Source organism: Homo sapiens, chromosome 2 (assembly GCF_000001405.40).
Source record: "Homo sapiens chromosome 2, GRCh38.p14 Primary Assembly".
Lineage (NCBI taxonomy): Eukaryota > Metazoa > Chordata > Mammalia > Primates > Hominidae > Homo > Homo sapiens.
Genome location: NC_000002.12, coordinates 234272052 through 234344140, shown reverse-complemented (window position 1 = coordinate 234344140; position 72089 = coordinate 234272052). Strand labels below are relative to the sequence as shown.

Genomic DNA, 72089 nt, shown 5'->3' with positions numbered 1-72089 from the left:
ACCAGGGCTTGACAGACAATGGCAATGGGTGAGATATCCCAAGACCCACCCCGGCACATGCACTGGAACTGAGGAGAGGAGTGGGATGGGACTCAGGTCTCAATATATCAGCAGGTAGTGGGCCACGTTCCCCCATGATGGGCTTCTCAGCTGCTAGCCCCTGACCACACTCCCGCTCCAGTGGGCCTGCCACAGTGGCTCCCATCAGCAAATCCATTTCGTAAGCTCACACATTTTAAAGTTATTAATTTTTTCTTATATGTTTAAATAGTTACAAAGGGTGAAATTTCCAGTGGATTTGAACTACAGTTGACCCTTGTACAACACAAGTTTGAACTGTGCGAATCTACTTACGCGTGGGTTTTTTTCTGTGTATATATTGGAAAGATTTTTGGAGATTTGCAACAATTTGAAAAAACTCACAGATGAACCACATAGTCTAAAAATACTAAAAATTTTTTTTTTAAATCTAAGTATGTCATGAATGCATAAAATATATGTAGCTACTGGTTTATTTATGTGTTAATGAAATGTTTATGTTATCAGTAAGGCTTTCGGCCAACAGGAGGCTATTAGTAGTTAAGTTTATGGGGAGGTAGAGTGTTGGGAAAGGGGTTGGGCCTTTCCTGCTGGCATGTGGCCTCAGTCAGTTTTTGGCAATCTATACAGGGACCCAAAGGAGACTGCTGACAATGCCCAAGGTCTCCTGAGGGACACAGGTCACAGTATTGTGAGAAAATCAAAGTGTGATTTATAGTTGTGTGGACCCAGACTTCAACTCCAGCACAGACAAAGATCAGATACTGATTTCACACATCTGATAGAAAAATGAAGCATTCAGAAACTGACCATAAGCTCAAAACCAGCTGCAAGAAAAGGAAGAAACATACAAAGGCCTTAGAACAGAATTCCGGTTCTGTTAGAGATGGTACAGAATATAAGAGCAGTGTGCAAACCAGGAACATGGACCCACTGTCAAACCCAGGAACATGGACCCATGAGTTGGTCATACATTCCAGGACCTCCTCCACCACATCCAAAGGCAGGTGGAGAACCATCCCCACCACCTGCCAGCCTCTACCAGTGCCATCTCCACCCAGAAGAGTTATTCCTCCTCCTCCAATTCCTTTACTTGTACTAAGTGATAAACCATCACCATCAATTTTGTTGGGGACCCTCTGCTCTAACTTATGGAATGAATCAGAAATAAATGTATAAACCTGAACTCCACGATGTGATTCTCCATGAAGAGGCTCAATCGGTTCAAAGGCAAAACCATGCCTAGAGGTTTTTGGCATCTTCTAGTCATTGGTGGTCATGAACGTGCAAATAACTGCATGGCTATGTGTATGCCGTAATGTTAGAGAAAATGATTGCAGGCTCTCTTGCTTTCCTTGGTGAGCTGATTATCTTTTCTTTTTCAGTACACTATATTAATTATTCAGAAACTCCATAGAGTGAGGCACAGTGGCTCACACCTGTAATCCCAGCACTTTGGGAGGCCGAGGCGGCTGGATCACCTGATGTCAGGAGTTCGAGACCAGCCTGGCCAACATGGCAAAACCCTGTCTCTACTAAAAATACAAAAATTAGCCAGGCGTGATGGTGCATGCCTGTAGTCCCAGCTACTCAGGAGGCTGAAGCAGGAGAACCGCTTGAACCTGGGAGGTGGAGGTTGCAGTGAGCTGAGAATGCACCTCTGCACTCCAGCCTGGGTGAGAGAGTGAAACCCTATCTCAAAAAAAAAAAAAAAAGAAAGAAAAAGAAACTCCATAGAGAATATGAAATTCATGTAGAAGGCACAGGGGAAATCGATAGAGTGTTGTAAGGATTATTGTGTCAGTTTTCTAAGGCTGCTGTAACAAATCGCCACAAACTGGGTGGTTTATAAAAACAAAAACTCACCTCTCACAGTTCTGGAGGGCAGCAGTACCAAATCAAGGTGTTGGTAGGGGCACACCCTCTAGGTCCCCAACCTTTTTGGCACCAGGGACAATTTTTCCATGGAACGGGGAGGGGGGATGGTTTGGGGATGATTTTGGCACATTACATTTACTGTGCACTTTATTTCTATTATTATTACATTGTATTATATAATAAAGTAATTCTACAACTCACCATAATGTAGAATCAATGGGAGCCCTGAGCTTGTTTTCCTGCAACTAGATGTTCCCATCTGGGGCTGATGGGAGACAGTGACAGACCACGAGGCATTAGATTCTCATAAGGAGTGTGCAACCTAGACCCCTTGCATGCGCAGTTCACAATAGGGTTTGTGCTCCTATGAGAATCTAATGCCGCTGCTGATCTGACAGAGGCGGAGCTCAGGCAGTCATGTGAGCAATTAGGAGTGGCTGTGAATACAGATGAAGCTTCGCTGACGCTTCCGCCACTCATCTCCTGCTGTGTGGCCTGGTTCCTAGCGGGCTACTGGTCCATGGCCTGGGAACTGGGGATCCCTGCTCAATTGGATGATCTTTCCTTGCCTCTGAGCTTTTGGTGGCTATTGGCATTCCTTGGCTCATGGCCACATGTCTCTCCACTCTGTCTTGTCATTGCTTTCTCCTGTGTGTGTCTGCGTGTGAACTGTCCCCGCCACTCTGATAGAAACACATGTGTTTATGTTTAAGGCCCACACGTCTGAGTTTTGCATGCTGCTCTTACACTCTGTACTGTCTCTAAATTCCTTTCAGCTGGAATCATTTGTGTGTGTGTGTATTTTTCTAGATGGTCCATATATTAGAATCATTTCATCTGCAAACAGTTTTACTTACTCATTTCCAATTTGCATGCCTTTTATTTCATTTTCTTAACTAATTCCTGTGGCTAGGACTTGCAGGAAATCTTGAATAGAAGCAGTGAAAGCAGACATCCTTGTCTTCTTCTGGAATTTAATGGGAAAGATTTTAGTCTTTCACCATTGAGTAGGACATAAGCTGTGGGTTTTACCTACAGTCCTTCCTTATGATGAGGAAGTTCCTGGCCATTCCTATCTTACTGAGTGTTTTTATCATTAAAGATAAATGGATTTTGCCAAGTGGTTGTTCTGTATCAATTGAGATGATCAAATGGATTTTCACCTTCATTCTATTTCTGCATATACTACATTGATTGATTTTCTTACGTTACTATACCTTGCATTCCTGGGAAAAATCTGACTTGGCCCTGGCATATAATAATGTGCTGTTGGGTTGAACTTGCTAGTATTTTGTTGAGGATTTTTGTGTGTATGTTCACAGAGGATTTTGTTCTGTGTTTAAAAAAAAAAAAGTTTATGGGGAGTCAAAAGTGATACATGGATTTTCAACTACAATGGAGTCAACTTCCCAGCTCCTGAGTTGTTCAGGGTTAACTGCACTGACACTTAGAGACAAAAATAGTAGCATCACTCTTTGAAATTATCCAGTGGACTCTAAATATCATAGTAATTTGACAAGTACTGGCATCCATTAAAACGGAACCACCACCGACAAGCTCTTCTGAGCAGTTGGAAATGTTACTTCCCTCCTTTTCTCCTTAAACTCACATTTTCATTCCCACAGAATTTCATCTGATGTAAAGCATATTATGCTTGAAAGTATTTTATCGATTATACATCTCTGGATCAGACACAAATGAGATCATGGGCAGGAACTGAAATATGTCAATATCCTGTGACCATAAGAATCTAGGTGCTAAAAATTTCCTCTGGATCACATTATCATTGCACTAGCAGCACATAATGGATCAAAAACACAAATGGATTTTACATTTCGATGGACAAATACTATACATAAAGAGGAAGTGTTATCAAAAATTTATCTCTTAATTAGGTGGATAGAGTTGCTTTACTTTTCTAGTAGTTCATGTGTCTAAGCATAAATATTCCACTGCTAGAATGAGTTGAAATTCAGCAAAAAACTATGCTTATTTTTCTTTTCTATAGCTCTGAGAATTTTGCCCTTTACACATAAACAAACAGTTGGAAGTATAAGATTTGATTTTTTTTTTTTTTTTTTTTGTAAATCAGTATCACTCAATTCTTTGAACTGTTTCTGAGTTATGTCCAAAAACATGTAGGGCTCTTTCACAAAAAAAAAAAAGAAAAATTAATGATTGGTCAACTAATTTTTTAAAAGTAAACATTTAGAAATGACTGCATGGCTTGTAAAATAATTTGTTATCTAGTCATTAGCACTGTTTATTTTTTTCAGTCAATACCAATGTTGAAAGGTCCTTTTGTAAGGAGTCCTGGAAGTAGGTCAGGGGGTCTTTGCAGAGGTAAGTAAGTTAAAATGAGGTCATTAGAGTGGACCCCAATTCAATATGACCAGTGTCCCTATAAGAAGAGAAGAGACTTTTTTTAATGAAGCGGGTGAAGGGTGACTGTGGGGAGCGAAATGGGAAAGGGGAACATCACATCCATTGCAAGAACATTTTCAAGGGACACTCATTTAGAAACCGAAAGGCTGAAAAATGACTCTGTAAACTACTTGGGCCTGGTTCCCGTTGGAAACAAACTCTTCTCATGCTGCATGGGTGTGTGGACCCTCTTTGGAAGACTTTCAGCCAAAAGGGCTCTGATGTGGTTTGGCTTTGTGTCCCCTCCCAAATCTCATCTCAAATTGTAATCCCCAAATGTCCAGGCGGGGAGGTGATTGAATCGTGGAGGTGGTTTCCCCTATGCTGTTCTCATGATAGTAAGTTCTCGTGATATCTAATGGTTTAATAAGTGTTTGACAGTTCCTCCTCCACACAGTCTGTCTTGCCTGCCACCATGTAAGATGTGCCTGCTTCCACTTCTGCCATGATTGTAAGTTTCCTGAGGCCTCCCCAGCCATGAATGGTAAATAAATTAAACCTCTTTTCTTTATAAATTACCCAGTCTTTTATAGCAGCATGAGAATGGACTAAAACAGGCTCCTTGCCACCTGATTCAGCAACCACAGTTGAAAAGAATAATCAAAGAGTGTGGAAGATCAACCATGCATGTCTAATTTTGTTCCCTCCAGAACAATATTCAGTTAAGCTTCACTAAAGTAATGAGAGAGAGAGAGAGACCCAGATAGGCAGGGCAGAAGAGGAGATGACAGTGACAACATTTGAAGAATTGGAAAGCAGAAAGCCGATGGGTACGGCAAGGACTGACCTGAGAGGACCTTAGAAAATTGACTCTCTCCTAGCAGGAAGAAGCTGAGAAACAATCTGATCTCAAAAGGCACAGGAACAGGCATCTCTAGGAATCTCTGGAACTGGAGATGAATCCAGGACCATCCATGTACACCGATGGAAGACAGCACATTCAGATTAGACCCATGTGACTCTCTTAAAAATTATTTTTATTTATTTATTTATTATTTATTTGAGATGGGATCTTACTCTGCTGCCCAGGCTGGAGTTCAGTGGTACAATCATGGCTCACTGCAGCCTCAAACCCCTGGGCTTAAGCAATTCTTTTGCCTCAGCCTCCGAAGTAGCTAGTAGTAGGGGCGTGAGCCACTGCACCCAGCCCTCATGCGACTCTTGAGACAGATCCATTAGGGGCACTCCCCCAGGTCACAGCCACCATTGTTGTTTGCATCTTTCTACCTGAGGACAGAGTGCCTGGGCCAGCCTGGGCCAACACAGCTGCCTTGCCTGTGTGTTGATGAAGCTCCTTCTTTTCTCTCAATATCCTGGTCCATGGGCCTTGTATTACCCTATAAAAATATTACACTTGACCTCCTTCTTGCAGCAGGAGGTGAACCAGAAAATACTGACCGGTTCACACCCTCTGACTACATTTCTGCCAGTGGTCCACAGCCTGGCTGCTCTGCCACCCTGCCTGATGTTCTCACTGGAGTGGTCCCTAGGGCTGTCAGAATTCATTCAACATCGCTCTTCTGGATCCCCTAGAAGAGGCCTTGTAAACTCCCAGGAATGCTGAAGGCTGACTGAGACCCACAGATCGTTCTGCTTATTCTACTGGGAATCTGCATTTTCCAGTAGTGACACAGTCTATTTTTTATACAGCTCAATTTGTGCTTATTACTCTGTTTTCCTAAACTTAATAATATGTTGTTTAGGAATCTATCTATCTATCATCTGTCTATGTGGATCGATTCTTAAACAACATATTAGCACATAGACATTTAACCTCAAAGTCAGAAAGAGGAGACAGGTACTGGAGACAGGCAACAGGGAGCCTTGTGGTAGTGATAATAGCTACTTTTTCTCCTGACAGTGGGTACCCAGGTGCTTTTTTATTACTATTTTTCAATGTCCATGTATGTGTGTCTCACACACACACACACACACACACTTCTGTGGGTTTAGCTAGTGCCAGTAATTTCCCAAGAGAGGTTCAATTCAGAATACGCTGCTTGATTGAGGGTCCGACCTAAACATCTGAGGAGCAGCTCTGTGGTCAGTGACCTGTCTGGGATGTCACCCTGGCTGTGACCAAGGCCATCAGCCTCCTTGGTAAGGCTCCGGCTCACTGAGCTTTAACCACAACCCCAGAAATATGGCTGGAGAAGCAGCTTCTCGCAGGGGACTCTGCCCTCCCTGGCCGCCTCCCTTGCTAGGGGTGCCTTCCTTCCACAACACCACCAGAGGACCTAACCCTTCAAGAACCGGTGAATCCCTCATGCCCACACTTGTGTCACTCCTGGCTGGAAGGAGGTTATTCTGAGAGGCTGGCTGAGCCTCCTTCCTGCAATTCATGCCCAACATGGGAAGTGCTACCCCTAGTGAAGCACACTTTCGGACAGACCAGGATTGCGGTGACCTCAGGATGGCAAATGAATCCACAGCGACAAGGCAGCAGTGGGGAGTGGGAAACACCAAAGACAGACGTCAGGTCCCCAACCTCCTTCCTCCTTTGTCCCTCGCTCCCCTGAGTCACAGTTGAAGCTGTGCCCTTTCATGTCACTCAATTAGGTTGATAAGAGACAGCGCTAGAATGGGAGATATGAGAATATGGATAAAAGAAAAGACAGCCACAGAGGCTGAAAGCTGCATCTCAGCCCATGGACAGGCCACACACTTGGAGAAGACTGTGTGGCTCCTCCCTTCTCCAGTCACCTGAGTTTTGGCACAAGAAGCACTAACATAAGAAGCCAGTGGTGGCTGGGTGCAGTGGCTCACGCCTGCAATCCCAGCACTTTGGGAGGCAGAGGTGGGCAGATCACAAGGTCAGGAGTTCGAGACCAGCCTGGCCAATATGGTGAAACCCCATCTCTACTAAAAATAGAAAAATTAGCCAGGCACGGCGGCGGGCACCTGTAGTCCCAGCTACTCGGAAGGCTGAGGCAGGAGAATCACTTGAACCCAGGAGGCGGAGGTTGCAGTGAGCCGAGATGGCACCACTGCACTCCAGCCTGGGTGACAGAGCAAGATGCCATCCAAAAAAACAAAAAAGAAGCCAGTGGTACAGGAAGTTTCATTACTGAGAGTGTGGACTCCTGACAGTGGAAAGCAATTTGGGGATTAGAGTCACAGACAGCGGCTGAGCCTCAGGTCCTGGAGTCAGACCTCGCCTAATTTGCTTTTGTTCCCTAAACTTGTGTCCCTGTCTTTAAGATACTAACAGTGGGATAACATGCAGCACAGTGCCTGCCCCCAAGCCTCAGCTCCTATCGCGTAACGTCCCAAATGCTTCATTCATTCTTGGGTTTGTTTGTTTGGTTTGGTTTGAAATGGAGTCTTGCTCTGTTGTCCAGGCTGGAGTGCAATCTTGGGTCACTGCAACCTCTGCCTCCCGAGTTCAAGTGACTCTCCTGCCTCAGCCTCCAAAGTAGCTGGGACTACAGGCACCCACCATCATGCCCAGCTAATTTTTGTATTTTTGTAGAGACGAGGTTTCACCATATTGACCAGCCTGGTGTTGAACTCCTAACCTCAGGAGATCCACCCGATTCAGCCACCCTAAGTGATGGGATTACAGGCCTGAGCCACTGCCCCCCATTCTTGGCCCATTCAAGCATCTGTTTCGTGCTGCTGAAAGCCACAGTGAGTGCTCTGAGTGTGCTGAGAACCATGAAGTGGCTCTGCGGAACATCTCGCATGAGGACGCTGCACGGGACAAGGGCTTGTGGTTTTGGCTGAGGAAAGGCAGAGCGCGTCACCACTGTCCCGCACCCTGTGCCTGGCACACACCCCAGAACAGACATCGCTCTGCCTTTCTGCCCTTTATCAGAATGCCATCTAGTCAGCAGACAGCTATCACGAGTCTAGAGCGTGACAGGCTGGAAGCAGATGCTGCTAAGATGCCCAGACAGGCCCTGAGAGGTGGGGCAATCTGCGAGCTGTTAGCAGGACGCTGTCCAGCAGCAGGGACTTAATTTCATTAGAGGGAGTGGAGGAAGAGATGGACGCCGACGAGGCCAGTTGTCAGCTCTGACACCCACACACGTGAGCCCTGGCTTCCTGGTAATTCGGGAGGAAGGACTGCAAAATCCCATGTCAGTAGGTTGCCGTGGGAACCCCCATGTCTTCAGCAAACAGATGCTTCCATGGAAATGAAACATTGTTGCATTAAGTAGCTGACCCTCTACAGAGATTAAATGTTAGCAAAGGAAAATTCTAACATTGAAACAGAATTGGAAGGGAGTGGGTAGACATCAGGCAATATTTCTTATTTTCCTCTGAGTCCTAAAAAGGATCTAGCAATACCTCCTTAAGGGGAAATGGCATTAACCCACCAAGCAATTGAATCACTGACTTTCTACTTGCTCTCTCTCAGGTCCATGTGAACAGAAGACCTGGACTGTATTCCCACCCCTTTGTGCCTATAGAACTCTGTCCCTGTTTAGAAGGTGGCTGTCCCGTTAATAAAAAATTTAGGTAAACCTGAATCTTCCAAAGGGTGATATAGAACATGAACTATTTAAAAGCTTAACATTTTTTTTCTGAATATTTTATTCTAAAATTAGTGGTTGTATGTTTTTTAACTGTTAAACATTTTCATTGACTTACTCCTCAAATGGTTAAACTGATTGAATATAAATAAAGAAGCAGGTATTATAAAGTTGTGGTTTCTAAAATGTGGATGAGAATCTTGTTTCCTGGGCCAGAATCCCAGACCTGGGATGTGTGAACACAAGGTCACACAGACCGACATGCTTCCCTGGGCCTCTGGGAACCAGCCTGCCCTTTCCTTCTCTGAGTTACTCTGGGAGCTTAGGCGGTCTCAGCTGATGGTGGAGGGAGTCCCACTGCAGTGAGAAACATGATCACTCGCAATTTAATAATGCAACGAGAATAAACTTGAAGTACAAGGTATTATAGGAAATGGGAATCTCAGGAAATGTGCACAGACAAACTTGTCAGGAAAAACCATCCATTGTAGCAAACTCTGCTCTGCTTAAGGCACCCTTTTTCTCATAATTTGCTGTAGATTAACTATTGTAGCTAAGAAGCACTAACATTGGAATAAAAACAAACATACTTCTCTTTATGGTGTATCTTTGAAAAGAGACATGTGCCATAGTTTTCTTGAGAGGGATGTGGCATAAAGCTGGCACAGAGGAGTTGTTTGGCTCCTATTTAGGTTTGTAAATATCTCTCAATTTCAGCAGTGCTCTCTGTGCTTATGTAGGTTCTCTTCGCCCCCTGTATTTTTCCTAAACTTTCCTGAGCTCTCCTGACCTTATTTTCTCTCCAAGCCTTGATGCCAGTTTGACTTCTGGGTGATTCTGAGACTGGCTGCCTGTAGCCCCAGGTAGGATGATGATCAAGTGCCCCAGGAGGTGATTTTTACTGGGAAAAAAAAGCAGCAGCTCCCTTGTTTGGGGTGGAATGTTACAGCAACCAGGAAATCTGGTGATGTCATTCATCAGGGGCTTTCAGGCCGGGAAAGGCGTCACTCAGGCCTCTGGCTTTAGCTTTGAAAGATATGGTTGGGACATGTTGCAGTTCAGCTTCACTAGCATTCAGAGACCGGAGTGGGGTGGTGGAAAAAGACACTGGCCTTAGTCAGGGGGCCTGAGTTCTAATTCTGTTTCTGCTCCCAGGACCAACTACATGATTTGCAGGACCTGGTGCAAAAAAAAAAAAAAAAAAAAGAAAATACAGGGCCTCTTGTTCAAAAATTACTAAGAATTTAGAGAGGATAGCAGCAGATCCTTAAACCAAGAACAGGGCCCTTCTGAAGATGGGTCCCTGTGTGACTGCATGGGTCACTTGCCCATATGCAGGCCTTTGTGCAGGATCTTGATCCCTGTGGAGTGTGTGACTCAGCCTCAGCTCCTTCACCTGGAAAATGAAGGCATCGGGCAAACAGAGCTTCCCTCTCAGCTGCACAGTAGGTGCTCCACTCATGACGCTGAAAAGTGGGAAAGGGGCCCAGCCATCTAAGCAGCCCCTAATGGGGTTAGGATGTGGGGAGCCCAGGAAATTGCACCCTGAGTTTGGAACAACTGACAGAGACCAAGGAGGAGCCGATGAAGGTCAAATGCAGGCCCTAGTTCTGCCAGAGCTGATTGCAGAGCCTGCAGCCCCCACGGGCTTCCTGACGCCAGACCCCAGGAGGACAGACCTGTGCTTGCAGCCCCTGGCAGTTGGACAGTGCAGGCAGCACATGTCTCCACGGGGGCAGTGGGTCTGGGGAGACCCGCGCTCTGTCCTTCATAAAGGGGCAGGCATGAGTTCCCTCCCTGTGAGTTCCCCTGCAACTTGCCCATCAGATCAATCCCCCACCTCCACTGAAAGCCTGCAGAGGCCAGGAGCATTACATCCGTGGGGCTGCCTTCATCTAGAAGGGAATCTCTGAAACAGACAGTGCACCCCCAATGGGTGTGAAACAGGACTGGCCGTGGTGCTAGCATCTCCCCAAGGAGCATTTGTTTCACAATGGTTGCTCCCTTTATCTGGAATGCCATGCTCCTCCCTGTCTGCCTGGATAACTCTGAGGTGTCCTCTTAGACTCTGTTTAGATCCTTCCCCTCTAGATTTTCTGTTGATCCCCTGGGTTTGCTGCACCCAAACCCTCATGATGCCTCATCCTAAGTCCATGTTTTGCTTCCTCTCCCCTTCGTTGGGCTGAAGTTCCCTGAAGATGTTATAGGTGCTTCCTGTTTTCTTGACTGATAAATGAATGAGGTTGGAATCTGTCGTGGAGTTTGCTTTCCTGGCTTAAGCCATGGAGGGTCGATTCCTTGCTCATGTCCATATTGCTAGAAGCACAGGCAGGATGTGAACGAGCAGAAGACGAAGGTCACTGAGCCAGGCAGAGAGACACGGAACAGCGGCCATTGGGACACACAAAAAGACATGGAGCAGTGGCCATCCAGACAAACAGAGAGACATGGGGCTGCAGCCATCGGGACAGACAGAGAAACCCAGGACAGTGGCCATCGGGACAGACAGACACGGGGCAGTGGCCATCCAGACACACAGAGAGACATGGGGCTGCAGCTGTTGGGACAGACAGAGAAACCCAGGACAGTGGCCATCAGGACAGATAGAGAGACATGGGATAGTGGCTGTCCAGACAGACAGAGAGACATGGGGCTGCAGCTGTCAGGACAGACAGAGTGAAACGGGACAGTGGCTGTCCAGACAGACAGACACGGGGCAGCAGCCATCGGGACAGACAGAGACAGGGGACAGCAGCCATCCGGACAGAGAGACATGGGGCTGTGGCTGTCGGGACAGAGGCCATCAGGACAGACAGAGAAACACGGGCAGCAGCCATCAGGACAGACAGAGACAGGGGACAGCAGCCATCCGGACAGAGAGACATGAGGCTGTGGCTGTCGGGAAAGAGGCCATCAGGACAGACAGAGAGACATGGGGCAGCAGCCATCAGGACAGATAGAGAGAAATGGGATAGTAACCATAGGGCCAGAGAGACACGGGACAGTGGCTGTCTGGACAGACAGAGAGACATGAGACAGTGACCATTGGGAAAGACAAAGAGAAACAGGACAGTGGCCATCAGGACAGAGAGACACGGGACAGAAGCCATCGGGTCAGATAGAGAGACATGGGACAGTGGCCATCGGGACAGACAGAGAGACATGGGGCAGCAGCAGTCCGAACAGAGAGACGCAGGGCACAAAACTGGCCCACTCCCAGCCCAGGATGCTTGACTGTGTACACAGCAATTTCATACCCCACCTCTATGGTCAGTGCTTGGCCAAGACAGTGTGATATCACAGTAAATGAAAGGAGAGGGAACCCGGAGGCATGAGGTTCTGTCTACTGATGACCATCACATGGGGAGGGGGGCGTATTTAAAACCTGAAATAAAATGAGCCCACTCTAAAGAGGTACTCATTCAGTGGAGCGTGGGCTGATGCAGATTTCTATTCAATTGCAATGTCGCAATTGAAGGTGAAGACTGAGCTGCAGACTGGAAGAAGTACATCAAGTTGGTGTCAAACACCCCAGGCCACACCCTGGCTCTGTCAGTGACTCTCCTAGGAGCTTGGGACAGTCCCCAAACCCAGTGAAGCCCTACAAACTGCATCGTGGAAACTGGGAACTCTAATGCCCATTTCACCACATGACTCAAGATGAAATAAGGGTAAGTGAAGTAGTTGGCACTCAACCTTTTTAAATTAAAAGTTATTTGGAATTAAAGCTAATAAGACTGACTGATGCATTGAACGTGGGGAGGGAGGGAAAGAGGCAAAGGCTACCCAGGGGCCCTGGGCTTGGGTGAAGGGCTGAGAAGCACTGGAACTATTCAATGAACCTGGGGACACAGGAGGGGCAGATTGAGGTGTCCCGTGATTGCACAGGGCAAGAGGAGGGTGTTTCCTTCAAACTTCACTGCCCAAACCCGAGGTCAGGTCATTTTGCTGGAGCAGCTCCTATTTCTTCTTGCAGCATTTTTTCTGTCTCTGAGATTTTTCTCTTCAATTCTGTGCACTGCACCCTTACTATGGAACATTCTGGAGGTCATTTCATCTTCAGGACTCCCCATCTTCTTCCCTGAGACTGCATCACAGCCAGCTCCTCCCTTCTGCCCCTCCCCTGTACCTCTCTCTGTCCCTCCCCTGTACCTCTCTCTGTCCCTCCCCTGTACTTCTCTCCCTCCCGCAGTGCTGACCTAGGAGGCTCTGGAATCTCCATGGAGGATCTCCATGTCAGAACCAGAGGGTGTGGCCTTGATACGCAGACGCAGAGGCTACAAACTCTCCCAGAAGAGGCTGCAGTATAAGGAAAGGCACAGTGTTGGGAAAGTATGAAAAAGTCTCAGAGACTGATTGATTAAACCCCGGGTTAATTTATTTACGCTACTCAAACAGGCAAAAAGCCTGTCACAGGGTCTAGAATGTCAAGCTGGCTGGTCAACAAGCTGTGTCTTGAGTCTTTCAGAAATGAAGGCGTTATCAGGCTGGGTGCAGTGGCTCATGCCTATAATCCCAGCACTTTGGGAGGCTGAGGTGGGTGGATTACTTGAGGCCAGGAGTTCAAGACCAGTCTGGCCAACATGGCAAAACCCCATCTCTACTAAAAATACAAAAATTAGCTTGGCGTGGTGGCGCATGCCTATGGTCCCAGCTACTAGGGAGGCTGAGGCACGAGAATCACTGGAACCCAGGGGGTAGAGGCGGTAGTGAGCCAAGACTGCACTCCAGCCTGGGTGGCAGAGTGAGACTCTATCTCAAAAAAAAAAGATTTATCTTTTTTTATCTGTTGTTATCAAGTTACTCAGGGAGGACAGGACACCTGGTACTGTTGTCCATTTAGACTATGGACCTGACTCTGAGTGATTCGGGCCTTCTCCTGAATCCTGACCTCTGAGCTGATTCTGCCACAAACCTGCAGGGTAAAATGAAATAACAAAACATCAGCAACACACACACACACATGCACATGCACACGCACAACAAAATGAAAAACTTGTCTAAGATTTAAGATAAAAAAAAATATTGTTTAGCCAGGCATGGTGTTGCTCCCTGGGCAACAGAGTGAGACTCCGTCTCAAAAAAAAAAAAAAAATTGTCACTCATCAATGTGTGATGACTAAGTAACATTCACACTTAATTTCTGGGCTTGGGTGAAGGGCCAAGAAGCACTGGACCTATTCAATGAACCTTAATTTCTTATTGTGAGTAGGCACCATCTCAGCCTTATGAACAGGCTGCAATTTATCTGATGGAGAGATTATTTCTTAGAAGCATGACTAACTGGTGATTTTGGTATGATCCATGTTTTTTGGGAAAACCAGGGTCAAGAAAATAGTTGAATGGTCACACGCAGTGGTCCTAGGGTACTGCCTACACCTGCTATTCCAGGAATTTCATTTGCTCATTGTGAAGTCTCTCTAATTCTTTTTCCTTTTTTTTTTTTTAAACAACTGGTAATGAATTTATTTAAGATAGTTGACTTAAGCAACTGCAATGGTGACTTCCACCTCAACTCCTGGCTCATTACTGATGGAAGTCATCTGCCTAACAATCTCAGAAGGACTGTGCAAGTCAATGAGTCGCTTGTGGATTCCCATCTGGAAACCATCCCATGTCGTAGAACCTTCACCACAAGGAGTTTTTCTTGTAGTGATTCTCAAAGTCTTGCTAGGCATTCCAACTGGTCCTTTCACTTTGAGATTCTTTTCCTGTGCTCCTCTGACCAAGTCAGCACACACCTTTTCGAGGGATTTTACATTGCGGCTTGTTAGAGTGATTCAAATTGGGTGAATTGCCACCTCCAGCTCCACAGGTGTTTTTCCACCTTAAAAGCCATGGCTGCTGCGCGGCTTCCTGGCCAACTTGTTCCTCAGCGAGAGCAAACAGCGGTGAGTCAGGAACAGGAGTGTGTGGATCAGCGACTATTTCAAGAGGGTTGTCTCAGCAGTGGTGGAGAACAATGTAGGCTCAGTGTCACCTACACCTGCTGTCTCCCTGCCTTCCTCCTGGGACCGGTGCTGTGAGCTGTCACTGGGGCAGAGCCTGGAAGCTGCTGTTGTTGCAGGGGGTCCCGGGGTCGGCTGCTCTTAGCCTATGCCTACAGTGCCTGGGTTGAGGCTGCCAGTGCCTGGGCCTGAGACCTCCTGTAAGACAATGTCCTCCATCCCTGCAGATGTCACAGACACCAGAGCAGGGCTCTGTGCCTCTGGGCCATGCGGCCACCCCTTAACAGGACAATGCCCTGTTGGGGGCTCTGGGGATTTCATGATCAATAAACGCAGTCCCTCCCTTAAGGGCCTAGCAGGATCAATTGGCATAATCTGTGCTTTCACACAAACAGAGGGAGCACCCACCCCAGTTTTGTGGGTTCAAGGATCCCCAGGAGAGAGCCTGAGCTGCAAACATTGGGCTCAAGTTGTCCAGGTGAAAGATAGAAAGAGGAGCGCCCCGCTGCAGAGACGCAGGTGAGGCCGGTCCCTGTCCTGCACTCACCTCTCCTCACGAGGCAGGCCAAGTCCCAGCGGCAGGGCTCTGGCTGAGCTGAGGGGCGGACTGTGCTCAAAACAGCAGTTTCCCTCTGGGCCCTGGACTAAGGGGTACCCCCTGGCTCCCCGGCCTTCCCTGAGGGCCCTCAGTCCGCTGTGCAAACAGCCCCATAGTGCTCTCTGCAGGAGCTCCTGGAATACCAGGTCCACTGCCTTGGGGGTTCCCCGGCTGAGTCCAGCCCTCTGCAGGTCCCCAGTGCCCCTCCCTCCAGAGCGCACTTGTTAATATACACAGCACACAGGTAGGAAAGTCCTGTGTAAGGAGTTCTGGCTCGATATTTTTCTTAATGTAGACTTTGCATCTTTATTAAAACATCTTTTATCAACATCTTCCAATTTCACCATTTTCCCCCAGGCTTGCTTTTATGAGAGTAAAATCAGAGACACTCATACCCCGTGGCCTTCCTTGCACACTTGATCTTCTCTGGCAGTGACTGGCATCATCATTGACCCTCTACACATGCCAGGAAATGGGACTGTCCTGGCATCCAGTTTCCACCTCCAAGGATCCTCACGGGCAACACTATTGTGATTTTGGTCCTGATAATTGGTGGGGATGGTCTGTGCATTGCAGGTGTGTTGAACGGCTCCCCTGGCCTCTACCTACCAAGTGCCAGCAGCACTTCTCTCTGGTTGTGACAACCAAAAATTTCTCCAGAATCTGGAGGGTTCAGTCACCCCCAATTGAGATGCACTGCATGATCTTTATCTTCTAGATCTGTTCACTTTTCTTTAATGCCACCTTCACCACTCCATCAGGTGCCCTCGCTGGCAGCTCCATTTCCAGTCTCATCCCCTCTATATCTTATTTGCTATCCCTTCTGTAGCCATGTTCATTTTTCTTTTTTTTTCTGAGATGGAGTCTTGCTCTGTCACCCAGGCTGGAGTGCAGTGGCATGATCTCTGCTCACTGCAACCTCCGCCTCCTGGTTTCAAACCATTCTCCTGCCTCAGCCTCCAGAGTAGCTGGGACTACAGCATGTGCTACCACGCCCGGCTAATTTTTTGTATTTTTAGTAGAGATGGGGTTTCACCGTGTTAGCCAGGATGATCTGTTCATTTTTCTAACCTTGTCCGATCGTGTCACCTTTTGCTTAAAATGTTTCAGTAGGTTCTCATTGCCCCTAAGTCAAAGGACCATATCATTTGCACAGACCCAAAACCACACGTGGTGAGACACCACATCCCCCTGGCTTCGTCGTGCCCCCTGCCCTTCATGCTCATGGTCTTTGAGCATCAGGTGCTCTTGTTCTCAGGCTCTTCCTTCATGTGGAAGGCTCTCCTCTCTCCTGTTTATCATTTAATTTAGTTGACAGGATGGAGAATGTGACTTCATTCCCTAGCATCATCCTTATTCCTGCACTCTGCACCCAGGGCCTTTTTTTTTTTTTTTTCCTTTTTTTGAGACACGGTCTCACTCTGTCACTCAGGCTGGAGTGCAGTGGCATGATCTTGGCTCACTGCAACCTGAACCTCCTAGGTTCAAGCGATTCTTCTGCCTCAGCCTCCCAAGTAGCTGGGATTACAGGCACTGACCACCACACCCAGCAACTTTTTTTTTTTTTTTTGTATTTTTAGTAGAGATGGGGTTTTACCATGTTGGTCAGGCTAGTCTCAAACTCCCGACCTCAAGCAATCCACTGGCCTTGGCCTCCCAAAGTGCTGGAATGACAGGCGTGAGCCACCACACCAGGCCTGCACCCAGGGCTTTTCTACCCCAGCACCGTTCACATTATTGTGGGTGGAGGGGGAGGCAGAGAGAGAAGGCAGGATTCTCCAATGAAACATGCTTGCGAGCTGTTGAAGCACCATGCTGTGTGCAATGGCTCATGCCTGTAATCCCAGCTACTCAGGAGGCTGAGGTGGGATCATATGAGCCCAGGAATTCAAGACCAGTCTGGGCAACATAGTGAGTCCCTGTCTATAAAAGAAAAAAAGTTCATCCAGGGTCATTTCCAAACAAATGGCCTTTGTTTGCAAATCTTCACAGGTTAATTTGGTTTCAGTCCAGATACAAGTTTGGAAGAAGAGAAATGCTAATTTTGTCTGAATTGCTAAGAAGGAAGCAGTCTTCAAAGTCACAGACTGATGAAGTTATAAGTAACCAATGAGCAGAAGGTGGGCCCTTAAGGGGCAAGCAGGCTGCACCTGAACGAGACACCCGACAAGACACACCTGAGCAGGCTCTGGGCTCCATGGTTGGAGTGATGGGGCAGCTGATCCCCACCCAAGCCATGGCACCTGGTGTCCTAGGTCGATCCGGTGCATTCAAGGACTTAATTATAATTTTTAATATTTTTCTTAAAACATATTTATTGTTCCTTTATTGTATAACTACATATTTATGGCCCCAAATTTGAAAATAACACAAAATAGAAGCAAATTAAAATCACTTATAATTTTGCCTCACAGAGTATCTGTTGACAATTTGGTTCATTTCCTTTAAAAAAATATTAGGCGTATATGCTCCATATTGTTCCATAGTCTGTTTTTGCGCTTAAGCTTTCATTTCAGCATTTCCCATTGCCATTTCTGAGTCCTTGAAAACATGATTTTCATGAATGCACTGTCCCACCTTAAGGATGGAATTGAATGGTCTTGGGGCACTGAAATTGCGACAAAGATTTAGAGCTTTAGCATTCATAAGGAATTAAGCTCTTCTCCCTTGTCAGAATTGTTTAGGAATGTGTTTAAAGTTTTGCAAATTATTTTTGCTTTGTTTTGCTTAAATTTTAGCTATAATTTATAATTTAATTGCAAAGTTTATAAAACATCCTATACAATGAGGCCTTTTTTTTGTAATACTAGATGTTCTTATGCTCTGTTTAATAGTCACTTTTGAAAATATTCTTTAGTTGCTTGAAAAGAAGGTACATTTTTTTTTTGTTTTGAGGCTCTAAATTTGTTTTTAGGTTATGCCCTAGTTGGCCATATTATTATCCAAATTTTCTATGCTTCTTAAAGTTTTCTATACATTCCTTGACTTGCAAAGGAAAACTTTTGGTCTATTAAAAATTTCCTACCACAAAATTTTGTGTGTGTGTGAATTTCTTCTGAGATTTTAAACTGTACCTGCTTTAAATATGTCAATGCTGTATAATTTGGCACATAAAGATTCATGAATGTTGTAATTTCATCATGACTATATTTTTACTAACATGAAACGATCTTTTCTGTTTATTTTCTCTTGCACATTGTTTTGTCTGATGTCATGTTTTAAACTCCTGATTTATTTTACTTATGTATGTCTAATTTATCTTTGTTCATCTTTTAAAATAATCTATTTTGGGGCCAGACACAGTGTTCACGCCTGTAATCCCAGCACTTTGGGAGACCGAGGTGGGCAGATCACTTGAGGCCAGGAGTTTGAGACAAGCCTGGCCAACATGGTGAAACTACGTTTCTACTAAAAATACGAAAATTACCCGGGCATAGTGGCATGAGCCTGTAATTCCAGATACTCGGGAGGCTGAGGCATGAGAATCACTTGAACCAGGGAGGTGGAAGTTGCAGTGAGCCAAGATCATGCCACAGCACTCCAGCCTCGGTGACAGACAGAGCAAGACTGTTTCAAAAAAAAAGAAAAAAATCTATTTTTTCCTTTTGTTTTCAGTCAGTCTCAATGACACACACTTACATTTCCCTTTCAATCCAGACTTAGAGTCTCTGAAAAGGAGACTTTAACTGTTTTGTTTGCTGTCTCAAAAAATATGTTTGCTGTTACTTTTGCCATCTTATTTTTCTGCTCTGTATCTTTTTAATGGATGTTTGATTTTTCTGTTATTTTCTGTCTTTTGCTCTATAGACTACATTTTACTTTCTTTCTACAATTTGGAAGATATATATTCTATTTTTAATTGTACTAATATTATCTGTAAGTTATAAGATTCTTCACCATCTGTCCAAAACCTGACATCTCTTGACTGGCTTCATATCTGCTAAAATGATATCCCTAGACCGCATTTAGAATCACTCTGTAGTCACCTAACACTTTTGAGCTGGGCTATAGAAATGTCTAGCACATGCCCCACGATCCCCTCAGTGTTCACTCTGTTGCTGACAGAATTCTCAGATCTTTAGCAGGAGAGAGGACCATTAGCCACATTTCTGGTGTTTATCAGTGTGGAGTCTCCTCTTGCCCCTTCTGCCTGGAAAAGAAAAGTATTTTAATGACCAAGGACCTCTGGTTGCTTCGCTTGGGGGGTGCACTCTTTAAGAAATACAGATTAGCAGGACTGTTGTGGTTGGGGTTAAAGAAGTGGCCCTCTTTGCCTAGGGATGCAACTCTATCTTGCTTGGAGTTTGGTACTCAGCTTCTCCTGGGCACTTGTGAGGTGCCTCTGCGATGGGCTTGGCTCCGTCTTTTCTGACCTCGGTGCTCTGCCTCAAAGCCGCATTGTGCATCAGCTAATGAGAGTTTCTCAATCTGTCCTCATCTGCACTGCTATTGGCAGAAATCCTTCCTAGACTGTGGCCAAGCATTAATTGGTATTCTTAGCTTCTGGTGCAGTTGCAATTTTGCAATTTTGCATGTGCCTTCAATGGGGTTTTAATGGGAGGATGGGAGCGGATGAATCAGGCAATCAGGCACCTGCTATGAGCCACCATATTAATCTGGGAGTCTGCAAGTTTGGCTCTGAATGACAGAAAGAGAACCATGGTGCTTTCAGTGTTATATAAAGCTCATGGCTCTCATTTCAGCTGATTCCATAGTCCAGGGTTTCCTAAATAATGTGTTGAAAAGAAAGAGATAATAAAACATGCCACATTTTTTTAAAAGCAGGGGAGAAAGAGGGATTCCGTGGTCAACCAAACTGGAGAAATCGTACACTCTACGCCTCTCACACATTCAAATTAAAACCTGGTGTGTTCAAAACCGGAAGTGTCCTGCAGCAAAAAAATAAGAAAAAAGAAAAAGAAAAAGAAAACTGGTGTAACACTGTTCAGACCATCACATCTCAGTACTTGACTTTGAAACCTTTTTGGTAAGGTCCCTGGGAAGGTCTAACAGAATTGGTGTCTTCCCAAAGTACAGTGGGGGGATCAATGGTCAGTGTGGGCATAAGAGAGTCTGGGAGAGAGGGCAACTCTGCTTCTCCAGCCCCTGCCCAGGTTTCACCAAATCCTGGAGGTGCCAGACAGACTAACTAAGGACACATGGCTTGACCATTCTTTGATATTATTCACTTTACTTAGATCTTCAGAAAACAAAATGCCTGGACCATATTTTTTTAACTTTCCATGGAGCCAATGCTACTGATTTATAATTAACAATGTATTTTTAAGCTTCATAGAGAATGAATTCGGTAAGCTTTTATTTACATGGCATCCCTATGTCTTATATAAAACAGCAAGTGAAGGTGATATTAGTGCTACTCCATATCCAAGAATAATCATTAGAGATGTATTTCATCAGAAGTGTAGTTTTATTATGAATGCAGGTTAATGTGTCTGATTTTACTTTCTGGGTATCATCTGTGTTTTGCTTTTAGCCTTGGTTACCAGGAAACTCAGAAACAAATATGGTATCCTGTTTCCAAGACACTTTCTCAGTGCTACCTGGAAATGTGAGCTTTCTTTGTTCATTTTGCATAATCTCTGAATTTTTAAGTCTTTAATCCTCCTATGCTTCTTTATTTCTTATATCACTGAAAATTCCTTTAGAATTAAATAGGAGTTAGAGATTCTTGATCTTAATGTATTGAACAGGCAGTTAAAGAGCAATTAGTGATAAACAACTTGATTCATAAAAAGGAAGTCAAGAAAATTTTAGCATTTCCCAGTATAAACACTGAAAATATGTCCCTAGCATCTGACGCATGAAACAACATCACGAACAGTAATGTTGACAGAGAAAAAGAATCCACTAAATCTAATGTTTCAGTGTCAGTAAAATCTTGAATTATCCTGAATTAACACACTGAGACCCAAGATTATCCTGATATTGATTTACTTTTATTTTCATAACTGCAGCCAGTTGTATTATTACTTTTTTCTTTTTCAGAAAATTTCAAACATACCCCAAAATTAAAAACTATAATACATCAATGTGCCCATTACCCGTTTCAGCTTCAATGATTATCACCATTTAAAAAATCTTGTCTCACATTGCCCTAGTCTACATTTTAAAAAATTTTAAAGCAAATCTCAAGAATCATTTTTTATATGTGTATATAGGGCTCTAACAGGTAAGGACTTTTCTTTTTAGCATAACAACCATGACATTATCACACCTTAAAAAGTTAACAATAAATTTTTTTTTTTTTTTTGAAACAGAGTTTTGCTCTTGTCGCCCAGGCTGGTGTGCAATGGCGCAGTCTCGGCTCACTGCAACCTCTGCCTACTGTGTTCAAGCGATTCTTCTGCCTCAGCCTACCGAGTAGCCGGAACTACAGGTGCCCACGACCACACCTGGCTAATTTTTTTTATGCATATTTAGTAGACATGGGGTTTCACCTTGTTTGCCAGGCTGGTCTCGAACTCCTGACCTCAGGTGATTCACCAACCTTGGCCTCCCAAAGTGCTAGGATTACAGGTGTGAGCCACTGCGCCTAGCCTACAATACTTTTTAATATTATACCTATTTCATAATCAAATGTCCCCAGTGTTCTCAAGAATCTCTTTTGATAGCTAGTATCTTCAAATTAGATTCCTCATAAGGTTTACACACTGCATTTTTTGTTATTTAGAGATATTCTTAAGTATCATTCTACTATTTGGGATGAGGTATGTAAGGATGTAAAGGTATTTTTCTTAACTATAAAACTTCTTTGAAAATCCCACAGAATACACCATAAAATAGTTTCTCTTTCGTAATAAATATTTAAATCAAATACCTAAATAAAAATCCTAACACTACCAAAAATTATTCACTGTCTTCATTTTCATAAGTAAACATAGTACCCACTAAATTTCATATTCTGCTCTTATTCCTTGATGTTATACCAATACCATTTCCATGTTGATAGATTCTTTAAAATTATTATTTTAAACAGGTGCATGTTATTTTTCTGTCTTGACCACTGTTGCTTTAGCCAGTTTTTAGCATTTGTTAAATCCATTGCATGCATTGAAAGGGCGAATCCTAATCACAGTTGGAAATTTTTGCCCTCATCCTCCTTTAATCCTATATTTGACATTGCCTATGGGTCTATGAAGGAAAGGAAGAAGAAAACAGACAGAGAAGGAAGAGGAATAGAGAAAAGGTGGAGGTTTGGCTGAGATGCATTCAAAATACTTGTTTTTCTTCCATCCTCTTGGAAGGGCTAGTCCTTGGAATTCATGTGCTCTTCCTCCTCCGAGAATAGTTGTAGTTATAGAAGGGGCCAAAATGTGCTGGCTCTGTGTGTTCATAATAAACCTGGAATGTCAGTTTCCAGTCATCAGATAACTGATGTGAACCCTGCCTTACCATGCCAAGGAGGAGCCTCCTGCTCTATCCCCATTGCTCCTGCTCTATCCCCTTTGGTGATGAATTGGTGTTGGGTATGGAGTTCTGGAAAACCGAAAGAAAGTCAATGTTTTTAATGTGCAACATGTGCAGTATCTCATTTATCAATTAGACATCCTAGAATAACCTTGTGCTCAATGACTGGTCTTGCCAGGTTATGGTATTCAGGGAAAAACACCATCACCTCATTTGCTGTGGCAAATAAAAAGGAATATTGACAAAGACCATAATCTGGGTGCCTCTTGTGGTGACAACTATAATCAATAAAATTTAGATAACATTATCTTTTATTGTTATTAAAGAAAAATTTTCCAGGAGCATTTTGTGCATTTAGTTTTTTTTTTGGTCAAAATTTTTCTCTAGGATTAATTTTTAGGAACAGGATTATTGGTTCTCAAGTTGAATATTTTTTTAGATAACATTATCTTTTATTGTTATTAAAGAAGAATTTTCCAGGAGCATTTTGTGCGTTTAGTTTTTTTTTGGTCAAAATTTTTCTCTAGGATTTTTAGGAACAGGATTTTTGGTTCTCAAATTGAATATTTTTTAGAAAGAGAGAAAAGGAGATGGAAAGAGAAGTTTATGTTGTTTTTTCAGAAGAATAATACTAATCACCAAGACCATAAACATAAATACAAGTCTCAGGTACACCAGCCATTGAGGTTTTAGACAGCATGAATACAGAAGTTTGGAGAGAAACACAGAAAATGGTTTTGTCACACCGAGGGCCTAAAATGAAACCTCTCAAATACATCTCCCTAATCCATTTCAATAGGAAGAACCATAGCAATAGAATCAGTTAAGCTAAGGATTCAATTGGGAGGGACCTATGCAGTTGAAGCCTCCGGAGATGGGTCCAGGTGTAGAGAGACCAGTAGATTGCAGGTCCACATCAAGGAGTGGCTCAGAATTCTTGCATCTTAATATTTTGAATCTGCAAAATATAGCCCAGCTAGAAAAGCCTTGGAAGTCACTTGGTGATATCACTTTTATTTCTAAAGCAACAATGAACAGTATTACTTGCAATATCAGCATAATTAGCCAACATAATTAAGATGCCCATTAACAAGGAAGACAGCTGGCACGTTTTGCATTCAGATTGACATGATTCCAGCCATAAGCATAATGGATGTTTGTTCAGTAATATGGAGCTATGTTGCAAAATCTGTGAGACGATGCTTATCTGACAGCTATAGGAAGTGCAAAGTCAAGTATAAGAAAAAAAAAATATGTTCCAGACAGTAGCAGATGTTCTTCGATCAAGTATTGCTGTGAAAAACTGTGGTAGAAGAATCAACTGATAAAATAGCAGAGGCTAGTTCAGCGGCTTACATGAAGATGAAGAAGAGGAGGAAGAGGAAAAAGAGGAAGACAAAGGAAGAGAAGAAGGAGGAGGAGGGAGGAGGAAAACAACAAGAACAACAACAACATTGGGAGGCCGAGGCAGGCAGATCTCCTGAGGTCAGGAGTTCAAGACCAGCCTGGCCAACATGGTGAAACCCCATCTCTACTAAAAATACAAAAAATTAGCTGGGTGTGGTGGTGCGCGCCTGTAATCCGAACTGCTCGGGAGGCTGAGGCAGGAGAATTGCTTGAACCTGGGAGGTAGCAGTTGCAGTGAGCCAAGATCATACCATTGCACTCCAGCCTGGGAAACAAGAGTGAAACTCCATCTCACAAAAAAAAGAAAAAACAAAAAACAAAAAAAAACACAACAAAACAAACCCTCTGGGCTGAGCTCAATCTCCCCATCTTTAGTGGGGGGCTGAGGTCGCATTGTCCTGAAGTTGGGGCCCTACATGTAGTTCTAGGCTGTGTGTTGCACAATGGTAGACGCAGGTATGTTTTTCCAGAAGGCAATTTTATGGCTGGGGGACAGATTTGAAGTATTACTATCAAATAAATAAGCCAGGCCGGGTGAGGTGGCTGACGCCTGTAATCCCAGCACTTTGGGAGGCCGAGGTGGGTGGATCACCTGAGGTCAGGAGTTCGAGACCAGCCTGATCAACATGGTGAAACCTCATCTCTACTAATAATACAAAAATCAGCCAGGCGTGGTGGCAGGCACCTGTAGTCCCAGCTACTCAAGAGGCTGAGGTAGGAGAATTGCTTGAACCCGGGAGGAGGAGGTTGCAGTGAGTCGAGATCGCACCACTGCACTCAAGCCTGGGAGACAGAGTGAGACTCCATCTCAAAAAAAGAAAAAAAAAGAGGCTGGGCACAGTGGCTCAAGCTTGTAATCCCAACAATTTGGGAGGCTGAGGCGGGTGGATCATGAGGTCAGGAGTTTGAGACCAGCCTGGCCAACATGGAGAAATCCCATCTCTACCAAAAATACAAAAATTAGCCAGGCGTGGTGGCATGGTCCTGTAATCCCAGCTACTCGGGAGGTTGAGGCAGAAGAATCGCTTGAAACCAGGAAGCGGAGGTTGCAGTGAGCTGGGATCGTGCCACTGCACTCCAGCCTGGGAGACAGAGCAAGACTCCATCTCAAAAAAAGAAAAAAAAGAAATGAGCCAGAAGAAGAAAATAACGAGATAACAAAAAAAGGAAGAAAGCAATTAAGAGTGAAGAATATGACTGGAAGGAGGAAGAGGCACCCTAATCATTAATTAGCCCAGCTGGGTTCTCAGATCCCGGTTGCTCCCTGAAGAGGTGAAAATATTGCCCCAAACCAAACCCTCTCCACCACCACTACCATTTCATGTCATGTGGAATTTTGGCAGACTTCTCAGTGAATAATCAAGAATCTCACAGAACTGGCATTCAAACCCAGCCATTTATGCAGTCTGGCAATTGTCCCCATTTCCTGGTCTCCTCTGCCTTCTCCGTGTCACCCTGTCTTGCAGCTCGGCCCCTTCCTTCAGGAACTTGGTCACACCAATGCTTTTGAGTGCTGTAGATTTTTCTGGAGGTGTCAGGGGGTGTCACAGGGGGAAGAGTCACTTTGGTACATGTTTTTTTTTCTTTCTTTCTTTTTTTTTTTTTTTTTTGAGAGAGAATTTTTCTCTTGTTGCCCAGGCTGGAGTGCAGTGATACAGTCTCGGCTCACCACAATCTCTGTCTCCCAGGTTCAAGCAATTCTCCTGCCTCGGCCTCCTGAGTAAATGAGATTACAGGTGTGCGCCACCATGCCTGGCTAATTTTTGTATTATTAGAAGAGACGGGGTTTCTCCATGTTGGTCAGGCTGGACTCGAACTCCTGACCTCAGGTGATCCACCCATCTCGGCCTCCCAAAGTACTGGGATTACAGGCGTGAGCCACCGTGCCCTGCCCAGCACAAATTTTTTTTTTACCATGCCCAATACTTTGTCATCTTTCTGGGCCTTCTTTTCTTTCTTTCTCTCCCTTATCACTTCCTGTCCTTTTCCTCCAGTATAGATCAAAAACTTCAAATTCTTCTTTATTTCTGGAAAGCAGTCAACCCTGCCCCACTCCACCTACAACGCTGTACATCCAAACTCAGCAAAGTGCTCTGCTCACCTGGGTCTTCCCGATTGCCAGGAGCAGTCTCCTTAGAGGCTGTCTTAGTCTGTTCTGGCATCCAGAACAAAGTTTCCCAGACTGGGTGCTGTAAAAACAACAGGGATCTATTTTTCACAGTTCCGGAAACTGGACATCTAGATCAGAATAACAGCATAGTCAAATTCTGGTGAGGACCTTTTCTGGGTTGGGACTGCCAGCTTCTCCATGTGTCCTCACATGCACAAAGAAGGCTGGAGAGCTTTTTGAAGTCTCTTTTATAAGGGCACCAAGGCCAGGCGCAGTGGCTCATGCCTGTAATCCCAGCACTTTGGGAGGCTGAGACAGGGGGATGATGAGGTCAGGAGATTGAGACCATCCTGGTTAACATGGTGAAACCCCATCCCTGCTAAAAACACACACACACACACACACACACAAAATTAGCCAGTCATGGTAGCGCACACCTGTAGTTTCAGCTACTTGAGAGGCTGAGGCAGGAGAATCGCTTGAACCCAGGAGTCGGAGGTTGCAGTGAGGTGAGATCACCACTGCACTCCAGCCTGGGCAACACAGTGAGACTCCATCTCAAAAAAAAAATAAAAAAATAAAAAAACAAATAAGGGCACTAACCCCAGCATGAGGTCTCTACCCTCATGATGTAATCACTTCCCAAAGGCCCTGGCTTTTGTTTTTTTGTTTTTGTTTTTTTTTTGACGGAGTCTCGCTCTGTTGCCAGGCTGAAGTGCAGTGGCACGATCTCGGCTCACTGCAACCTCTGCCTCCCGGGTCCAAGTGATTCTCCTCCCTCAGCCTCCTGAGTAGCTGGGATTACAGGCATGTGCCAACACACCCAGTGATTTTTTGTATTTTTAGTAGAGACGGGGTTTCACCATGTTGGCCAGGATGCTCTTGATCTCTTGACCTTGTGATCTGCCTGCCTCGGCCTCCCAAAGTGCTGGGGTTACAGGCGTGAGCCACTGTGCGCAGGCCTGGCTTTGGTTTTGCCTCTGCTATCCCTGATTCCCTGTAACTGGGACCACTAGCACCCTGTACTACAGAATTGGTTCTGCTCCCATTCTGAGTTTGTGGGAGTCAAGGAACATGTCAACATGCCTGATCACATCTCCCTCGTCATATTGACATGCCATTAGAAAGAAGTCACCTCCCCAGGCCTGGGACCTAAGAGTCCTTTGGCAACCACCTGGGTTCTATATCATTTTCCTAGTGTCCCTTTGTGATGGTATCTCTGTCTACCTAATTCCTCAAGCCAGAAAACGGAAGTGGGGGTGGGGAATCACCTTTTCGGTTTCCTTTCCCTTTTTTTTTTTTTTTTTTTTGAGATGGAGTCTCGCTCTGTCGCCCAGGCTGGAGTGCAGTGGCACGATCTCGGCTCACTGCAAGCTCCACCTCCCAGGTTCACACCATTCTCCTGCCTCTGCCTCCCGAGTAGCTGGGACTACAGGTGCCCACCACCACGCCCGGCTAATTTTTTGTATTTTTAGTAGAGACGGGGTTTCACTGTGTTAGCCAGGATGGTCTCGATCTCCTGACCTCGTGATCCGCCTGCCTCGGCCTCCCAAAGTGCTGGTATTATAGGCGTGAGCCACCGCGTCCGGCCCTCGGTTTCCTTTTCTTTAGGATTCTGCCCTCCATAAAAGGAAATACCTGGTCAAGTCTCTCTCTGGGACATATCTCCAACATGCCTGCATTTCTTCATCCTCAGGCACTACCCTGGTTCATCTCTCACCAAGATTACGATTGTCTTTCAGTTGATTTGACTTATAAATGGATCTTCCCATTTATCTCAGCATAACATACAATTCGATCTTTTAAATAAATACAAATCCTATCTCACAATCGCACTACAAGATACATATCCAAAGGAAATAAAATCAGTATGTCAAAGAGATGTCTGCACTTTCGTGTTTATTGCAGCACTATTCATGTAGCCAAGATATGGAATCAACCTATGTTTCATCAACAGAAAGAAAATGTTATATATATATATATATATATATATATATATATATATATATACACACACACAATAAAATAATACTATTCAACCATAAAACTAGTGAAATCTTGTCATTTGGGGCAACATGGATGAACCCGGAGGATGTTAAGTGAAATAAGTCAGGCTCAGAGAGCTAAATACTGCATGCTCTCACGCATATGAGAAATCTAAAAATACTGCTCTCATAGAAGCATAAAATAGAGAGTGGTTACTAGAGGCTGGGGAGGGTGGGGAAGATGGGGGATGGAGAGAGACTCATCAGTGGGTACAAGGTGACAGACAGGAGGAAAAAGTTCTGGTGTTCCATAGCACATTAGGGTGACTGGTTAACAATATTATATTGCATATTTTAAAATAGCTAGAAGAGAAGATTCTGAGTGTTCTCACCATGAAGATATCATAAATGTATGAGGTGATAAATATGCCAAATACAGATTGAGCATTTCTAATCCAAAAATTTGAAATCTAGGCCAGGTGTGGTGGCTCATGCCTGTAATCCCAGCACTTTGGGAGGTGGAGGCAAGCAGATTGCTTGAGCCCAGGAGTACAAGATCAGCCCGGGCATCATAACAAAACCTTGTCTCTACAAAATATAAAAAATTAGCTGGGCATGGTGGCACGTGCCTATGGTCCCAGCTACTTGGAAAGCTGAGGTGGGAGGATCACTTGAGCCCAGGAGGTTGAGACTGCAGTGAGCCATGACTGTGCCACTGCACTACAACCTGGGCAACAGAGCAAGATTCTGACTCAAGAAATAAAATAAAATAAAATAAAATAAAATAAAAAATCTAAGTGTGAAATACTTCAAAATCCAAAACGTTTTGAGTGCTGACATGATACCACAAGTGAAAAATTCCACACATAAGTGTTCAACACAAACTTTGTTTCATACACAAAATTAATAAAAATATTGTATTTCATTATCTTCAGGTTATGTGTATAAGGTGTTTATAAAACATAAATGAAGTTTGTGTTTAGACTTGTTAGACTTGGATTCCACCCCCAAGATATCTCATTATGTAAATTAAAATGTTCCAAAATTAAAAAACAAAATTGAAATCAGAAACACTTCTGGTTCTAAGCATTTTGGATAAGGGATACTCAACCTGTAGCCAGATTTAATCATTACACAATAGATATACTAAAACATCACACTGTACCCCATGAGTATGTACAATTATTAAGTGTCCATTTAAAATAAATAAATTAAATGCAAATCTGATCATGTTAATCTTCTGATTTCCCCTTCTATGTTTTCCTATTGATTTTAGGAAGTGTGACTTCGTATTTGATGCTCCTTTTGGCGCCAGACCTCTTCCTAAGCTATAGGAATATGGCTTGACAATTTCACTTCCTTCAGACCTTTGCTCAGCTATCCCCTGACCACCCTGTATAAAGCTGCAGTACACATACTCTTTGCCTCCTTATTCTCCTTGCTATTCCTCTACAGCATTCATCACCATCTGGTTCAATCCCTTCCTACCAGGGTAAGCTCCATGAACTAGGGAACTTGTATGTTCTGTTCATTGCTCTAGTCTCAGTACCTGGAACAACACATGTCACATGATAGGCACACAACAAATATTTAATGAATATTGAATTAAATCAGGTTTTGTTAGTAAGTGGTGGACTCAGGATTTAGATTCAAGCAATCTGACCCCAGAAATCTTAATATTTATAAGTAATGAACTTCCATGTACCAGGCAATATGGTACAATGAACTTCAAGTGAAAACACAAAATACATTATGGAATCACACTCATGGTGGAAGCTAGTAACAGGTCACAAGTAATCCACACGAGACCATGTAGACACACATGAGGCAAGTAGTAACTTGTAAAGTCATTATGTAGCATTTATAGATGACAATTTTATACACCACCAAAAGAAAACACAATTCAGTCAAAACCCAGGCAATATTTTTGCAAATCACCAGATAACGTCATGTGGTGAGTGCTTTAAGGAGCAAAACGAAACAATGAGGTTTTGGGGAGAAGAGACTGGTAAAACCCTAGCAAGCAAATGTTCAACCATAGCAAAACAAAGGGGAATGTGGTTGTTTGCATGTCCCATAGACAGAGGCAGAGGGTGGGGATCCACAGGGTGCCCCAACATCCCACTGGTGAAAAGAAAGAGAAAAGGGCAGGGCTCTACCCTTCTTCAGTCTAACAGGTTGGCCTGGAGCCGGGCCTGAGCAAGTCACCTCAGCAGCCTCCGGAAATAGAAATGCCATGGGAGGAATCCTGCCCAGTCTCCACCTCAATGTAGTGGCTCCTCACCCCTAAGATGCAAGGTGCAGGCACTTCCACAGCAGAAGAATCCATTAAAGAGGCTGGGTTTGAGAAAATGAACACAAATCAGTGGCTACAAAATATAACAAGGCTTGATTTATAAAAACAGCCTAAATGTCAGTGTAACAAGGAAAAGGAAGGTCGCTGGTGGGAGAAAGGAAGGATCCCCCTCAGTGGGAAGGTGCCACAAAGCCCAAAGATTCCAATGGAATCATCTAGAACCTTTGAGGAACCCCAGCCTCCTGCCTAGGATGGCCCAGGGAGAAGGGAGGGGATCAGGATTGAGGAGGACAGCATTGAGGGATTCTCCGTTATTTTTTTGTGTTTTTTTTGTTTTGTTTTGTTTTGTCTGAGTACTCCTAATTTTTCTACATAATTTATAACAAGAAAATTTTCAACTATTTATTTTTAAGGACAAAAAACATGTAGGGAATAAAGGAAAATTGATAAATAAACCCCAAAGCTGGTTATCTGAGAGTTGGTCAAAGATATTTTGGCAAAGCTCATTGAGAAATATCACACATGAAAATCAGAAATTAGGCTGGGTGCAGAGGCTCATGCCTATAATCCCAGCACTTTGGGAGGCCGAGGCAGGCAGATCACCTGAGGTCAGAAGTTCAAGACCACCCTGGCCAACATGGCGAAACCCTGTCTCTACTAAAAATACAAAAATTAGCCGGGCATGATGGTGGGCACCTGTAACCCCAGCTACTCAGAAGGGTGAGGCAGGAGAATTGCTTGAACCTGGGAGGCGGAGGTTGCAGTGAGTTGAGATTGCTCCATTGCACTCCAGCCTGGGCGACAGAGCGAGTCTCGGTCACGAAAAGAAAAAAAAGAAAGAAAAAGAAAATCAGAAATTAAAAAGATAAGGATACTAAACTACATGAGACCAGGCATGACAATACACCCACAAACTATAAACTATCAATAAGAAGATATTTTTTCTTGCCCATGTATTAAATAAAAATTGTTGTTGCAAGTAAAAACTTGGATACATTTATAACAATGTAAAAAATTACAAAACAAAAATCAAACCATAAAATATAAAACTTAAGCATTACTTTCTTCTCAAATCCCTGACCCGGGGAGAAGGGAGGAGATCAGGATTAAGGAGGAGAGCATTGAGGGAGTCTGCAGGTTTTTTTGTCTGAGTACTCCTAATTTTTCTACATAATTTATAACCAGAAAATTTTCAACTATTTATTTTTAAAGACAAAAAACATATAGGGAATAAAGGAGAATTGATAAATAAACCCCAAAGCTGGCTATCTGAGAGTTGGTCAGAGATATCTTGGTAAAGCTCATTGAGAAAAATTATACATGAAAATCAGAAATTAGGCTGCGTGCATGATCCCAGCACATTGGGAGGCCGAGGCAGGCAGATCACCTGAGGTCAGGAGTTCAAGACCACCCTGGCCAACATGGCGAAATCCTGTCTCTACTAAAACTACAAAAATTAGCCTGGAGAAGGGAGGGGATCAGAAAAATGCCACAAGTCATTTTTGCTATGAAGTCTCCGAACTCTAGCTAGGTTTAATGGTGCAACATCTGCATATTTGTATTTGTCTGTTTTCTTGCTGCTGATAAAGACATACCTGAGACTGGGCAATTTACAAAAGAAAGAGGTTTAATTGGACTTATAGTTCCGCATGGCTGGGGAGGCCTCACAATCATGGCAGAAGATTTCACTGGGAAATTCATTAAAGCTTTCGAGGAAAAGAGACTTTCCATATTTTATAAACTCTTCCAGATAACAAAGAAAATTATAATATCATTTTTAATGTAAATAATCTATTTTTTTAATATCAGCAACTTTGGCAAAGACAGCATGTTATTAATAAAATTGCAGACATCCTAAATAAAACACTTGAAAATAAATTCATAGATATGTTACAATATTTCAGTATGTCATTGAAGGCTTATTCCAAGAAGACAGAGTAATATTAATATAATGGTAGGAAATCTATTAATGCATACTTTAAAATACAAAATAAAAAAAAATAGATGCTGAAGAAGTATTTAATAAAGCTTAACTATCATTGTTATTTTTAAAAACCCTCTTAACTAGATATTATAGGATGACATCTTATACCAACGAGACAATATTATACTTTAAGAGAGAAAAGTTGAAAGCGGCTGGGCATGGTGGCTCTTGCCTGTAATCCCAGCACTTTAGGAGGCTGAGGCGGGTGGATCACCTAAGGTCGGGAGTTCGAGACCAGCCTGACCAACATGTAGAAACCCCGTCTCTACTAAAAATACAAAATTAGCTGGGTGTGGTGGTGTGTACCTGTAATCCCAGCTACTTGGGAGGCTGAGGCAGGAGAATTGCTTGAACCCAGGAGGCAGAGGTTGCAGTGAGCCAAGGTCACACCATTGCACTCCAGCCTGGGCAACAAGAGTGAAACTCCATCTCAAAAAGAAAGAAAGAAAAGAAAAGTTGAAAGCATTTCCAATAAATTCCGAAATACCTGCCATTTCCTATTGTCTAATGTAGCTCTAAAAGTTCGGGGCAATGAAATAAGTCCAGAAACAGCAATACAAGGTATAACTTTTTAAGTCAAGAAGACAAAATGATCTATATTTGCCTGTGATATGATATTTAATTTGTGACTCTAGGAAACTTTAATTACAAATTAAAAACTATTAAGACTAATAGAAGAACCCATTAAAAAGAGACGAGGTTTAAGTTAATGAACACAAATCAATGGTTATAAAACAGCCTAAATCGAGTTCCTCAAGGCAGGTGGCTGATCAACATGGACTAGAAAGGGCTCCTTGCTGGGCCTTCACAAAGGAGAGTGATGGTCAGAGGCTGGAAGACTGATGTTGCTGCTTCACAGTAGATATGGGCCAAGACATTATAAACTGTCATATTCTGAAAGTGTTGTGTGTTCCGAAGCCTTCTCTCTGTTGATGATTACTGTTACCCTCTGTTGGTGTCTCCATAGAGATTATTGCTTAAAAAAAAATAAGAAAGCCGACCTGCGGGTTAGTCTTAAGAAGGTGTGTCACTTGCTTCCTAGAGTCCCAGCCCCAGAGGAGTGGTTGGTGCAGCGCCATCTGGACCATGCAGCCACCACAGCGAGTTGGGGGTGACAATTTGAGTCTAAGGGAGTGATCCTGGGAGCTCAGCAGGAGAAAAGCCCAGGAGTTGTTCCTGGATATATTGCTTGCAAATCTCCAGGCAAGCTCAGCTGTTTCAGCGGATGAGTGTTTCCTGACGTGTGGGCACCTGCTGCTGGTTCTGTCCCCTTTCTCCAGTGTCCTTTAGAGTGTGCCTGGGGATAGAAGCAGTGTTATTTCTCCCTTGGCTTCAAGCAGGAAAAATATTCTCATACAGTGTTGTCTGAAAGAGTGATTTTCAAAATTGTGGGTCATGACTCGATAGAGGATAGAGAATCTGTGTAGTGGATTTTGAGAAACTTTTTAAAAAATACAACTAATGGAAGAGAAGATAAAATGCCGAAGGACTTCACACGCAGTAAGGGCATGCGCTGTTTTGTGGCATTTCGGTTTCCTGGTTTGGGAAGAAGAAGCAGATGGTCTACACCACTGGAAGGCACAACTCCATAGACAAGGGGTTCCTGGACAAAAAGTTGATAGTAGCACCAGAAAGGTAGAAGCAGAAAGCAAACACATCCCACACACCTGGAGGCACCGAGGCAAGAGCTGTTCAGGTCATGGCCTTGGTGTAATCCTTGCCTTCTCTTTTCTCTCATGCTCTACATGTAAACCATATACAAAATTTGTCAGCTTGACCTGCACTCTATATCCAGATTCCAATCACTTCTCACCATTTACTCTGCAAAGTGGCAGCTGGAATATTTATATGGTTTGGCTGTGTCCCCACCCAAATCTCATCTTGACTGTAACTCCCACAATTCCCATAAGGGGAGGTGATCGAACTATGGGGGTGGGGGGCGGTCTTTCCTGAGCTGTTCTCATGATGGTGAATGAGTCTCATGAGATCTGATGGTTTTAAAAATGGGAGTTTCCCTGCACAAATTCTCTTTCTTTGCCTGCTGCCATCCACGTAAGACGTGACTTGCTTTTCCTTGCCTTCCGCCATGATTGTGAGGCCTCCCCACCCATGTGGAACTATAAGTCCAATTAAACCTCTTTCTTTTGTAAATTGCTCACTCTCAGGTATATCTTTATCAGCAGCATGAAAACAGACTAATACAAATATGCAGATGTTGCACCATTAAACCTAGCTAGAGTTTGGAGACTTCATAGCAAGGACGACTTGTGGCATTTTTCTGGTTATTTGCCATTAAATTGTGAGCCAGTGAACTGAAAGGCAGCACACTTAAAAGAGTCATTTTATCCACTGTTCTCTTTCATTTAACTGACGATCTCCTCTTTCTCCCTGTGATGCTGTAAACCCCATGTCTTTTGTGAAACTGGCTCTGTAATCAGACCATGGCCCATCCAGCCTTGAAGCTCTCTCCTGCTTACAGATGGGGTTTTGACATTATGCCTTTGGGTTTTGTGGCACAGAGATTTCCACTTCTTCCTCATGAGCCCAAGCAAGCGTGAGCTGTCTCAGCTACTTGGAGATTGACGTCAATCTTTCCGCATGAGCCAGGGGAAGCTGCCTCATTTGTTTGCCCTGTGGCTTCTCTACTTTTCAAAAAAGGGAAATCAGTTCTTCTCTGAGTCATGTTATATTTTTTGTGACCGATAGTAAACCTCTGAGAAATATCTCTAGACGTTACACAGTTCAAATCAGTCACTTATAAAATTAAGCATTATGCTCTCTCTCCTTCTGAAAAGTCCAGACAAAGAGCATCAGATTTCAGAGAAGAATCTGCTCTTCAGAACAAGGGCTAACCTTGCATGTGCAGTTGTCAGGTAAAGATAGATCAGCCCTACTCACATGGCTGTAACCATCCACAATTTGGTTTCTCTGTGCAAGTTCCTCTGGTTAAGAAGCCTGGGATACCCAGGGAGATGCTGGGTGATGGGCTTGCACACAGTATCGTTGGCGGCTTCCTAAGATGTCAGGCTGAGCATATCCATGTTTCGATTTTGGTGTCAGCCATCAGTTGCTTTTAGGCTTACAGCAATTCTCTATTTTATGAACTCAAACAAAATTACAGAAGGAAAGCTGTCAATTACTTTTCTTTACTTTCTGAATTAGAGTGTCCATCCCTAGTCCTCCACCAGACACCACTGTAGGCAAACAAAGCATCTTACAAATGATGCATCATCAAGATGCACAGGGAATTTTTTTTTTTTAAGAACTACAGGAAAAAAATCAGTCACATGTTTAGCATTTTCCCTGGAACAAATTTATTTTGCTGTTACAGTGGTCGGTGGCCTGCGGTGTCTGTCCTTGGTATTTGGACAAGGAGATGCCTGCTCAGTGACTAAGCTGGGGTTCTCCACATCAGCAAGGCCCTCACTCAGGATTGGCCATGGATATGGACCGACCCCACTGCACCTTTAGAGTCCAACAGCTTTCCTTCGCAAGATGGCCCACTGGAGGTGAAGGTGGATTCTGTTGCCCTGGATCCCAGGAAGTTAACTTGTTCCTATGTGAGTCAAACCTTGGGTCTGATCTCAATTGTTTCCAACCATAAGCAATTGGTCTAGTGTTCGATGCAGGGCATGCTCAGAGCTGTCTGGTTATTTGTCCACACCTTGCTTGGCACATGTGTTATTTTGGAGAAAACTTCCTTTCTGCCTGAGAAGCAGGCAATGAAAGGGAGCCTCCACTGGTAGACAAGACTCTCATTCTCAGGCTTTGCTAACCTCCAAGGCAGAGTTTGTGCCTTGTTTCTCTGAACCCGAATGGCACCTATTGAGTTCCTTTTTTATAGCACCCGTTAAGTTCCTCTCAAGTTCTCTAACTCTAACCCTAACTCTAGTAGCATATATCACTTACCTTATTGTAACTGTTGCTTCCTCATTACATTGTAAGTTACTTGCAGGTGGATATTTAGTGTTAATTCATGTTGGTATCCCCAAGCTTAACATAGTAGCCACTTGTATCAGTTACCTCTTGCTGTGTAACAAATTATCCCAAACTCAGTACCTTAAGACAATGAGCACTTATTATTGTGGCTTATGTGTCAGTGGATCAGCTGAGGGTTGGCTGCTGAGCTGTACTGAACTTGACTGACCTCAGCTGGGTTCATTCGTGCATTTGGGGGATCATCTGGGGTCACTGCTCTAGCCTGGGCTTGGCTGGTAGAATTTAGCTGAGGCAGCTCTGCCCCACACAGCTCTCATCCTCCTCACAGGACCAGTGACCTAGTCTGGGCATGTCCTTCTCATGGCCATGGCAGAAGATCAAAACAGAAAAAAAAAAAAAAAAAAAAAAAAAAAAAAAAGCATTAAGGTCTCTCGAGACCTAGGTTCAAAACTAGTAGTGCTCGGTCACTGTTATCTCATTCTATTAGACGAAGCAAGTCTCACGATCAAGGCCACCCCCAAGGTGGGAAAACAGACTCTGCCTCTTTGGGGTAGCAGGTACTGTATAGTCCACATGGCAATGGATGAGCCCATTAACTTAATTGGGCACACTCCTTGACTCATACCATTAGCAAGTTCAGGCTCAGCTTGGCGCCAGTTCTTTTCTCAGTCAGAGGGGATTCAGCTGGGTGCAACGACTCACACCTGTAATGCCAGCTACTCAGAAGGCTGAGGTGGGAGGATCACTTAAGGCCAGGAGTTCAAGACCAGCCTGGGCAATGTAGTGAGACCCTGTCTCTAAAAAAGAAGGGGAGGGATTAAAGGATTCCTTCTTTGGTGCAAACCCAGCATTGATCCAAGCTTGCTTCGTGGAAGCCGTCTAGTTAATATCTGGCACCCAGCCTAGGAGGTGATTTGAAATGGGTAGGAGGGGCTCATAATATCCGGGGATGAGACTCCTGTCCTGAAACCACTCCTGCAAGCTAGGACTTGCTGAGTCCTGAGAAATAGCACTGCTGCTCCCTGCCTGGAACTTTACACATGCCCTGCTCTGAGATTCCTCTTTGTTACGCTCCTACCACCATCCAAATCACCTGCCATTCCTTGTTGGACATTTGTTACCAAAGGCTAAGCATGAAGGTCTTGTCTACCAGTGGAAGCCCCTTTCCTTGCCTGCACCTGAGTCTTTTGCCTGCTTTCATGGAAGTGTCAAGTGTGAGGTCTTGAAATTCAGGCTTTGAATGTCCAGTTTTCAGTAGTCTGTTCTGCTGTATGATAAGCAGCCAAACAGAAACAAAACAAGAATAAACTTTGCTTTTTAAAAACTGCTTTCCTAAGTTTCTTTTTGTCATATTAAGAGCCTAATGTGATGAGAGAACTTTCCACTGAGAAGACCAAACAGTAACAGATAATGTAGGTTACTTCCCTGAAATCAACCACCAAGCAAGTAGACGAGTCCTGACCAAAACCTTGGTCACCTGATGACCAGCTTAGATTCTTTTTCCTGTCCTCTGGCTCTTCTCGTGGTTAGTAAAATTCCTAACAGCGACTGACTGAGGCAGGAACATCATAGTAAGGAATGCACCATGTGTTAATGAGTGCATTTAGGAATCCTGCTGGCCCCTATCCTTTTCACATCCACATGTCTGTCCTGACTGCATGAGGCATCAGAGAGATTGTAAAAGGCGGATCACCCATGCCCTTAGAAATTGCCTATGGCAGTGGTTCTCAAAGAGTGTCCCCAGGGCATCCACATCAGCATCACCTGTTTACCTGGCCTCCACCCCACAGCTACCAAATCAGAAATTCTGGGGATAGTGTGCCCAACAGTCTATGTTTTCACAAGCCCTCCAGGGGATACTAAGGAATGTTCAAGTTTGAGAACCACTGATCTAGAGATCTAAACCATCACCAGCCTAGCAGTGATGGCTTTGGTGGTATATGGGGTGTCTGAAACAAAGTTTTCCTTAAATGCACCAAGAAACCCTTCCCATCTCTACCAGTATTGTAGTCAGACACAAGAATGCAGCATGGATTTAAGAAATTTGGAGGGTTTTTGTTGTTGCTTTAATTTGGTGGGCACAGGTTGGAAACTGTGTAGAGGGATATGGAAACACTGCAAGGATTGCCCCTCTGAGTAATGGGACAAGATAATCAAAATCAAAACCCTTTTGTGTTTTGTGACATTCCTAGTATTTCCTAGCTCTCTCTAGTTCTTTCCTAAGTGTAGGTTCTTATCTTGGTCCCTTTTAGCAATTATTCTCAGTTGTATTATTTCTGGCACAGAATATGTCTAATCCCAAAACAGAGCACATCAGTTATGCAATATTTAATGCTAAGTGACACTGGTTCATCCCATGTGTGGCACTGGGGAAGGGAGGGACTCGCCATTGTGTCGAACATGCCTGCTGGGGAGCAGGAATGTGAAGCTGATTCAGCAGAGGCAGGGCAAATACTGTTTACCCTTTCCTTAAAGAATCAGCCTGGGTCGCCTTCCAGGCAGGCCACCATGTGCTTACCTCTATGGTAGGAGTTGTCACCGAGTGTTAACAAGATAATAAGCCTTCTGAATGCCTGTTTAGCTCCCATCTGCCCTGACTCCTTGAGCAGAGGGTTCATGATTCATGCCTTTGTATTCCAGCCCCGAAGGTTTTTTGTTTGTTTTGTTTTTTTTTTTTTTTTACATTTCAGAGGATTACACAATTACATTTTCTTACTTTCTGACCTGCAAATAGATACCTTAAATGGAATTTTAAAAAAATTATCAAATTAGGTATATCCAAAATGCAACAATTACGCATATAACAATTAATTCACAAAGTGCAATTTTACTGGGACATATCCTAAGAATTGAGGAACAGCCAGTCGGGAGAAATCTGACCAAATTTAGCAATCAACTATTTACAAATCCAAAATCAAAACTCTCTAAATTCCCAAACCAGAAGCTTGAAAGTATTTATTAAATCCCCACCAGACAAAAGAGAGTGATGACTAAAACCTATCCAGTCTTTACAGTTTCAATCCCAAATACTGAGCTATTTCCCCAGTCTGTAACTGAATGGCAAGCATCTGTTTGTCAAACGCCTACCCATCTAACCTTTACACCATTATGCACATAGAAAGGCTAAGTGTTCATTAATTAAAAAACAAGTAGTCATTAAATATCCATACTATTGGCAAAACCCCATCTCTACTAAAAGTACAAAAATTATCCGGGCATGGTGGCAGACCCCTGTAATCCCAGCTACTCAGGAGGCTGAGGCAGGAGAATCGCTTGAACCTGGGAGGTGGAGGTTGCAGTGAGCCGAGATCGCGTCACTGCACTCCACTCTGGGCGACAAGAGCAAGACTTCATCTCAAAAAAAAAAAAAAAAAATCCACACTATTCCCCCAGCCCACCAAGCCCTTACTGCAGTCCCAAATATGCAACTTGTGTCACATAGTGACAGATCATATTTCATATATATATATATACACATACACACACACACACATACAGGATTAGGTACAAATGGCAATTAACAATCCCTACAAAAATTCAACTTCAGTTGAGGCTAGGGCTCCTATGCCTTGAGATGGTTTTGGACTTCAAAACTCAAAAATGCTGCTAAAATCTCACTTCTTTAACACAAAATTTGATTATATGTTCAGTTTAAGCTTCTCAGTTTAAAAATGGCTATAAGGTAAGTATTAAAAAGCCAGCCGTTGGCCCGGCACGGTGGCTCACACCTGTAATCTCAGCACTTTGGGAGGCCGAGGCAGGCGGATCATGAGGTCAGGAGATCAAGAACGTCCTGGCTAACACAGTGAAACCCCATCTCTACTAAAAATACAAAAAATTAGCCGGGCGTGGTGGCTGGCCCCTGTAGTCCCAGCTACTCAGGAGGCTGAGGCAGGAGAATGGTGTTAACCTGGGAGGCGGAGCTTGCAGTGAGCCAAGATTGCGCCACTGCACTCCAGCCTGGGCGACAGAGCAAGACTCTGTCAAAAAAAAAAAAAAAAAGCCAGCCATCCAGCCCTGAAGGTTTAACACCATGAGTGACCACACATCAGTGCTCAGTCCATGTTTGCTGAAGGAACAAATGACCCAGAAAAGCTTTTCAGACTCCATACCTGATAGAGGGGAGCTAGGGAGACTTTGAACAGAAAACCACATTAGGGTGCCTGTTACCTGTGTTTGGAGCAGGCATAACCAGTGGGCAATTACTAGAATCAACCTCCTCAGGGAACCCCAGGTCACAACTTGGGAAAACGCAAGATCACTCATCTAAGGAGATGAGATAAAGAAAATCCAAAACAGAAAGATAAATGCAATGCAGGCTTACCACAATATGCAAAGCAACACTTTGTGCCTATGGCTGCTTTTTAATTTTTATTAAACTTTTTTGAGGTCATTGTAGATTCATAAAAAGTTCTAAGAAATACAGTGAGACCCTATGCACCTGTTACTCAGTTCCCCCAATGAAACTCTAGCAACGCTACAGTACAATAGCATGGTCAGGATACTGACGTTGATACAATATCTTTAGATTCTGTGTTCTGGGCACCTCACCTGCCTGTCTGGTTCGGGCCCCAGAGATCACTCTTAAAATAGACATCTGGGAGGCACCCATTACTAGACTAGGTTAATTGGGAGTCGTGAGTTTCAAGCTAGGGAATTTTAGGATTTTTAATAAGGAGATGTTTAGGTGGTTTATTCCCAGGTTACAAGCAGCCGTGCCCATGATGAGGGTGAGGACAGAGCAGTGGTGCCTAGTGATAGGATCTGCTGGAAGAGGGCTTGGAGGCTCTGGGTGCATTCACCTCCACCAGCCAGCCTGGTGCCTGCATGAAGGAGCCAGGGGGGGTGGGGGCCAGATCCCAGCACACACTGGCCCCGCTCAGTCCTGGGGTGCTTGGATGGAATAAGATTTGAAATAGTGAGCGTTAAACTAGACCAGCTGTCTTACTGAGTAGGGATTCAGGGGCTCTGAAATGAGAGGGAAGAGGTGCCAGGGAGGCAAGGGAGGTTTGTTTGTGAGTGGCTTTGTACCAAAGCCATATGACAGTGGGAGGCAGGTCAGTCATGCACAGCCTGGATGAGTCCCTGGAAGGAAAGACTTGGTCCCTGGTGTGTGCACCTCTCCCTAGTGCCACCTCCTCATCACGTGATAGCTGCCTCTGCAAAATGCACAATAATGTACCAGGCCCCCCAAATCACAGGCATTAGAGAAACCAGCCTCTGGGGCGCTTGGTCCCTGCAAGGATTGGCTTCATAGGGACACCCAATTTACTACTCTTGCAAACCTGTGCTAGACTTGCCTAAGGACATGGGTGCTTCCCTGACTTCACTCTTGCCTGTGGTTTGTTGTTTTGTTTTTTGAGATGGAGTCTTGCTGTGTCACCCAGACTGGAATGCGGTGGTACAGTCTCAGCTCATTGCAAACCCTGAGTCCCAGGTTCAGGCAGTTCTCCTGCCTCAGCCTCCCAAGTAGCTGGGCTTACAGGCACCCACCACCACGCCTGGCTAATGTTTGTATTTTTAGTGGAGGTGGGGTTTTGCCACGTGGTCCAAGCTGGTCTTGAACTCCTGACCTCAAGTGATCTGTTTGCCTCAGCCTCCCAAAGTGCTGGGATTACAGGCGTGAGCCGTGGCACCCAGCCCATTCTTGTGTTTATAAAGAAACATTTTGTATAAAACCACCCGCAATTGTTTAAATTTCTCTTTCCAAGTGAAGTAGGATTCAGCTAGAGCACTGAGGATAACTTCTGTCCCCTCTGACCCCTTCCAGCAAGAGGGAGGTTAAAAGCCAGGACCCAAACTGGTGCCACCGGAGCTGTGGACTGCATCCAGACGCTGTGGGAAACCTAGGGGGCAGAGATGTCACCCCCGACAGAAGGCGGCTGTGCAGGAGATGTGCTGAGTTCGTGCCTGGGGAAGGGAGTCTGGCTACCAGCCTGCAGGGCTTCTGAGCCCACGGCGTCTGTGCAGCCACGGGAAGTGGGACTCACTCGGCTTTCAGCACCACAAAGACAATCAAAGAATCTGGCAGGTAAAGAAAAGGTGCTTTTGAGGGAAAAGGAGTGTAAGGAAAGAAAACGAAGGCACATGAGGGGTTTATGATCTAAACCCAAAATATTGTGTCAGCACGGAGGCCCCGGCTGGGCCCTGCTGAGAGCTGGAGCTGTCCTTCCTTGCCAGGCCTCTGTTGCTATGGCTGTTTGGCAATTTTTACTTCTTAAGAACTATAATTACCTGACTTCAAAGGAAAACAGAGGGAGGGTCAAAGAAGAATTGGAAAGAAAATCCACCCGTATGGCTGGCAGGACATTGTGAGCTGGAATTTCTGCCAAGAAGTTGTGTGCAAGTGTATCCATTTGAGTACATGTGTGCCTATGTGAGCACGAGTGTCTTTGTGTTTGAGGGTGTGTGTTTATGTTTATATGAGTGTGTATACGTGTATGTGTATGCATGTGTCTGCAGGTGTGTGACTATGTGTAAGTATGTGCATGCATCTGAGTGTGTCTGCCGGTGTGTGACCATGTGTGTGTAAGTATGTGCATGTACATGTCTATGGGTTTTCCCATGGTGACTGTCTGACTTAGTGCATGTGTACGTGTGAGTGTGTGCATGCATACATCTGAGGGGGTGGGCAGATGGGTGTAGGGGTGTGCCGAATGGAGCAGAAGCAAAGAGAGAACCAGAAGCAGGACCCCTAAGCAGAGGGCTGACGCAGAAGTAGATGTTAAGGCACTATGCTCTCAGGAGGGGGGTTGCCAAAGTCCAAAATCAAAATACCCCCATTTTCTTGCTGTGACATTTGCTGGGAACCAGAGCCTGATGCCAGCATCCGGTGGACAGCTTGGTCCTTTCTCTCCGGCAGAAGTGAGGAGGTGCAGTCCTTTAGCCTAATTGCCTTGACAGCTGGGTCCTGTCCTTCTGCAAGGGACGCAGCCTCCAGACCTTCCCTTTTCTCCGCATCTCCACATCTTGGTGATGTGAGTTTAGCATCTCTGGCCACAGCACATTAAAACTGCTGCACTTCTGCTTTGCTTGCACGGGGCTTTCAGGTTTTAAAGCAGGCACCAGAAACCTTTCAAAGGTTGCCAGGCAAGTTGCCATCTTTGCCTTTCTGTTAGTGTAATGGGGTGTGTGTTGTGTGTGTGTGTGTGTGTGTAGGAGAAGCTGAGAGACAAATGGCACTAACCTTCAAGAGATAGGCAGAGGGACAAAGAAACAACAACCATCCCTCACCTTCATGTTTCTAAAAATCCTCTTGCTGCTGTCTTCACCAGCTTCATATCTAGGTCAAGCGATTTAGGGCCAGGCTACACTGCTTTTAGCCGTAGGAAAGTCAGCATGTCACTCACCTACTGCCACAAAAACACTGTGCAAATATCATGCCAAAGCTGTGTTACTATTTATTTCATTACATTATTTTATTTACTTTCAACAATTGGGCTGACCCAATATCAGTTGCACCCTTACAGAAGACTGGGACCATCTTGGAGACAGGGGTTCAATGATAGCTCCAGCTCTCAGCAGGGCCCAGTCAGGGCCTCCGTGCTGACACAATATTTTGGGTTTAGATCATAAACCCCTCATGTGCCTTGACTTCAGTCGAGGGACATCAAATGCTGGCTTTGGAGACTGAGGGGTCACAGGACAAGGAAACGGCAGCCTCTAGGAGCTGAGGGTGGCCCCTGGCTGACAGTCCTCAGGGAAACAGGGGCCTCAGTCCTGCAGCACAAGGAAGGAAGTTCTGCCAAGAACCTTAATGAGCTTGGAAGTAGATTCTCTCCCAGGGCCGCATGTGTGAGTTGAAGATGGCAGACACCCTGATCTCAGTCTTTTTTTTTTTTTTTTTTTTTTTTGAAACAGAGTCTCACTCCTTGCCCAGGCTGAAGTGCAGTGGCGTGGTCTCAGCTCACTGCAAGCTCAGTGAGGCAAGCTCAGCCTCCCAGGTTCACACCATTCTCCTGCCTCAGCCTCCCGAGTAGCTGGGATTACAGGCACCCGCCACCACACCCGGCTAATTTTTTTGTATTTTTAGTAGATACAAGGTTTCACCATGTTAGCCAGGATGGTCTTTATCTCCTGACCTCGTGATCCACCCACCTCAGCCTCCCAAAGTGCTGGGATTACAGGCGTGAGCCACCTCGCCCGGCCCTGAACTCAGTCTTGTACAACCCTGAGCAGAGAACAGAGCTGAGCCCTACCTGGGCTTCTGACCAACAAATCTGTGAGCTAATATATGGGTTTTGTCTTATGTGGCTGTTTTGGTGGTAATTTGTGACACACCAATACAGTCTGGCTACCTTATTTGAAGGAGAAAGAAAAAAATACAGAGGGAGCAAAATACAAATTAATATCTTACTGAGTTAGCCTGCCACACCAGAATTGATACCTGGTCTCCCACAGTGAATAGAAATTGCTAGCCTAACTTATCATACCTTCACTGGCATTGAGTTTTATAACTTTATTTTAATGGTTGACAAACGAAAATGTCAACTCATCGTTATTTCAATTTGCATTTCTTTGACTTCTAGTGAGAAACACCCCTTTTCCTAGAATTGTTAGTACAGTGGCTGTCAGGAGCAGGCTTTCTTCATTTGTAGCTGGATGGATTTTCTATTTACCTTTTACAGCTAATTTCTGTTTCTACAGAACTTCCTATTCATTAGGTACTTTATAAATATATGCTGATTAAATGTTCGAATTAATAAGTACTGAATGAAGAAATGAGTCTTCAACAACAGGCAGGGGCTTTTGCTGCTGAGAAATTGAGTGTCTTGGTGACAGGACAGGACTTCAGAGTGGCCCAGGGAGTGTCTTGGTGACAGGACAGGACTTCAGAGTGTCCCAGGGAATCCCAGCTCTGTAAAGCAGAGGCCCTCCTGACATTCAACCGTCCTCGGCCATGTCAGCCGGTGAGGTAGGTGGCCAAGCAGTGGCCCTTGAGGAAGAAGCAGTTACAGAGCAGATGAAGAGCTGAGTGTGGAAGGAGCGTTGGAAGTCACGGTGGACAGATGTCTGCAGCCAGTCTGTTTGCTCTGGGCTGAATGGTTGAGAATTAGAGACACAGTGGCTGCTTTAGTCCACTGCTTTATGTCATGAAAGATATAAGATTAGGTCAGAGTTATGATTTGTTGGAAAATACTTTTTTTTTTTTTTTTTTTTTGAGAATCTTGCTCTATTGCCCAGGCTGGAGTGCAATGGTGCCATCTCGGCTCGCTGCAACCTCTGCCTCCCAGGTTCAAGAGATTCTCCTGCTTCAGCCTCCCGAGTAGCTGGGATTACAGGCACCCGCCACCACGCCTAGCTAATTTTTTGTATTTTTAGTAGAGACGGTGTTTCCCCATGTTGGCCAGGATGGTCTCGATCTCCTGACCTCATGATCCACCCGCCTCGACCTCCCAAAGTGCTGGGATTACAGGCGTGAGCCACTGTGCCCGGCCAGAAAATACTTCTTTCTTTTCAACAAGTTCACTTGTTTAGACACTTATTTAAAAAGTAACATATTTGCTATTTAATATACTTCAAACAGTTTAGGAGTGCAGTATATATATTTTTTAAGGCAAAAGAAATCTTTTGACCCCTTAATCTCAATTCCTCCAAAAGTGAGCTTTGATTTATACACATAATATTGAAAGAAAAATGGATCAGCTGGGCACAGTGACTCACGCCTGCAATCCCAGCACTTTGGGAGGCTGAGGCAGGTGGATCACAAGGTCAGGAGATCGATACTATCCTGGCTAACACGGTGAAACCCCGTCTCTACTAAAAAAAAAAATACAAAAAATTAGCTGGGCATGGTGGTGGACGCCTGTAGTCCCAGCTACTCGGGAGGCTGAGGCAGGAGAATGGCGTGAACCTGGGAGGCGGAGCTTGCAGTGAGCCGAGATAGGGCCACTGCACTCCAGCCTGGGTGACAGAGCAAGACTCCGTCTCAAAAAGAAAGAAAGGAAGAAAGAAAGAGAGAGAGAAAGAAAGAAAGAAAGAAAGAAAGAAAGAAAGAAAGAAAGAAAGAAAGAAAGAAAGAAAGAAAGAGAGAGAAAGAGAAAGAAAGAAAGAGAGAGAGAAAGAAAGAAAGAAAAAGAAAAATGGATCAAGCTGTATGTACTGCCTGCGACGTATTTTGTTTTCACATAACAAAATATCTTGGATATATTTTCATAGACACAGGTTTCAGATCAGGAAATCAGGATCCATAGACTCCCAAAGGCCTCCACAGATAAACTTGAGAATCTCATGGACCCTGAAGTTATATGTGCATCTTCAAGGGCTTGCAGGCATTCCGTAAGTATCCAGGCATTCTATCAACCCAAAGATATAAAAACCAAACAGCCCCATACCATTTTCAAGTCTTTTTTTTTTTAAACATTGCTGTGCCTTTTATGAAATTGCCTCTAAATGCTGGATATCCTCAAGCTTAGAATCTCTAACTCTGTAACCTACACAAGCCTTGTTGTTCATCCTGGGAGATTAAGAGTATTTATTAAGTCAAAGCAGAGATAAAAAAATCCCTTTCCTCTCTTCCCTTCCATATGTCTGAGCAGGGGATACTGGGGACTCTTGGGGGATTCATTTTAGATGTGTCTGCCTGTCCTGGTCTTGTTGCTGACTCTCTGCAGATTTGATTGTTTCTGTCTCAGTGTGGGCACCGTTAAACAGGCAATGGGTTAAACATCAAAGCCTGGGTCCTCATCGACCAGGTCAATGAGGACTCTACCCCCTGAGATTTGCACTGCCCCTCACAGGGCAGTGTCTGCATGACTTGGCGGGGGCTGCCCCTCTGTGAACGGCAGCCACGATGTGGACCATCTCTTCCCCACGTGTGGCTGTGCCAGGTTGCAGGGAATGGTGGGGTGAGAGGAGACCTAGCATCTCCTTAGGAAATACTAGTTTGAATAAGTCGTTCAAATTTGAAGTTTGGGTTTTGCTAAACTGCCCTTTGGGGCGACAGAGTGGGATGGTGTGTGAGTGCAGGCATAGGACTGCCAACGCAAGCCATGGGCCCCTATTTGGAAATGAACATGCTTTCTTGCCTTGAATGCCAGTGGCTTGCCTGAGATCCTGGAGTGCATAACAGGGCGCATAAACCAAGGCTCCAAACTCCACAAACTGGAGCAAAGTTGGTGCATCAGTCTGAGTCCTCTGAGAAGCAGAACTCAAGATTGGAATGAGATGCACATGAGATTTATTGGACAAGATGTCAGTGGAGGATAGAGGGGGCAGACAGGAGGAGGCAGAGAGCGCCTTCAGATCTTGAGACAAGTCTGACTCCTTTGGCAGGTGAGAGGGAAGGAAGGAGTGGGTAGAAAGAGCCTTAGACCACAGTCTTGGATGGTCAGGGTTTCCCAGGCAAAGGCTGCTCATCAGAAGAGTCATGCATTGCATGGAATGAACAGTGGACTGTTCAGTAAAAACTGCTCAGTATTGGCTGGGCACGGTGGCTCACGCCTGTAATCCCAGCACTTTGGGAGGCTGCGGTAGGCAGATCACCTAAACTCAAGAGATCAAGACCATCCTGGCCAACATGGCAAAACCCTGTCTCTACTAAAAATACAAAAATTAGCTAGGCATGGTGGCATGTGCCTGCAGTACCAGCCACTCGGGAGGCTGAGGCACAAGAATCGCCTGAACCCGGGAGGCAGAGGTTGCAGTGAGCCGAGATCGTGCCACTGCACTCTAGCCTGGGCGACAGAGTGAGACTCCATCTCAAACAACAACAAAACAAAAACAACATCCCCCAAAAAAAAACCTGCTCAGTATCTAACACATGTTAAAAGAGGCGTCACTAATGAATGCAGAAATGAAAGATTTCTCCATCAAGGATGACGAGCAAGATTTTGAGGGGAAGTATCCACGTTGACTTTATTACACACCAAAATAAAGTGCAGATTGAATAGAACTGAGTTATTTATTTCTTTTTTTTTTTTTGAGACAGAGTCTCGCTCTGTCTTCGAGCTCAGTTATTTTTTAAAATAGAAAAAATTAAGAGAGAATAACTCCTTGGTCTCTGGATGGAGTAAAGATTTTCTGAGCTTAGTAGTGGAAGGCATTAAAAAGAAAAAGATGAATAGATTTGAGTACACACAAAAATTATACATCAAGCATTACAAAATAAATGAAAGGCAAATTATGGGCTTATAAAAACCTCACTCTTCCCTCAATAAAATTGAGAAAGGACTTAGAGTGTTAGCAAATAAATCATTCATATGAATCAATGAGAAAACCTAGAATATTCCATTAAGTAAAGTGGCAAATAAAAAGTTTAGGAAACTCAGAAAGATGAAATATAAACACGTTATAAAGAAATGACAATTGGGCGGGCGTGGTGGCTCACACCTATAATCCTAGCACTTTGAGAGGCTGAGGCGGGCAGATCACCTGAGGTCAGGAGTTCCAGACCAGCCTGGCCAACATGGTGAAACCCCATCTCTACTAAAAATACCAAAAATTAGCCGGGTGTGGTGGTGGACACCTGTAATCCCAGCTACTCAGGAGGCTGAGACAGGAGAATCACTTGAACCCAGGAGGCAGAGGTTGCAGTGAGCCGAGATTGTGCCATTGCACTCCAGCCTGGGCAACAAGAGTGCAACTCTGTCTCAAAAAAAAAAAAAAGGAAATGACAATTTAGTCAACCTTCCTAAGACTCAAAGAAAAACAAAGGTGAAGAAAATATACCAAATTTTGCCTCTTCAACTAGTAATTAATGCTAGCTATTATGAAGATGTGGTAGGAAAGCCATACATTTTCATATCTAATGATTTGGGAAAATAAAATTTTACAATCCATTTGAAAATCCATTTGGCAGCTTGTGTCAAATGCTTAAAACATTTTAATATACTTTAAGTGGAAACAACCACAAAAGTTTAAATTGTATATGTAATCAACGTAGAGTAAATAAAAGTACTGGGAAAAGGGAAGAAAATATTAATATGCCCAAACCTTGCAATATTACACGCTGGATATTTGGTGTTTTCTTTTCCATATTTTTTTTCTAATTTTTAAATTTTTTACAATGACTTTTATTTTCAGCAAAAAAAAAAAAAAAAGATTAATAACACAAAGTGCTAAGTGGATTCCACGCACCACTCCAAAGAAATCACTGTTGCTACATTGTCACAGCATCACAGGCATTAAGATACAATGCTGAAACAAACAAACATATCACTTTGTTCATAATAGAATGACAGCACATTAATCCAATCAATAGATAGTTATTTGGTGATCTCCATGCAATCTCCCACTAAATGGAATTTTCTATATTTTATTCAACAGAAGAGGTCATGTTTAGACTTAAAGGTTAATGAGTAGGGCTTCTTCAGGCAGAAAGGCAAGAGGAGCCCTCCCAACCCAGCCCCCAACTCATCCCCTGGCACAGGAGGACCATGCACCTGGACAGGAAGCCTGGGCCAGCTGTGTGGGCAGAGAAGAAGGTGGATGAATGAGGAGGTACACAGGAAGGTAGGGGATGGATGACTAAGAGCCACAGAGGAGCTCAGAACTGCCCCCTGTGGAAGTCGGGGGCGTGAGTGATAGAAACTCGGGAAGGATTTTGACCCTAAACCTGACATAATTAGCAGTGTCTGTTGAGGAAGGATCAGCAATGCAGAGAATAAACTGAGGGGTGGGGAAAGACTGTACAGAGGGCGACTCCTCTGGAAGATGATGAAATTCTAAACAAGGGCAATTATAGTTGAGACAAAACCAATAATGGATTAGAATTTCAGCTCCCCAGAGGGCTTTCTGGGGGGGCCATTCCTGTTTTCCCCTAAAGAAAATAGTGGGCCAATAGTAGTATATAAATATTTGTTGAATGAATGAATCAGGAAAAAGATACACTATATTTCTTTCTTTCTTTTTTTTTTTAAAGACAGTTTTAGCTCTTGTTGCTCAGGCTGGAGTTCGGTGGTATGATCTCAGCTAACTGCAACCTCTGCCTCTCGGGTTCAAGTGATTCTCCTGCCTCAGCCTCCTGAGTAACTGGGATTACAGGCACCCACCACCATGCCTGGCTAATTTTTTTTGTATTTTTAGTAGAGATGAGGTTTCACCCTGTTGATCAGGCTGATCTTGAACTCCTGATCTCAGGTGATCCACCTGCCTCGGCCTCCCAAAGTGCTGGAATTACAGGCATGATACACTATATTTCTTATAATGTAATGCTGGAAGGGCCTGATGAGTTCCTGAATGTAAAAGGTAGTGATGGAGGATTTCAGAAAGGCCACAAACAATAATTCCTCAAAACAATGACATCTCAATCAGTAAATTCATCCAGTGTTGCCTCATACATTTCTTTAAATATTACTGCATTGCAGTGATTCTGGTTATAACTCTACAGGCCATCAAAATATTTTCAAAGGCCACTGTTTTTCTTGTAAATGTGAACATACGCATTGTATAGAATAAACTCCTTGCTAGGATTAATAAAAAAGCTTTTTTTTTTTCCTGTTTGGTTTTCTTGTAATTTTAGTTTTTTTTTTTTAATACAGAAGTGTTACATTTTTATCCAAACATGACAAAGTATCTCTTTGATATCTGATACTTCCTCAAAACTGAACCATTGTTTCAATGTCAATTTCCTCATGCAAAGTGTTATCACTGGGGGAAACTGGGTGAAGAGTACACAGAATATAATATTTCTTACAACTGCAGGTGAATCTACAAGATCTCAAAATAAAAAGCTATTTTAAAAGCCTGAATGATTCACCTTCCTCACTGATGATCTTTCACACTGTTATGTCAAAAGGAAATCTTGGATTTACATACAGCCCCTGGAGATGGTTCATTGTCTTGTCATTTCTTTTTCATTGAGCCCAGAGGAGAAGATTGTTGCTATGCTGTTGTCATTGCAGCTTTTCTTTTTTTCAGTTGCATTTCCAAAGTAAATATCTCTCTTATTTGCAGCCTCTAAATTGCAAGATTGTCGCCATGGTTATTCTTGCTGCTCCTCTGAGCTTTATCACTTCCTCTCCGGATGCGGTTTGTTCTGCTTGTAGGTTTGCCTTCGCCTCAAAGGAGCGAAAAATGAATCATTTCAGAGTGCTCTGTGCACCAACATAGTGCGATGTTGTCTACCTTTATATGATTCAGTCGAAACGACATGGAAAAGTTCCTGGTTTAATTGATATGGTCCTCTGATTGTTGTTGACAACTACAGATACACTGTCCTAGCCATGTGGATGGCAAAAGCAGCCCCATATATGTCATCTGGGGTGGCGTTCAGGTGGTGAAGATGGGAATTGGTTGTGCAGACAAAAGTTTTGCCTGAGTCTCTTCCTGTCCTTTGCTCTCCTCTTGTTGATTCTGCGAGGATGTCTCTGGTCTTGAGGCATCCTGTGGCTCATATGGTCACCTGTGGCCCTCCAGACTTTATCACCACCAGGCTCATTCCAGAGGCCAAAATGCCAGTGGTTAGAGGGTGTCTGCATCTGACCTGCAGGAGGTGAGATACTCTTGGCTGGGTGTGTCTGGTTGCACGAACACCCTATAGTCCATTGCCCTGTTTATGTGTTTTCTGTCACTGTTGCAGCCACATCCTTCCTGGGAACTGTAGCACAGCCTCCCAGCTGACGCCCCTGAGTGCCCTTTGGCCCTTCTCCAATCCATTCTCCACAGGCAGCTGGAGCAATCACTTTAAAATGCACAATTGATTACATCACACCCTTGCTTACTGCCTTTAGTGACTCCCACATACCTAAAAATAAATCGAACTATGGCACGTGCTCCCCTGTCCCCTCCACCACACATGCCTGCCAGCTAATGGTCCCATCTCTGCAGGACACCCTCCAGCTGTGTGCATCAGGCACATGCAGGCCAGGGCCCCTTCAGAACAACTGTGCAGCAGCCATAGGCGCAGCATGGAGCCCAGGGATTCAGAAATGGGGAGGAGTTGAGCTTGGTGTCCTTGCCAGTGTCCTATGAGTTTAGGAGTGTGATATTATGAGATAAATATTTGGCCTTTGAATCCATTTCCTGACATACACCTCCTAAAATCCTTAGAATCTCCAAAGTGATGTACTTTTGAATGCTGATGAGTTGGCTGATGGCTGGCAGCCCCTAGGTAGCTTCAGGGTGAGGCTGGTCATTGGAAAGACCAAGGCAGGATTAGAGGGTTGAGATTTTCAGCCCCACCCTGAACTCCAGGGAGGGGAGAAAAGCTGAAGGTTAAGTTGACCATCAATGGCCAATCCTGCCTATGTCACAAAGCTTCCATGAAAACCCAAAAGGACACAGTTCTAAGAATTTCTAGGTAGCTGAACCCATGGAGGTTCCCGGAGAGAGTCACACTCAGGGAGAGCATGGAAGCTCCGCACCCCTTCCCCTATACCTCGCCTATCCATCTCTTCATCTGTATCCTTTGTAACATCCTTTATGGTAAACCTAAGGGTTTCCCCGAGTTCTGCGAGCCACCCTAGCAAATTAATAAAGAGGGGGTCTTTATCAATTTATAGCTGGTTGTCAGAAGTTCCCGAGGCCTGTACTAGTGAGTGATGTCTGAAGGTCAGGGGTGGTCTTGGGGGACTAAGCCCCCAACCCCTGGGATCTGACGCTGTCTCCAGGTAGAGAGTGTCAGAACTTAACTGGAGGACCCCCAGTTCATGCCGGTGTCCATGTCTGGGCAGTTTGCTCGGTGGTGGGGAGAAATCCCCACACATTTGGTCGTAGAAGCCTTCTGTGTTGATTGTTGTGGCGCGGCGTGAGAACAGAAGAACTGTTGGAGTTTTTTCACCCTCAGAGAGTGTTCTCACTTCTGGCTCCACTTCCTCCCAAGGTGTCTGGGGCACGAGTTCTGCCGGATGGCAGCGTAACTGGCTTTGGTGTTGATTTATGAGTCACCACTGGGGTGAGATGAGGGAGGCAGACTCAAGTACGTGATTACAGGGCACCAAGAGACCACCTGCCCAACAGATCTTCACTCATTGCCTTACCAAACCTGAAATTACCTTAGCAAAAGCAAGTAAATGTGGCCACTCTAGGGCCCCGACCTGGATTCCTAGCCAGACCAGCCACTGGTGCTCTCTATCTGATGCAGCCAGGTTGGTCTCTCTCAACCTCCCCAAACATGCCCATGCCTTCCTGCTCCTCTCTACCTGGGCATGGGCTATGCCCACCTCCAGGAGGTCCACCATGAAGGCGTGAGCCCAGTAATATGGAAATGTCTGTTATCAGGGCCTTTAGGGTATCCTGTGATGGTGGGAAGGGGATGCTAGCACGGGGCCAGGAACAGCAGGAGGTTTGAGGCTGCATTGGAGAAGGACAGAGCTGGGCTCTTGAATCCTAAGGCTTTCATCTCAGGCATGAATCTGGTGACATCAGGACATTCTCCAGAGCCCATTGGTACAGGCAGATTAGGGCAGGTTTGAGAGATTCTAGAATCAGGTAGATAGTACATTTTGGCATGTCTAGATAATTGAGCTTAGAAATCAAGCAATCCAGCCCCTCACTTTACAGTTAAGGAAATGGAGGTTCAGAGAGATTCTGAGCTCTTCCCCATCTTACATCTGGAAGAGGCCAGGCCAGGGCTCAGATCCAGGGCCTTTCATGAAGCAGCCAGGGCCACATGCCTGGATCACAGCTGGAAAGCTATGCCCTAGCAGGGCTGCTGTTTGCAGCTGTTCAGGCCTTGCCTTGCTTTTTATAGACTGAAGTATGAGCAACACTGCCTGGGGGTGAGCAGTGCACACACTGCACCACTGTCCGGGGAGGCTCTGAGTCAGAGTCAAAGCAAAGGCCTGAGAGCTCCCATCAGAGAGGTCCCATCTCTTGGGCTGGGCTGGGTATGTGGTGAAAATGGAGGCAGGAGGGTGACTCGGAACCTGGACAGCAGTGATGGGTCCCCATCCATGGACACTGGAATTTAGGGTGGAAGACTGGCATTTGGAAAGGCAGGTAAGAACAGACCACTGCCCTGGAGGAAATTTGGGTCTGGGTATAAAGGCATAGAGTGGCAAGATGAGGACCACTCCCCAGAGTCGAGGGTTCATTTGGTCATGAGGGGTCATGAGGGAGGCCCTTGTTACTGCGCCTAGAGTTCAAAGTGCTGCTCACTGAGCCCATGAGCACCTGGCCGGGACACAACATCCTTCCTCCTAGGCTGTGGGCCACACCAGAGCCCAGCCAGCTGGTCAAACTGAGTCAGGAGCAGAGTCCAGCAGGCTTTTACAGCAGACAGACCCTGGAACTCAAAGGGCAGGAGCAGGGCATGGACAGGGGCCACAGTCCCTACAAGCAGGCAGATGCCAAGACCTCTCTGGGAGGTGAAGGTTCAGGTAAAGTGAGCCACGCATCACCTGGGGGTTCAACACTGAATAAAGTATTGACAGAAGTTGGTAATCCCTCAGAGTCACAGGAGTTCAGCTTGCAAGCCATTTGTATGTCACTGTTGTATTTGATTTCGCAAGAACCCCGTGATGAGGTGTTGTCACACGCATGTTACCCACGTGAACTTCACAGGTTACAGGAATGGACAAAACGGGAATTTGAACCTAAGTCCTGGCCTTCCTGGGACGCCCATCCTGCACCACCGCGCCCTCTTCTGGTCACAGAGGGAACTTTTGATGTTAGGCTCAGCTGGTCGTGGGCCCTAACGTAGGGAACAGAGAGGTGTAGGCACTTGACTCAGGTGATGGTGGAGAAGGGCGCGGGGGTGGCTGTAATTAGGGCACAGGTGAAACAGGAGCTTCTAGTAGGTAGATCCTGACCGTGGAGAGAGCATCACGTGTCTGAGCCTGTAAGCAACATTTTGCCGCAACAGGGATGGGAGAACAATTCTCCCAGGCAGCTGCCTCTCACACCGCATCTCTATGTGTTCCCCACAGGCCGTTTCTCCTGCTGGGACACTTTTCCTCTTTCTTATAGGTGAACCTTTTAGTGTTCAGATGTCCTTCCCCGCCCGGCAGGCCAAGGAATAAGCCTAGGCCCACAACTCTATCTTCTGTGTTTCTACAGGCCTTATTTCACATGGTGTTAATTGTAAAGTGTTTTATGATTTTTCTTTCTTAAAAAGCAGCATGGGCTGGGCGCAGTGGCTCACGCCTGTAATCCCAGCACTTTGGGAGGCCAAGGCAGGTGGATCACCTGAGGTCAAGAGTTCAAGACCAGTCTGGCCAACATGGCGAAACCCGGTCTCTACTAAAAATACAAAAATTAGCCAGTCTTGGTGGCAGGCGCCTATAATCCCAGCTACTCAGGAGGCTGAGGCAGGAGAATCACTTGAAGCCAGGAGGCAGAGGTTGCAGTGAGCCAAGATGATGCCATTGCACTCCAGCCTGGGTGACAGAGTGAGACTCCATCTCAAAAAAAAAAAAAAAAAAAAAAAAAGACAACAAACAAAGTAGGATGTTCTCTTTGCAGGTAATGTGGAAAATGTTAAAAAAAATACAGAAGCAAAATAAAAATCACTCTCAATCCAGCTCTCAAGATATAAATGATATAAATCCCATTAGCGTTTGCATGCATCTCCTTTCAAATCATAAGTGCACCATTGGATATGTACTTCACTAATCATGCTATATTCGATGTTGTTGAATAGCATTACCTACGGAAGCGTTATGAAATGTTCTATAAGCCCTCTTTTGCATAGCCTCATCACATTTCATTCTGTGGCTGGCCCATAATTTATATAGTCATTCTTCTTTTATTGGCCATTTCTATTGTCTTTAATCTTACTATTATGAACCATGCTATAAGGAAAAGGTGGTTTGTGAATCTTGATTGCTGGGGTGGAGTCCTGGAAGCAAAATCAAGAGGTCAAAGGATCCAAACAGTTTTAAAGCTCACTATGGTCATGGCCCCACTGCCTCCCAGATGAGCAGCAGCGGTTTCCCCATGGACAGGTGTGAACGTACCCATTGTTCCTGTTCTGCCCTGAACAGCAGGGAAGGTGGGAACACCCTCTCACTTTTTTTTCTTTGAGACAGAATCTTGCTCTTGTTGCCCAGGCTGGAGTGCAGTGGCACGATCTCTGCTCACTGCAACCTCCATGTCCTGGATTCAAGTGATTCTCTTGCCTCAGCCTCCTGAGTAGCTGGGATTACAAGCATGCACCACCATACCTGGCTAATTTTTTAAAAAATTATTTTTAGTAGAGATGGGCTTTTGCCATGTTGGCCAGGCTGGTCTGGAACTCCTGACCTCAGAAGATCCAACCACCTCAGCCTCCCAAAGTGCTAGTATTACAGGCGTCAGCCCCTGCACCTGGGCCTTACTTTTGTTTTAATGTGCCCTTATTTAATTGTCAGTCCAGTTGAGTATCTTCTGCAGATGTGGCTGAAGTCTCTAAAGGAACCCAATGAACAGCAGTTACTTTCCCTACCCACAGAACCAGCAATTTCAGAAATAAGGCCGAAGAGGGACAGAAGGGGCTAAAATACTACCTCAAGTCTTGATAAAACAAAGGCAGAGGCTGCAGCCTCCTGTGGTTGCCAGCTGGGCCTGCTAGATGAGTTATGAATTCAGCAACACCCCCTCTCTCCATCCCAGGCTGACTTCGCTGGACTGACAGCTGGACAGAGAGCTGGCTCGGCCTTCCTTGGTGTGGGAACTGCCTGGGAGACTCAGCATAAAGGAGCAGAGGTGGATCGCTCCTGCAGGCATGTGGTTCCCAAAACAGAAAAGGGGACAGGTGAGCTGAGATCCCAGAGTTTACTTTTCTGAAATGGACTGGCCAGAATTATCTACTTCTCTTAGGGGACAGCTAAGGAATGGGCTGCAAAGAGGTGGTAGGTTTGGAAAAATTTACCAATAAGGCTGTTTGGAGAGTGGGGATGAAGCATTTCTCTACTGCTTTAATCAACCAACTGTATGTTTCTTCTATTAGTGTTATTTTGCATACTATCTACTGGTATTGGCATGTAAAAGTGGTTTGTTAAAGGTCTTTTAAAATGTTTCATTTGTCTTTTCCTCTTATATGAAGTTTTTGAATTATGAGAGTTTTCAATTATTTATTTAGCCACATCTACTATTTTTGACATGCCATTCAATCCTGCAAATCAGCCACCACCATCATCGTCTTTATCGTATTTGTGTGAGTTCTCTGTGCCAAGCAACCCGCGAAGAGTAGTTGCACATGTATCTTGTCATTACATCCTCACAGCAGTTCCTGTGAGGAGGGAATGAGTGCCCAAGACGAGGTTTTGTCAGGTGCAGTGAATCACCAATAACACAGATGAGGTCGTGTCAGGGTGGTCTGACTCTGACTGCCACCCCAGTGGCCACGTCACCCTGGAGTCAAGAATTGTGGCTCAGGGCTCACATACCAGGCCCAAGCGTTTGGGAAATAAAAATACTCATTTATTTGGGTTTCTAATTATTATGCCAGGAAATGAGCATGTTATTGCTGGTAATTCTTTGTAAGAATGATAAGGATTCCAATTTAGGAAAGATAAAAAGCTATGCGAGAGGCTGTGACTCATTTTAATGCTCTGTTTTGAGAAATATCAAAAGCTGCCACAGATTTATCCATCTGCCTAGGAACTCAGCTTTTCCCAGAAGCGTTCTCATGCTTGCTACTGTTGGTGGTCTCTTCTCCACATTTTATGGTTTTTTTCAGTTACAAAAGTAAATTGTATTCATTGAAAAAGTTTGAAAACCGTAGTAATATATTTAAAAAATAGTTAATAGCCAGCTACCCCCTTCTCTCATCAACCTATTAAAATAATACTTAATAGTAATTCCTGAAATAATAAATAACTTGAATATTTAATCAATTAATAATAAGTACAACCATTCATACAGCACTTACAAGGTGCTGGGAACATAGCTTAGCTCATTTAATCCTCAAAATACTACACTGAGGTCAGCACTATCCTTATTCTTGTTTCACAAGTGAGAAAACTGAGGCACAGAGAAGTTGAAAGCTGCCTAAGGTTCTGCAATGAATGAGTGCCACTGTCAGAATTCCAACACAAAGGACCAGCTGCAGAGCCCAGGATCTTAACTACTCTGCTAATCCTTGTGGGCAAAAATTATGCATATGTAAATGCTCTTTGCTTAAATACAGATGTGGATGGATGAACGTATGTAGGTCAGCCTACCACCATTTTTCCCTTTTCCTCTTGCTTTTTTTTTTCTTTACAGGAAAATTACTTGTTTTATTTCATAATATATTTGCATGCTTTTCCAGCTATAAACATAGAGAATTAAGTTCATCTTTGACAATAGTTGTCTCATAATTCATGGTCAAATATGCTATATTTAGCCATTTCATTACTCACAGGCATTTAGATTCTTTCCATTTGTTTTCTCTTGAAATCAATGCTGCAATAAACATCCCTATGCACAAAACTGTATATAGTTTGCTTTTTCAATCAATAGAATGATTGCTAATATTGAGATTTCATATTTAAATTTTTTTTTTTTAGATGGAATCTTGCTCTGTCATTCAGGCTGGAGTGCAGTGGCATTATCTCGGCTCACTGCAACCTCCACCTCCAGGTTCAAGTAATTCTCATTCCTCAGCCTCCTGAGTAGCTGGGACTACAGGCATGCACCACCACACCTGGCTAATTTTTGTATTTTTAGTACAGACGGAGTTTCACCATGTTGGCTAGGCTGATCTCAACTTGAACTCCTGACCTCGTGATTTGCCCGCCTCGGCCTCCCAAAGTGCTGGGATTACAGGCATGAGCCACCGTGCTCAGCCTGACCTCATCACCTCTTAAAGGTCCCACCTCTCAACACTGTTGCTTTGGAGATTAAGTTGCCAACACACGAACTTTGGGGGACACATTCAAACAGCAGCAGTGATGGAAGGTGGTCATGGGATTGTCTTTATGGGGGAATGAGCCTGTAATACACAGACTTTCACTCAGAGGCAGAGGCAAAGCTTTCCTCACTAAATGGATATTAGAGGGCAGGGAAGACAAGAATTCAGATGTGCTGTGATTTCGGCGCCTGTGTGTGCTCATTTAAAATAATGCTCCTAAGGACTAAAGTCAATAGCTTATTACTGAGCTCAAACTCCAGGCAGAAAATATTAAGAAGATAATTCTATTCTCAGTAGCGACAGAAGAATAGTTAGAAATAAGATAAATAAGAAATGAACATGACTTACATGAAGAAAACTATGTATAAACTCTGCTGATGGATATTAAAAGAGAAACAATTAAAGTAGATATAGATTTGGAAACTAATGTGGTAAAAAAATGTCAGGCCAGGCGTGGTGGCTCATGCCTGTAATCCCAGCACTTTGGGAGGCCGAGGCAGGTAGATCATCTGAGGTCAGGAGTTTGAGGCCAGCCTGGCCAACATTATGAAACCCTGTCTCTACCAAAAATACAAAACATTAGCCAGGTGTGGTGGCGGGCGCCTGAAATCCCAGCTGCTTGGAAAGCTGAGGCAGGAGAATTATTTGGGAGGCAGAGGTTGCAGTGAGCCAAGATCGCGCCACTACACTCCAGCTTGGGCAACGAGAGAGAAACTCTGTATCAAAAAAAAAAAATTAATAACAGTTACGCTCATCTGCATATTAGATATAATCCAATCAGTATCCCAATGGGATTTTTTAAAACTTGACCAAATAATTCTAGGTTTTATTTGTAAGAAAAATACTTGTAGAGGCCGGGCGAGGTGGCTTACGTCTGTAATCCCAGCACTTTGGGAGGCTGAGGTGGGTGGATCACCTGAGGTTGGGAGTTCGAGACCAGCCTGACCAACATGGAGAAACTCTACCTCTACTAAAAATACAAAATTAGCCAGGCGTGGTGGTGCAAGCCTGTAATCCCAGCTACTTGGGAGGCTAAGGCAGGAGAATCGCTTGAACCCAGGAGGTGGAGGTTGCAGTGAGCCGAGATTGTGCCACTGCACTATAGCCTGGGAAACAAGAGCAAAACTCTCTCTCAAAAAGAAAAAAAAAAAAGAAAAAGGAAAATACTTGTAGAATAATCCAGACATTTCTGAAAAAGAAATTATACAAGGTATATTTTTTACAAGGTAAAAAGGTTTAATGAACCTTGTAATATTACAAGGTAAAGAGGTTTAATTAATTCACAGTTGCACATCGCTGAGGAGGCCTCACAATCATGGTGGAAGGAGAAGGAAGAACAAGGCAAGTCTTACACAGCAGCAGGCAAGACAGCTTCTGCAGGGGAACTCCCATTTATAAAACCATCAGATCTCACGAGACTTATTCACTACCGCGAGAGCAATATGGGGGAAACCACTCCCATGATTCAATTATCTCCATCTGGCCCCACCCTTGACACGTGGGGATCATTACAATTCAAGGTGAGATTTGGGTGGGGACACAGCCAAATCCTATCAGTGTGTGTGTTTCTTATTAAACATTAATGTTAATTATAAAGCTAAAAATCATGCATTCAATCCATAAAGTACACTGAATGTCTTCTGTGTGGGAGATGCTGTTCTAGGTCTAAGTAACTTGCAGGCAGAAGCAGGAGATACCCATGAGTGGGTCTGCATCCTCCCTTTTTCCCTGCGGTGGGCACCAGGGAGGCCCATGCCTGAGGAGGCAGCTTTAGTTCTGAGAAGCACTGAAATTTGGGGTTATCACCACACCATAATCTAACTTATCTTGACCACTATGTATATCAGTACTAGAAATGGGTGCTACTGTAAACAAAAACCCTGAAGGTCCTGGCATTTGTGTTGGATCAGCAGTGGGCATCAAGGAGACAGAACCTGGAGGCTGCCATCATGGTTGAAGAGGCAGATGGGCACCTAATAAGTTTGTAGTTGTTGTTGGGGAAAGCATGGAAAACAGAACGCTAGAAATGACCTGCATTTGACCATATGTTACAAGAGAGAACAGCTCACGGAGGAACTGGCTAGTCTTCAAACACAAATGCAAGAGAATAGGGAGAACTCAAAAGTTCAAGGTCTTGCTGGGTTGGATCAGCCAGATGCCTCTTCAGCAGAAACACAAAATATGATCAAGAAGAACCTGGAGGAACAGCACCCAGCAAATCCTTCCAGTTGGGTAAAAATCCAGACGAATCTGAAGAAACCCTCAGAGAAGAGAGCCTAAGCGTGTGGGTTTCCCAACAATGTGAATGTAGCCCCTTCACTTAGGAGAGGTAGATACGGGTGTGAGAAAGCCTGAAAGAGAACCCATCCGAGAAGGGTGTGGGAGCAGAACTGCAGATGTGAGGACAGGCTCGCGGAGACCAGTTGGAATCAAATAGATAAGAAGCCTTCAGGCTGGGCGTGGTGGCTAACGCCTGTAATCCCAACACTTGGGGAGGCCGAAGGGGTGGATCACTTGAGGTCAGGAGTTCGAGGCCAGCCTGGCCAACGTGGCGAAACCCTGTCTCTCCTACAAATACAAAAATTACACTGGGCGCTGTGACTCACGCCTGTAATCCCAGCACTTTGGGAGGCTGAGGCGGGCAGATCATGATAGTCAGGAGTTTCAGACCAGCCTGGCCAACATAGTGAAACCCCATCTCTACTAAAAATACAAAAAATTAGCTGGGCATGGTGGCGGGCACCTGTAATCCCAGCTACTTGGGAGGCTGAGGCAGGAGAATCGCTTGACCCTGGGAGGCGGAGGTTGCAGTGAGCCAAGATTGCACTACTGCACTCCAGCCCGGGCGACAGTGCAAGACTCCGTCTCAAAACACATAAACAAACCAAAAAATTAGGCGGGTGTTGTGGCGCATGCCTCTAGTTCCAGCTGCTTAGGAGGCTGAGGTGGGAGAATCACTTGAACCTGGGAGGCAGAGGTTGCAGTGAGCTGCAATCACACCATTGAACTCCAGCCTGGGTGACACAGCAAGACTCTGTCTCAAAAAAAAAAAAAAAAAAAAAAAAAAAGCTTCAGGCTGTGAAGAAAGTTGCGCATTAAGGCAACCACAGGCCCATACTAACAAGGTGCATCTATTCCCAAACCCTTGAACTCCATACTTGCCTCAAGCAGAAAGTGTGCTGGGGACCCCGGAGCCTCCAAGTGGGATCACCTCACTTCAGATGCACGCAAGGAGGATGATGGAAAAGGAAAGGACTCCTGGAGGGCAGAGTCAAGGAACAGTGGGCAAGGCAGCTCCCTCAGAGGGCAGCATCCAAACCTAATCAAGAATCATTCCTGACCCCCAAGAGCTCTGAAGAGTAGGGGGCCTCACATGGTCTGCTTGACCCAGAGTTGGAATTCAGAAATCAGTGATGCCTGTGTCTCCCATGCTTCCCTTTCTAAACGGGAGTGTGTTTTGCTGTTATCCTGTCATCCTTCTCCACCCATTTTGGATGTCTTTGTAGTTCCTAGATCTCCTGGTCAAAAGGTGGTGAAGGCTAAACTTCAGATGTTGTCAACAAGCAGCTTCCTCCTCCGCTGGTATTGCTAAGCTGAGAGAATGCAGAATGGATGCTGGCAGACGTCCTTCTAACCAGGTAGAGAGCACCTACCTGCAAAGTGAAGCCAAGTAGACGTCAGAAATCAGAAAGAAAGAGAGTCCCGATGGTGCTGAGCACTCTAGCCCACCCCCAAGGATCTGGTTGTCACAGTTTTGCTTTCAGCTGTGTGAGGCGGCAGGATTATCCCCAGCATCTGGAGCTAACACTTTTCTGCTTACTTCAATTTTCTTTGTCCCATATTTTTAGCACTTACAGCCAAAGCCCCAACTGAAATAAGGGAAACCAGAATTTAACTGATCTGTTGTCTTGGTCTTACGGTTTATGGGAAGATGAACAGCTTCCACTTGAAATGTGTGCTTAGGAGAAGGTTATCTTGCTTAGCTAGTGATTCATGGCAAAACACCTGGAGGAGCAAGAATCATGTTAACACCCCTCACAGTTCCTATGGATTGGGATTTGGGAAGGGCTCAGCTAGGGGGTTCTGGCTTATCATCACTCGTGGACTGTGGATGGTAGATGGAGAAGGAACAGTGGCAGCTGCCACAGCTGAGGGTGAGCTTGGCGGTTCTCTCTCCCTCTGTGGTCTTCCAACTTCTTCATGAACCTCTCCAAAGGGTACAGTTTGCTCATCCTCACAGTATGGCAGCCTCAGGAAGGTTGAACTATTGACATGATGCCTTCAGCCACTGGACAAAGTCCTGGTGGCTAAAGATCCTAGATCCTCAACTAACCCCTCTGAATCCATTAATATTACTGTCTGGGGAGCACAGGTCTAATTTTAATTATCATTTTAAAATTCAGGCTTTAAATTGTTTTCTTTCCCATATTTCTGATGCTGGTGAGCCCTGAAGAATCAAGGATTATGATCAAGGTAAAAATCTGTCCCATGTGTAGAACAGTCTTGTATTTTGAAGCAGATTCCCGTTATTGGATCCTTCAAACAAGCTAATAAAGGAGGCAAGACCGAACTTTCCATGGACTCCTTCCTGCCAGGTGATTTTTCCAGGACCTCTCACCTGCTTAGCTCAAGAGGTGGAATGAGAGCTCACCTCCAGACTCCAGGCTGGGCGCTCGTGTGGCTAAGAGACTAAACAAACACAAAGGAACGAAGTTTCTGCAGCTGTTGGGTCAGTCCATTTGATCACCAAAAGCAATGCTTGGAGCCCATGATTCTAGGAGCTTACACGCACTTTTATTACCAGCATCCCAGACAGAAAAATTTTGGAAATGAACTAGAAGAGTCAAGAAATGAACAAAAACTGTTGCTGCATTGGTGGGAGGACTCAGTCCCGTGCAGCCCTGCACCAATATGGCAACTGCTTCAAGTTCCTGACCTCTTCCCTGCAGCCTGGGTTCCCTAAACAGGGTGGGGCAGAGACAGCTGGCCCTTCAGGCACAGGAATCCTTAGTGATTCTGGACACACACTTCAGGCCCCAAGGGTTGCTCACCAACCACCTCTTGCTCCCTCTGCATCAGCTGGTCTTGTCCATTAAAGCCAAGTAAGCCAAGATGGGTGTTTTATGCCATTAGGAAAGACTTACTCAGCTTCGGCATCAAGCAACACCAGCCCCAGGCTAGTCTCAAACTCCTGACCTCATGACCCGCCCGCCTCAGCCTCCCAAAGTGCTGGGATTACAAGCATGAGCCACTGTGCCTGGCCTCTACTATCATATTTTGATCAGGATATTAACGATTCTATGTCATGATCCAGAACATTCGGTCACCACAAAGATCCCTCCTGTTGTCTTTTTAGAGCCTCGCCCACTCCTTCCCTCTCCCACCTAATTCCTAACCCCGGGCAAGCACTACTCTGTTTTATTTTTATCATTTCATCACTCTAGGAATGTTGTATAAAGGGAACCATATAGTACAACTTTTTACATGTGGCTTTTCTCACTCAGTATAATTCTCTGGAGATTCGTGCAGGCTTTACAGGTAACTGTGGTTCCTTCTTTTTCATTGCTGAGTAGTATTCCATGATGGAGGCACTGAGTGTGTTTAGCCATTCATGCATTGAAGGACATCAGTTGTTTCCAGCAACTATTACTAATAAAGTTGCTATGAACATTAGCGTACAGGTCTGAGTGTGTGTGTGAACATAAATCTTCATTTCCCTGAGATAAGGGCAAAAGGATTTTCACCTTCAGTGCAGCCGTTGGGGAGAGAGATGTCTTATAGTGCCTGAAAACCAAGAAAAATAACTTCTGAGAAAAAGAAGAAAGAACAGGAAGAACCAAATAACGTGTCAACCTCCTCATGTTGTGATGGTGCAGAAAAAAACCCACAAAAACCATATTGCTGAGTTCATTTGTATTTCACAGTCTACATCTCAGTATTCTCTTCATCTATGCAGACACAAATGGGAATAAAAATAGTTAGAGAAGCAGAAATACAATCTGTGAAACCTCTACTTTAAGATTAATTTTAAGACACAAAACTGAGAACTCTGCAATTACTGTATCACTTATGCTAACAGTAATGACAACAGGGTGGAGATGTCTGGTCATGCCACTATAAGGAGTGCCTCTGGGTATTAATAGGGGGAGTGATTTACATCAGGGACCTGCTATAAAAGCTGACTCATTGACATGGTTTTGATCCGTGTCCCCACCCAAATCTCACGTTCAACTCATGATGGAGGTGGGGTCTGGTGGAAGGTGCTCGAATCATGGGGGTGGATCCTTCCAACATGGTTTAGCGCCATCCCTTTGGTGCTGTTCTCCCGAGAGAGTTTTTCTGAGATCTGGCTGTTTAAAAGTGTGTGGCACCTCCCCCTCCTCTCTCCCTCCTGCTCTGGCCATGTAAGATGGGCCAGCTCCCGCTTTGCCTTCCACCATGATTGTAAGTTTCCTGAGGCCCTCCCAGAAGCCAGGCAGATGTTAGCGTCATGCTTCCTGTATAGCCTGTGGAATTGTGAGCCAATTACACCTCTTTTCTTTATAAATTATCCAGTCTCAGGTATTTCTTTATAGCAGTGTGAGGACAGACTAATATACTCATAGTGTTTATGTAGCAGGTATTAAACTCTCAAAGAAAGGACATCCTTTGAATACAATTTATTTCATTAATTAAAAAAAGAAATTTTAAGAAAATTTTACTTTTCTATTAATTATATAGGACGATGCCTATAAAAAGATAAGCAAAGGGCCTGCCTGCCAATCAAAAGCATAAAAGCTCAATAAAAACTTACATTCAAGGCAATGAGCAGAGATTGGTTCCCTACGGAAAATCAAAATTGTTCTTGTGGAGAAAAAACTTGAGAAACAGCCTCAAAACACAGGAGAAAGGATAAAGAAGTAAAAAGATGATAGATAAGATAATACATGGAAAAATTTTAACAGAAAGCCTAACAATGTTCCCAAAGAGGAAAGAAGACAAATGAAGCAGAAACAGTAATTGAATAGAGAAAAGAATTTTTAAAAAACAGCTTTTCAGATCTAGTAAGACTTGAATGCGAAAAGCAGTATTGCCAATCAAACTCAACAAATTTAACTGAAAGGCAGCAACATCTACACTTATCTGACTACATTTTTAAAAAATCAAATGCTAGAACAGAATTTCATAGGTGTTCACGGGAAAAAACCCAAATGTGTAATGTGTGAATAAATAAAAATCAGATTAACCACAGAATCCTTTGCAATTTCAACCTGAAGAAAATTAACTTCTCTTGAAAAACAAAAGCAATACTATATAACCTTTAATAATTTTTATAAACATGAATTTTCAAAATTCATAATTGCTATTATAAATATAATTTATATTACAAATCCTAAAAGCAGGAGTCTGAAAAGCATTTTTTTTGAGATGGAGTCTTTTTTTTATTATTATTATACTTTAAGTTTTAGGGTACATGTGCACAACGTGCAGGTTTGTTACATATGTATACACGTGCCATGTTGGTGTGCTGCACCCATTAACTCGTCATTTAGCATTAGGTATATCTCCTAATGCTATCCCTCCCCCATACCCCACCCCACAACAGTCCCCGGTGTGTGATGTTCCCCTTCCTGTGTCCATGTGTTCTCATTGTTCAATTCCCACCTATGAGTGAGAACATGAGTTGTTTGGTTTTTTGTCCTTGCGACAGTTTGCTGAGAATGATGGTTTCCAGCTTCATCCATGTCCCTACAAAGGACATGAACTTATCATTTTTTGAGATAGAGTCTTGCACTGTCACCCAGGCTGGTGTGCAATGACGCCATCTCAGCTCACTGCAACCTCCACCTCCCAGGTTCAAGCAACTCCTGCCTCAGCCTCCCGAGTAGCTGGGATTACATACGCCCACCACCAGGCCTGGCTAATTTTTTGTATTTTTAGGAGAGACAGGGTTTCACTATGTTGGTTAGGCTGGTCTCAAACTCCTGACCTCGTGGTCTGCCTGCCTCGGCCTCCCAAAGTGCTGTGATTACAGGCGTGAGCCACCGCACCTGGCCGAAAAGCATTTTTAATGCAAACCTCTCTTGTAATACAATATCATATTGCACTTTCTAAAATAATAACTTGTAAGTGTTTTTAAGATTCCAGACACAGAATCACATTAAAGAAAGAGGAAGCTTTGTTAAAGAATGTTGGATAGGTGATGAGTGTTAATATCAGATAATAAACAGAAAATAATAATTCCTTTAAATTTTTCACATGAATTTAAAATCATACTTAAATCATAATGATAAGGTGTGGTTACAATCTCAGATAAAATTATAGAAGATCGGATGATGTTAGAGTAATAAGTCAAAGCTTTAAAATTCTCATCTTCCATAAAAAAGAAAAATATATTTGGCTGTTATTTCACCATAAACATTTGTAAACACAGCTTCGATTTTTTTTTTGTAAAAGCTATAAATACTGGTAAAACTAAAATAAGATTTTTTAATTCCAAGTTCTTAAAGAAGTAAATAAAAATAAAGCACAGAGTTTACAACAACAACAAAAAACAGAGGAAAAGTGGGGAAGGCAGAATGAGAAAATATATACAAGATTAGAAAAGATCTAGCAAAATACCATGGCAGTAAAAGTGCTTTAATCCTCTTATTGAATTCCATAATTTGTACTCTATTAAAAATCATTAACTAGTTTTCTATAAGAAACCCACTCAAAGAGAAATAGAGAATTAAACTTTTAAAAACCCTGGACCAAAAATGATAATAACAATAATGAGAAAAAGACAGACATTGCAAAATTAATATGCAATTAATGAGACAAAGGGTTTTAGGCAGAAAACATAAACCAGGACACAGAGTCACTTTACAGATAGATTAAAAAGCCATTAATGGCTGAGCTACAACACACAAAATAATCTGTGCACCAAATAACATAGGTGTAAAAATTCAGAAAAATAATTTTTTTTAGTTATACCTGAGTGGGAGACTTTAGTGCTGCTCTAAAGAGCTGTCATCATTCAGTGAAAAATAAAGACCGTATTTGAGCCATAGAGGGAGTGAGGTAAAATAATAGATACATGCTTTCTTACACCTGGTGCTCCATATGGTTTCAAAGTAAATATTCATTTTGTAAGCACTAAACTTTTGCCTGGGAGGTTTGGGCAAAGGGCCATGCAAAAATGAACTCTGATTCTCCTTGGCCTAATCAGTCACACAGTTTCCCTGGCAGGTGCTCTCTCTGGGGTTCATACAGAATTCCCATGGCTTGCTTACCATTCCTCAGGCACTGAGGCAGATAGGATCATGCTGGGACACTCTGATCATGCAGCAGGAGGCGACTGGGATTTGAAAGGACCTTCAGCCACTTCAGAATTTGGTGGCTATTTTTGCAGCAGGTCCAGAGGCTTCCTAAAGCTTCTATGCTAGTGTAATTATCACCAACTTAACTACTTTATATAACCAATCAGTGCCCATAAGGGCCACTGTATGTTTGACCTTGGGGTGAAAATGTGTTTTATTAATTTATGCCTGAACAACTCAGTTGGTCTGGGAGAGTTGGAAATCAATTTTTTTGGGGGTGGGGAGAGTAAAGAAATTGTCTTTTTTTCTTAAAATACACAACATGACATATGAATACATTCTTATAGAAAAAGATTCAAGGATACATAAATACACTGAGCAAGACTCACCTTTCGTTTCTCTGCCTAATCCTATTCATCATCTTATACTTATCCACTGCCAATGTCATGACTTAACACCTTTTCAAGGTCTTTTCTAGACATATACACACACTTAAAAAAAAACTTCATTTTTAGATAATTGTAGGTTTACATGCAGTTGTAAGAAACAAATAGAGAGACCCCAGTTGTTACCCAAATGGTAACATGTTGCCTTTTTTTTTTTTTTTTTTTTTTTTTTTGAGACAGAGTCTCACTTTGTCACCCGGGCTGGAGTGCAACGTCGCAATCTCGGCTCACTCCAACCTCCACCTCCCAGGCTCAAGGGATTATCCTGCCTCAGCCTCCGGAGTAGCTGGGATTACAGGCACCCACCACCATGTCTGGCTAATTTTTTTTTGTATTTTTAGTAGAGACGGGGTTTCAACGTGTTGGTCAAGCTGTCTCGAACTCCTGACTTCAGGTGATCCACCTGCCTTAGCCTCTCAAAATGCTGGGATTACAGGTGTGAGCCACCACGTCTGGCATCTTGCATAATTTTAATACAGCATAACAACCATGAAATTGACAATGACAATGATGGGGCTCAGGGCATATCTCCCCAAAACATGCCTCTTTGGCATAAGGATTATTTTGTGCTGATTATTTTGGGAAAAGGCAGGCACAGGAAAAGCTTTGAAAGCAGAGTTCCTTTTGTAAGGAAATTGATGTCTATAAAGGAAATCTCTATTTGTAAGGGCGTCTCCCTCTGTGCACCAGGAAGAGGAGGATGACTAAATCACTAGAGACTCTAATCAATGGAGAAGACTTAAATTTGATAACAAACCTTACCCTGGGTTTATGGTGCTCTTCCTGGCCATCTCACCTTAACCAGAACTTTGCCCACATCCTCCTATGTTTCAGCGAGTAATGGCATTTAAGCCTGAAGACAACTCTTTGAGATCTACTCTAATTTACTCATCTCTCTGGGTATCTCTTACATATACAGGAGGTATTTGTGTTATTAAACTTGTAACCACCCAGTGGGTTCACCTTGCCTGCTGCCTAGACAGAGTTGATTTATCAAGACAGGGGAATTGCAATAGAGAAAGAGTAATTCACGCAGAGGCGGCTGTGCGGGAGACTGGAGTTTTATTATTACTCAAATCAGTCTCCCAGGGCATTTGGGGATCAGAATTTTTAAGGGCAACTTGGTGGGTGGGGGGAAGCCAGTGAGCCAAGAGTGCTGATTGGTTAGGTAGGAGATGAAATCATGGGAAATTGAAGCTGTCCCCTTGCACTGAGTCGGTTCCTGGGTGGGGGCCACAAGATCGGATAAACCAGTTCATCGATCTGGGCGGGGCCAGCTGGTCCATCAAGTGCTGGGTCTGCAAAATATCTCAAGCCCTGATCTCAGGAGCAGTTTAGGGAGGGTCAGAATCTTGTAGCCTCCAGCTGCATGACTCCTAAACCTTAATTTCTAATCTTGTGGCTAATTTGTTATTCCTACAGAGGCAGTCTAGTCCCCAGGCAAGAAGGTTTGTTCTAGGAAAGGGCTGTTTTTGTCTTTGTTTTAAACTATAAACCAAGTTCCTACCAAAGTTAGTTCAGCCTAAGCCCAGGAAGGAACAAGGACAGCTTAAAGGTTAGAAGTAAGATGGAGTCAGTTAGGTTAGATCTCCTTCATTGTCTCAGTCATAATTTTGCAAAGGCGGTTCCAAACTTGTTTGTTTTTCTCTTGTTAATCTGTCTTCCATCACAGGGAGTTCCGGCTAAGAACTCATGAAGAATGGAGGAAAAAAGTTATTTTCAATGTACCCACTTCCTCAGATTTCTCCAGTTTTATGTGCTCTCTGTTGTGTGTGTGGGTATTTAGTTCCATGCAACTTTATCACATAGGTAGATTTCTTTGACCACCACCAAGGTTGAGGCACACAGCAGTTCCGCACACCTTGTTTAAGCTTTTTATTGAAGTGTGTCAACCTAAAATAACAACAGGCAGAGTGGTTCTGTAAAGAAATTAGTTTACTGAGAAATGGCAGAGGAATTATAATTTGGAATACATGTGCTATAGCAAACTATAGATGCATCTGGGGAAGTTGAGGCTAGGGAAACTTTTAAAGGCAAAGAGGGGAAGTATATGCAGGTTGCTTTGAAGCAAAAGTTCATTGTCTACAGAGGCTTATCACAGGCAGTGATGTGTGTACTGGCCATTTTTAGGAGAGGGTCTTCACAGAAGTGACACTGACTTAGAACTTAAAGTATTATGTGTGTATATGTATATATATATATATATGGCTACTTAAAAGGTTTCAGTTAGGACTGGCTGTTATTGGAAAGGTGCTCTCATAAGAATGACCTTAACTGCAAGGTGTGGTTTGTCCATTCTCTGTGATCGTTCTTGCTATCAGGGAAATATGCATGAAGACCCTCTCTTCAAGGCCTCCCAACTCCATTTTATTAGGGTTTGTCACAAGTGACTCCATTTTGATTCTGAGAATTTTCACAAGTATAATATACATTTAGAAAAGCACCCATATCCTAAGTGGGCAACTAGATGCATTTTCACCAATGGAAATTCACCATGTAACCAGCAAAGAGGTTAAGAAACAAGCACCCGCAGAAGACATTTTCATACTCCTACCAGTCACTATTTGTTAAGGGTAACCACAATCCCACATAGAGCATAACAGCACTGATGAAGTTTTGCCGTTTCTTAAAGTAAAAATAGAATTGTGATATATTCTCTTTTCTCTCAGTATTGACTTCCTTCTGTGAAAGGAAAATAGATCTTGGGACCCCAAACTCACTAAGTCAAAGGGAAGAGTCAAGCTGGGAACCGGGTCATGCAAACCTGCCTCCGATTTTGGTTCCTAGATAAGATGGCCACAAAGATGAAAAGCTACATACCTCCCTCACATTTTACCCACCAGGAAATTCCTGTTGGGCCCCAAGATTCTTACCCTAAAGTGTTTCTGTTAAATTTCACCATGGCAATGTAAATTGATGGCTTGTCTTCACAGGTGCGAGGACATAGGACAGAACTCAAAGCCATCCCTCTGCCCAGCTGAGACAAATGCATGTCTGGTTCTTCCCTCTGCCCTATTGTCTGTATTGTCTTATGTATAACTGCAAATTCACTGAGTCAGACAGAGGCATGAATGGCTATTTTCCCCTAATCCCCCTTTCACAAGAAAATTGTGTATTTTTCAATATCCAGCCCTTTCCCCTTTAAATATTGA

At 44.1% G+C, this 72089-nt stretch overlaps 1 long non-coding RNA gene and 1 pseudogene across 2 annotated transcripts, besides 2 other annotated features; one reads left to right on the top strand and one right to left on the bottom strand.

Moving 5' to 3' along the window:
- RPS20P12 (ribosomal protein S20 pseudogene 12) lies at positions 14268-14739 on the bottom strand (annotated as a pseudogene).
- Positions 34959-35098: an enhancer, noted in NCBI's record as "active region_17353". NCBI's record gives its function as "activates an Ori minimal core promoter by ATAC-STARR-seq in GM12878 lymphoblastoid cells {active_cell/tissue: GM12878}" and the evidence as "EXISTENCE:reporter gene assay evidence [ECO:0000049][PMID:35858748]".
- LOC105373933 (uncharacterized) lies at positions 42267-58789 on the top strand. Of its 2 annotated transcripts, XR_007088124.1 has the most exons (4): positions 42267-42545; positions 46679-46792; positions 56987-57128; positions 58332-58789. It is a non-coding gene; the product is annotated as an uncharacterized LOC105373933 (long non-coding RNA). The 2 variants fall into 2 exon arrangements; XR_923992.3 differs by lacking the exons at positions 42267-42545; positions 46679-46792 and adding an exon at positions 53383-54394.
- Positions 53129-53178: an enhancer, noted in NCBI's record as "active region_17352". NCBI's record gives its function as "activates an Ori minimal core promoter by ATAC-STARR-seq in GM12878 lymphoblastoid cells {active_cell/tissue: GM12878}" and the evidence as "EXISTENCE:reporter gene assay evidence [ECO:0000049][PMID:35858748]".
- Positions 58790-72089: the final 13300 nt, after the last annotated feature.